A 72,089-nucleotide genomic window follows, 5' to 3' on the forward strand; every position below is an offset into this window, starting at 1 on the left:
GGGCGAGGGTACGCCTGTGTACAGACACCTGAAGGGCTACTGAAATGGGTCCCTAGTTGTATGGTTCGTCCTGTCCTAACCTCGTAGTGTTTTGAGTGTTTTTTTCTTTACAGATTACTGTTATCCTTTCCTGGCTTGTGATGCCTTGGGTATCTGCTGCGAATTTCTGACACTACACCACTTAATAAATAAAACAACAGAACTGCGGAGACAATAAGGAGCTGCAAGACCTTTATAGCAATTAAGAACACTGTCATTTCGGCTTGGAGTATTTAACTGTGGGATGGGGGCTTACGAGTTGGTTTGTATCTCTGTTAAAACTCAGGGTTTCTTTTATTCTTCTGTATTTTCTCAGGTATAATATTGCTCTTACTGTGTTTGATTAATTGTATTCATAGATCTTGTAGGTCACCTTAGCCAACATAACAGGTCAAGATTCTCTGTGCACTGCAACCACATCACAAAGCCCGTGAACCAATAGGTAGGATGGCTGTGACTCATGCGGCACGTTTGGCCAGCGACCGCATGTGCCATAGGCTCCCTATGTTTTAACTGAGGCGAATTTTAGCACCCGCTGGCCACGTCTGCTAAAATCTGTTCCTCTGCAAATGTACAAATACCGGAATTTTCCGAAGAGCATCGGGCTGGTGTACGGCAAGGCCATTGTTGCCTCTGTGGGGATGCCCACGTAAAGCTGACACCTACTGATTGCTGGGCTGAGTTCGCGGATGGTGGTGACTAGATCTGCTAATGCTCTTTTTATAGAAAAAGGGAGGGGGAATTGTTGTGGGAACATTTTCAGCTAACGGTCACAAGAGCATTCCAGATGCCTTTAAAAGGCCTTGAACAGAATAAACAAGAAGACAAAAATAAGAAAGATACCAATTAGAAAAACACAGGTGCACATTCCATGATAAAGAGAACTTGGCACAAACAACCTCAATTCGGCAATTTATCTTGACCAATTAGACTGAGATAAGTCTGGTATGTTTAGTTAGTATGACCAATTATATTTTATGTTTATGTGTGTGTGCAGTGTTGATACAGCCAATCATTGAGTGCAACTGGACGCGTGGACAGTGCATGAATAGTGTGTGTAACCAATGGGAGCTAGTTGGACATGAGGAGGGGGAGATGTAGGGTACACCGTTCGGAAGATCTCGCGATGTCATGGAAAGGTAGAAGGCTAGTCGTCGCCTCCCTATGACGTATCAGTGATCCCACCTACTGTTGTTAGTATAAAAGGAATTAACTGCGCAATAAAGGGCGGAGTTTGGCACTCACACCATGTGTGCTATCTGTCTCTTCCCTGGTCCGGGCCGACCAGTGATCTAATCGTGGCACCTTGATATGTAGCACTGCTACAATGTTGTGGGAGTAGTGGCACTAACATACTCATATTTCCCTCCCTTGTTTTGTGCAACACAGGTTTGTGTGACTAAGAATGGATTAGAATGGATAAGCAAACAGGTGCCTGATTTATAGATCCTAAAGCAATACTTAGAGCTCTTTGTTGGTGTCCATTATGAGGCATTTCTGAGCATGGCTCTGATGAGAATTTCAGGCACCAATAAGGATTTATTGGACAAAATCTAAGTTTCTCTGCACTGAAGAGTGCAGCGTGGGTTTGAGCAGGGAAATACATCTTGTGTTAGAGGCCTGCAAGAAAGCCTACATCCTTTTACAGACCTGCCTCCTTGTTTCTTCTTTTTAAATAGAGATACTCCCACTTAACAATAATACCTATTCATAGGAGATAGTGTCAAGTGTTACTTCTGGCAATTATTTGATTTCCATCCATGGTTATGTTTATCAAGATCCATTGCCGATGAAAGGTAGAACATATTAAGCCAAAACTAAAACTTTCCTCCATGTGGTCTATTAATTTGCTATAACCTTTGAACATTTTTCAGAAAAATCACTTGAATCCAGACCCCACAAACGTGCAGTATTTTGCATCTCAGTGGGATTTTGGAAGTCTACAGAATTATGAGACTGTGAAATTAGCCACAACTTTTCTCATTTCTCCTGCATCACTCAGAGCAAAGTAGAGGTGATCTACATGAAAGGTTTGGGGTTTTTTTGTTGTTGTTTTTTTTTTTGTTGTTGTTGTTATGCATATTAACTAGAAAAAAAAAAACCAACGTGTAACACCTTCAGGGTAACTACATTTTTGGAAAGTGATTTGCTAGTTGATGGTTAACTGCAAAAGGGTAGTTAAGTTCTTTTTAGGCAACTGGAGATTGAGGCACCCAAAGTGAAAGACATTGTTTAAAAACGATTTCCTTATTCATGTAGAGTTTATAAGCTTACACTTCTAAACAACTTCAAGATATCTGGGTAGAGTTGCCATTCCAAATACAATATTTTCTTGTATTTGAAACTGGCAGGAAAAAATAAGTCTGTCCTTTGCTCCTTTTGCTGGATTGTCAGCCGTGAGGGGTGGGAATGTACTAGGGCTTCTTTTAAGGAATGGTGAATGGACTATTCTATTAAACTTGAGATTGCCCTCACAAAGGAGGACACATGGACAACTTGAGCATAATCATATGTAAGTAAATCTTTTTGAGTAGTTTAAAGACTGTGCATGTGAAGTATGAACTTCAGTGACGTTTCACATTTTTAGATTTTCTCGTAATCCTCCTCTCTGTCTCTGAGGTCCCATTCAGTCTGAATTTCAGTGCAGTGTAGCTGACACAATGGGTCATATTTTTCATTTAGAGATATAGTTCCAGAGAACATTTTGACTTCAATCTGAGTTCTGTCTATGCCTGTGGGGGGAGAATTTGTCCTGCCATGGTTTCCCTATATTATTGTGTATTTTCCAACAATATTAAAGGGCAGCTTCTGTGGGTCTTTCAAAGTGCAGCTTTGCCACTCAGATTTCGGAGGCTTTGGCTGCGTTGTTACTCAATGTGGAACTTGGAAAAGATGTCCACATGTACACAATAGAAGCACAATTTTCTTATGGGAAAACTGCTGTTCACATGCATGGCAGGCGGGGGGACGGGGATGGGTGGGAGGATTTACCAATTTAGCAGTTAAATAGACTTTTACACAGTACCATATGACACCATAAACTATGTCCCCATATCACAAGTCTCTCAGAAATTGTGGAGTACATTGATACATACTATTTGAAGTGGAAGGAAGACAAACCAATACTTTATATTGGCCAACAGAAACATTACTTACAGATATTGTGACCTGTAGATCCATTGAAACTTATTGGTTTGAGTGTAAAGTCATTGTTTTAACAAGTCCTGCTTTACAATCTGTAAAAATAAGCTATAAAGCATGTGTACAGTATATAAGTATTTCTTCTGGTTTGGCTTCACAGACCAGGGTTTGGAAGGTGTTCAAATTTATAGCTTTGTTAATTGAAGTGTTTTAATTAGCCTACTGGTATAGTCATTCACTAATCATGTAACTGACTTCCAAGATGCTTTATATGCACATTTCTTATCAACTGCATTGTATGTTTTCGTAGATCTTATCCTTCCTTTTTTTCAGTAGTGGATATGAGAAAATGTTTATTTTTGTCATTTACCTTTTCCTTTTATGGTCTCATCACAGATCAATATGTTAGACTGACTGTAACATTTAGAAGACAGTATGAGCTCAGAAGAGAAATTTATTTTCTTCTTACAAAGATAAAGCTTAGTTAGAAGCCTACATATTTTGATCAGTGGATTGGGGTATAACAGAAGAAAAAAAAAACATATTTGAACAGGTATTTGTTTTGCTTTTGGGTATAATGGGTTTAAGCTGTGGAGTTATGGAAGGCTACCCTTTTTTCTGTTTTCCATTATGTTGTCTGCTACACTTAGATCTTCTTATTCTTTTCATTTAGACCTGTGTATATCTTTAGGATCACATACCTCTTTGTTTTTTCACCAATGACTAGGAGACAACTAGAATTAAAAGTGGGAGAATTCGTATTTTCACAAGTCTTGGTCAGATACATATGAAATACTTCCTCTTTTTCTTTAGCTGATTCCAGTTAATTTAGGTTTCTATTTAAAATAAAATATACATGCATTATCTCGAGTACACAGGAACTCACTTTCTCATGTGATTCTCAAAACCTTGCAGTAGCAAAAGGAAGGCAGGTTTATGGCTTGATAAAAATTAAATACTTCAATTAGAATGACTGAAAAATAAGATGGTAAAGTTCTTCTTGACTTTTACTACAGTTTTTTCATATTCAAATACTTAAAGACTTTTTGCCACTTTAAAATTCTTCAAATGTTTATCTGGTTTAATTTATATTCATAGTAGAATCTTTTCCTGATACTTTTTTTTTGTGTGCGTGTGTGTGTGTGTAGCTTTTGGATTATGTTTTGTTGTCCTCAACCTATAAGCCAGTCAAATGCTGGATTGTGGATGTCTGATCCACAGCTCTTTATTAATACATACTATGTCATACTTTATTTTCAGTGCATGGAGAGTTTTTATTAGAACTCAGACTGAAAGAAGAGCTTATTAGATTGAAGTGTAGATAAACGATGTGAACGGTATAATGAAACTAAATAGGGAATGTTTATTCATTATTACTTGTAAGGTAAGAAGCAGAAGAAAACTAACAAAATTAGCAGGCATCAGTTTTTAAATGCAAGTACTATTTCTATGGAACATGTTACTGAACCATGGAACTGAATAGCAAAAAATTTTCTGGAGGCCAAAAGTACAAATGAGTTCAAATAGTGAGTAGACAAGCCATGGAAGAAAAGTCTCACATGAAGGCTATTAATCCAAAGGTTTCGATACAACCATTAGCTCAGAAAGACTTATAGTTCAGGTTGTCAGAAAATAAACGAGTGGAAGTAATCATGGTATCCTTTCCTGTACATATGTTCTTTTCTTAAACATACACTCTTGGCTACTGTTAGAGCCAACATTTTCAAATTAGATGGCTTTTTGATCTCAGCTTGTACAGGTACTCTGTTGCTAGACATGTCTGAGCTTCAGAGGGCTGCCAGTCAGCCTGGAGTGTTGGTTAAGATGATAGCATTTTTCCATACATTCTGTAGGGTATGTCTAAATATTTTGATGGGTTTAGTATTTTGTACCAGCTGTGGAAACTGGTTTGCTGCTAGGTGACTGTAAAAGTGAGATTTGGTAAATAATTATTAGAAATCTTATACTAACACTATGATTGAAACAATAGACAAAAGTATAGGCAAGCCATTAACTAGTAGAGGTACTTACTCATAAGTTTTGCAGTTCTTTGCTCTTATGACTAGATGTTCCTGTACGCTAGATGAGAACAATGTTGAAACTGACCACATGTGATTGAAGCTGCGTTAAGCTTCAAGATCAAAGAACAAGGACAAGAATAAAGACTTCAAGGACAGCCAACAAGAACTTCAAATGGGTCGGTGGTCGCAAAAGCAGCCCTTCGACTCAAATGGATCCTTCATTGTGCATGATTGGATGTAGGCAGTACTAAGATAATCAGTTGCAATTATTTTTATGTATATGTATACTAATCTGATTAATTTGCAATTAGTTATTCTATATAACCTGTTAGTGCTAAAGCTGTGGTATGCACGCTAGGTGGAACTATCCCCCGTGCATCCAGCGCTGCAATAAAGAATGCCTGCTTTCTAAAACTCCAGAACGAGTCTTAGAGTTTCTTCAACTGGCTTTTCAGTATCAAAGATAGTAACCATTATGTGTGCTTTGCTTTTAAACTCATTGAAAACATCATTCAGAAAGCAATTGCATCTTCAAAGGTGAATACGAACACCACCACAATGAAAATAAAAGCCTCTGTGTTACCAGAATCAAATCAGAAAGAACATATCTAGTTTATCCACTAAATGGCTATAAAAACATTGATAGCCTTCTGTGAGCTTTGAGCCAGACAGTGGAGAACATAAATCCAGAAACAACATCAGGTTCTTATCTTACTGAAGCCCATACCTAATTAACATGCACATCCTTCCCTGTTTGTGTCCTTGTTTGCTCTGTGTAAACAAATTGAAATAGCTGTTTTCCCTTTGTGTTCACACAAGCAAAGACCTTTGATACTATGAAGAAAATTAGTAACAGGTGAAAGATCATGTTTAACAATGTTGGGACAAACCAGCGATTTGCTTTAAAGTATTTCTCCTCTAATCTTCTTTAATTCCTAACAGATAATAACTGTTGTCTGTCACTAGAACTTACATATATCAATTTCTCTGAAGCCTCTGTGTAGTAGGAATAAATGTGAAAAAAATCCTTTAGTAACTTTTTCATCATAGTCAGTAAAGAAGTGTGGGGGAACATATGAAATCACTGAGATTTACATAGGCGCATTTGGCTTCCTTTTTGCATTTACTTGAACTGCACAAGAGAAATTGAACTTGGTTCTCCCAATCTAAGGATAAACTATTATCAGAATACGTATGTGCTGTGATCAAATGCAGTTAAGGTGTTTCTGGTGTAGAAAGAAGTTGTAATTTACGCTGTTCTACATAGATTTCAATTTTTGATTGTTCAATTTGTTTCTTTCTGTGTGCTTTGTCATAAATTTCTGTGCTTTTTTGAAACTTATTTTTTCATATACAAAGAAGATGGATTTTTTTTTTTTAGGTATTCTAAATAAGTTCCTATATATTCCAAAAGTCCTCTAAGAGGCAGGTATCCTCTTCACATTTAAATTTCCCTTAAGATCCACTTTTGCCTTTTTTGCATTCTCAGTATAGAAAATATTCACCCAAATTTCCTTCAGATGAGTACAGTTATATTCCTACTATTATTAATTGTTTAAAAAAAGCTTGATAAAACAGATTAGCTGATTCATAGCCAATTCAAGGTAGAAATCTCAGTCACTGTGACATCGTTATATTTGCTTTCAGAAACAGAGATTTCTGCTGAAGATTGTTAGCAAGAGCTTAGCAGCTGTTCCTAGCTGCTGAGCTCTATGAAAGAAAGTTCTATGACATAGCCATACATTCTAAAAGGACTTTTAAAGACTAGTATTTCAACCTAATTCATTGCACTAGGAAGTAACATAGAAACTCAATACAAAATCAGCTTTAAGATAGCTTCTATCATACCATTTCTTAGCGTTTGATTGGTAAAGATCAAGAAAGTTGGGGGGGGGCTGCAAAAAAAATAGCAGCTGCTTGTCAACATCTTTGGAATAACTAAATGAGCTATTACATTGCAAAATGGCTGTTTTCTAGATACTATTCTGGAGAGTTTGTAAACCATTTGTTGAAGGCTGTGGCACCTAATCTGCATTAACTAGCACCTCAGCCTGACTTTATTCAACATATTGCAGCAGTGATCTGAAGCTTCAGGTACATACCAGAAATTCATGTATTTGAAATTAGCCACAGTTCAGTAAGCTGTGGGTGCCAATGTGGGTCCTACAAATTCAGCACACTTTGTAAAAAGATAAGAATACTGGCTTCAGGTCTGAAATTCTATTGTGTAAATGTTTGCATACACACACTTTGTTCTCACCAGTGTACTAGAAAAGAAAAAAAAAGGCAGAAAAGGGATTTCAATGCAACAAACTGTAATTTACCTTCTAAACAAAAGAAAAGTTTCTAAATTATTTTTTTCTTATGAATTTTTCTTATGAATTGCATGAAAAACATTAAAGCCATTGCTGACTTTTAGCAAATGTGTGTGTCCTGGTGTATGGCCAAGACTAAGTGAAAAAAAGACTGCTGGTTAAAGCATCAGTCTGGTGAAAAGAATAAGAAATGCTGATCTAGTGTTTCTCCATCAGTAAAGAGTGATACTTTCTACAGGGAAATTAAGAGCTATTCTGCATACAATACCAAGTGAGAAAAGCATATGTCATGGTCTGAAAATGACATGGTATATTACTCTAGTATTTAACATAAAAGAACTCCATTTTAGCCTGTGGAATGTTCAACTTTTTCTTACCAACAGATTTCCGTAAAATATTCAGTAGGATTTAAATTAAATATAGAAGTACCCACGCTATTTTTCAAAAATACTCCCCAGATTAAAAATGTACCACAAATGCAGCTGGGATGCTAAGAAGCCCATAGTCCAGGTCTTATGGAGAGGTATCAACTTTTATGGAGAGGAATCATCTTCTCTACTTACTTATTTAACTTCAGAAATACAGTTTAACAGCCTGATACACAGACACTGAGATCTAAGTATGAGGATTCTCAGCAAGGGAGCTGTGTGCTTTTTTCTCCTTGTCTTCACATTTCTCTACTATGAACACACTGCATGCCACATCAGAAACATGAGCAGACCTTGGTTTTGGCTTTGGGGTTTCTTTTTCCCTTTTGGTGGCAGCTCATTTGGGGTAAATGTTTTATTTCCTGCTTAGCACTAGCATAGAGGCAGTTGGAGTCTTTCAAAAACAGGGAAAAAAAGAAAAAAAAGACTTTCTGTGTTAACTGGGATATTAAATTAAAAACAAAACAATATGTTGTATGCCACTTGGAATAGAAAACATTTTTTTATGTGCCCTTGATATGAAAACCAAGTAAAAAGTCTATTAGAGCTCTTTATCCTTTCACTTGCCCTCTTTTCTTCTGTCCCTTCCTAGTCTCTCTCTTCTCCTCATCTCTCTCTGTCCCTTCAGCTCCCCTTTTTGTTCCTGGAACATTCTGTTTCTCTTACGAGCTAACAAGTTTGATGTGGCCCTGTGTCTCATTCCCTTCCAGGCTTGCAGCTGTTTTGGCAACAGAAGAAAAAATCCCCATAACAAATCAAATAAAAGCCCATTCTGTGAAGAGGAATTGAAAACAGCAGGCCTCAAAGAGGACTGCACATGAGATGCCTTGTTCTGGCTTTCAACACGACTCAAATCAGAAACACATTACCATAATCTGAAACAGCCCACTGCTAACACAATACAGATGGTGGGTAATAACCCATGCATCATTAATAAATAAATTCCAGCATTAAAGGCTTTACAAAGTATGACAACTGTATCCAGGCAAAATTACTGCCTCTTTTCCACCCCGAACATTAGTTCACTCTCTTGTGGGTCTCTTTCACCCTCTTTCCCTTTTAAAGTGATTGTACTTTTGAAGGAAATTAAACATGGTACAAGTTTTAATCAGATGAAACTCATCTTAGTGTACAAGTCTGAAACTCCAGAAGGGAAAAATAAAATAGCTGCCAAAGTGTAATAGCTCCCATGTACTTCTATTGAATCAACAAATTACAATTTATTGCATTGCACTCCACTAGCTGTCTTTGCCCTCTTTTGTATTCTACTATTCTTACATTTCACTACAAATTTCAAGCAAGAATTTTGGTATTGTGTTTTCCACTAAATTGAAAGATATATGTATCATTTCTCAGTTTTCCTTCTACAAACTGTACCATCTGTCTTCTCCCCTTTCTTTATCACTCATTTCAGAGATAATTTTGGGTAAAATATATACCTTTTAACTTTAACAAATGTTGGAGAGTATTTAAAATAAAATAGGATGGACTTACCACAGCGCATTTGTGCCTGAGCTACAAGAGTAGGTCACTTGCAAGGGGAAGGGAGAACAGATGGGATGAAATTTTTACAGCGTGTTACACAGTTATAAGTACAGAGCTTGAATCCCAGGTGGAATTTGAAATCTCTATGTTTTTTACAGAGTTCATAGTGTTACACTCAGCATTGGGATGCAAGTCTCTCATAAAGACAGAGGGGGGCCTCAATGTTTGGTTGTGTATGTGTGGTGCGTTAACCTTGATTGGCCACCAGGTGCCCACCAAGCCACTCTATCACTCCCTCTCTTCAACAGGACAGGGGGAGAAAATACAATGAGAAGATCATGGGTAGAGATAAGGGTAGGGCGATCACTTAGCAATTACCGTCACGGGCAGAACAGATTTGACTTGGGGAAATTAATTTATTGGCAATTAATTGTAACAGAGGAGGGTGGTGAGAAATAAGAACAAAACTAAAAACACTTTCCCCCCACCCCTCCCTTATTCCCAGGCTCAACTTCACTCCTAACTCTTCTATCCTCTACCCCCTCCCCAAGTGGCAGACAGAGATGGGAAATAGGGGTTGCAGTCAGTTCATTACCCTTTGTCTCTGCCTATTCTTCCTCCTCATGCTCTTTCCCTGCTCCAACATGGAGTCCTTCCCATGGGAACCAGTCCTGCATGAACTGCTCCAATGTGGGTCCTTCCCATGGGCTACATTTCTCCAAGAACTGCTCCAGTATGGATCCTTTCCATGGGGTGCTGTTCTTCGGGCATGGACTGCTCCAGTGGGGGTCCCCCATAGGGTCACATGTCCTGCCAGAAAATGTGCACCTTCATGGGCTCTTCTCCATGGGTTGCTGCTCCTGCCAGGCACTTACTCTTGCATGGGCTTTTCACGGCCAGCAGCTTCCTTCAGGACATGTCCACCTGCTCCACTGTGGACCTCCATGGGCTGCAGGGGAATCTCTGCTCTGGCACCTGGAGCACCTCCTCCCCCTCCTTCTTCACTGACCTTGGTGTCTGAGGGTTGTTTCTCTCACATCTTCTCAATCTTTTCTCTCAGCTTCTCTGAAACACCTACAGAACGTTATGCTTACTTATTTTCATCAGATCACATTTGACCAGAGGATCTCGTCCACAGCATACATTTCTAAGGTCAGTAATGGAATCAAATTTATTCCCAGGCATGTTCCCAGGTACATTTTTTGTCTAAAAGGTGCTTTAACAGTTAGGCATAGCTATCTGAGAAATCTACCTTACAAGGTAGTAATGAATACAGCCCAGAAATCAGTAAGAGTGCTGTCAGCAAACCCCGAATTCTGAGGGGGCTGATGGAGAGGTCTCAGTTGAGTGTGTACTGCACAGTTTATCTACTTCTTGGTTCATCATTAACTGGGATTGTTCACTTTCAGGGATGTTGCCTTAAAGCAACCAGTGAAACAACCTCTTTTTCTCCACCTTTGATTAATTTAAAGCAGTAGGAGGAGTGATTTAAGATAGTAATGGTACAATATACTGAAAAGTTAAACATCCAACTTCATTCTTTTGCAGTGTATTCTAAAGTTTCCATACTATAATGTGTCTTATGTAAAAAAAAAAAAAAAAAAAAAAAAAGAAGAAGAAAAAGGTAGTCTTATATTCTTTTTAGAAGGAAAGAAAGAAGGAAAGAAGAAGAGGAAGTGGGTAAGGGAGGAAAAAAGAGAGAAAGAGAGAGAAGAGAGAAAAGAGAGAAAGAGAGAGAAAGAGAGGAGGGAAGGAAGGAGGTTAAAAACCACTTTTGATGTCAGCAGACACTGTATGTGTTAAAAATTTCTAGTGAAACTTAATGAAACCTCTGAGGGTCTCTAAGAGTCTGATTGCTTGCTGTGAGAAAGTATATTAGCAGTTTTTTTGCCTCATGGCATAGAATTTCACTACAAGAATTTGCTTAGCCATAAAATCATTATGTTCAAATTTGTAAAGTTTTACACTGCGTTGTTCATCAGAAAATCCAATGGTGTTATGAGGAAGACTCGGAAAATCCCCTAAAATTAATATTGTGAATCTCCTCTTCATCAAAATGATAAAGCACACATTTAAACTTCTACATTTAAAATCCACCTCGTTAGGTAATTTTCAAAGATTAAGAATATGTTGAAAGCTTCGGTATGTGCTTTTTACTATAGTTAGCCAAATAACACCTGAAAGCCGCAGTTATGTCTTGATTTTGTCTTTGTGAATTAAAAAGAAATCAGGCATATAAATTCTGTTCTGACAATAGCTATTCCTAGGAAAGCCTGTGTATTAAAAAAAAAAAGGAAACAGAGGGGGGAGTTACAAATTCAGGCCTATTGATATTTTGACCCACTTTTCACTATATGTTTGCATTTGTGTCACAGTAGTGAAAAGGCCCATTCAAGATATAGAACACTGCTGCAGGCTATGCTTTGCAAATCCAGGTAGGGAATTGTTACTTAAAGGTTTGCCACTAGACCTTTAGTTTTAGAATAAGGAGGGACATCTCAGAAGGTGCAGCCCCTATCCTTGAAATACATCTCTTTGTATGATCTACTGTCATTTACATGTATTTTATGATTCCCACTCCCTCCAATAGTTATGATTTATGGAGATAGTGTTGTCCTAAAGGTGGATTTGTTACCCAGTGTGCAATAGACCAATCTCACATACTCAGGAGGGATATTGCTTTATTCTGTGCAGGGTGCTTGGCGGACTTTCCACAAATCAAGCACACCAGATTCATCAGGTGTGTCTCTTTTATACAGTAACAATTGCATCTAATTTATTAAACTACTCCTACCTAATACATATTCAAACTATCTAATGCATATGCATAGGATTACGTAACCATGACACATCAGATGCCTTCTCCTCATGTGCAGGTGTCTCGGGTGGTCTTCAGAGGTCGTTTGGGGAGGTGTCCTCTCCTTATTTTGACCACGAAGTCGCTCTGCATCGGGTCAGTGGTTCATTTTCCTGCCAAGAGGGTTGCGCCATCAATCGGGAAGAATAGAAAGGATCAGAATTGATGCACCATTAAACAAGATGAATAGAATGAGTCAGAACTGGTGCGTCATTAAACAAGATGAACAGAAAGATCAGAATGATCCTGGTGTTACAGATCTCTAGGTATTACAGAACTTTCTAATCTACCACAGGATTTCTTCTATCTCTGATATCAATAGGACTTTGCAAATAATGTAATATTCTTTCTTTAGTTTATTTATTCAGTAGCTGGGTAGTGACAACCAGGAATGTCAACCTATGTCAAAAATTTCTGGACATGACAAGAAAAATATTGCTTTCATAAATGTGGATGTAAACATCTGAAATGAAAAGGATCCATTCATTAATGCTTGACCTACATTAATTTTCATGTAAAGTAGTTTTAGCTCACCAAAGCAGTAATCTGCATAAAATTATCTACTAAAGGAATAATATATTGCAGAGAAAAAGTGATGATGAAGTAAATCAAGATTTGCCTAAAAGTGGTAATTTTTCTGGAAGAGATTGTTTCTTTCTCAGATATTCTTGTGCTTAATGCTAGTTTCTCAGCAGTGACTCGGTTGTTCAACTTACATCAAACTTGTGTCAAGAGCCTTTAATGGATTATATTGTCTGAGTGCACTGGACCAGCTCAGGGCTCTTCACACGAGTTCATCTCCATTCAAGTCTCACTTACTTTTCATAAGTGATGCAGAGGGTTCATGGGGCCTCCTACTCTAGGGAGGGATTACATGGGACTGTGATAAATCTACCTATGGGTTATTAACTAATGATCATTTTCTGCCATTATGCAAGAATATCCATCACTGTTCATAAGTAGTAGTGCAATAAAACTGTTCTTATGCATTATAAACAGCTTTCTGAGATGTAGGCCATGGTTCAACATATTGAATTTCCCATAGTATGAGAATGTCTCTAATTTTCTAAAACAAATGTTCTCCAGCAGACTTAAACTAGGGTCAGTACTACATGTGTGGACGTTCAGAAACATCTTTAGGATGCTAGGGTCTGCTTCATAGATTTGAAAGGCCAATGCCTCAAATTAAATATCTCTTCCTAGCATGGAATACAGAATTTTCCCTATTAAATGTCTATTGTGGTACTCACTCTAAAAAGGCAAAACAAAACCAAAATTTCTTTTTCCTAATTTTATCAAAATGTTTTCAGCTGACATAATTCTCCACAAGTAAATGCCATTTTTCTATTCATGAGAAGAGCTACATTCTTCTAGAGCAAAATTTAAATATTTTATTAATAATTGTATAATATTTAATTTAATACATTTGTTCTTGTAAAATCAAATTCCCATACATAGAGGACACATGAAGTACAAACTCATTTTAGTTGAATAGAAGCATAAGTATGAACCCCCCCCCGCCCCGCATTTGTAAATGTAGTAATACAAATTTATATATAAAATACATTAAATTAATAGCCTATGCATTTTTGCTATTGAGCAAGCTGTGTATTGTGTGCTTATCACTGGCCCAGTTTTCAGTTCTTAAGTGTTTTCTGATGCCTGTCAGTCATTTGCTGCTCGTAGAAACAAACTGATATTTTTATTTTGAAAGCCGAAAATAAATTAAAGGTAAAAAAGAATGATAAGGGAAAATATAACTCCAATTATCAGCTGGAATGCTGAACAAATAAATGTTGATGCTGAAAAGAACAAAATGTCTTTTACCTTTTAGATTCAAAATTCTTAAAGAGGTTAATTGCAATCAGATGCATAACGCAATTAATTTCAAGAGTATAGAACACTGATAAGAATAATGAAGGCTTGGGTTAAATAGTGTTTAGATGAATTATATATATTGTAATCTTCAGAGTCTTAGGAAATTTGCCTTTGACTGTTAAAGGACGAGCTGAAGCAATCTATGAACCATTAACAAAGATCTCCAGAAAGCTGTGGATGATAAGTGAGGTCCCAGAGGAGTAGGGAAGGTCAAATGCAATGCCTGTCATTAAAAAAGGGAGAAGGAGCACCTAGGGAGCAATAGACTGTTCAGCCTAAGTATAACACTAGAAAGCTACTGGAACAATTATTGAACAATCAATTTGTAAGTTCTTAGAGGATAATCAGGTGCTAAGGTATGGTCAGCACTGATTTGTCAAGAACAAGTGGTGTCAAACCAATTTAATTTTCTTTTCCTACAGGGTACTGGCTTTGTGGTTAAGGAGCATGCAGCAGAGGTGCTGTTGCTTGACTCTATTAAATTTTTGAATGCACCACAACTTTTATAAGCAAACTAAGCAATTACGGCTTAGATATTACTATAACTAGATGGTTCACAGCTGGTTAAAACCTCAAAGGATGATTGCTTGTTTTCAAACACTATTTGGGAAGGATTTTTTTTTTTTCCATTTAGTACTAGTAATTATATTAATTTTCATGCTAAACTTTCAATTTTCTGTCTGGCACATGGTTGATGGGGTACTAATAAACCAGTAGAAGTTTGCAGATGACATTCAGAACTGAGATGGCAGGCCCTTTAGAGTACAGAACTAAAATACTTATCAATTGATTTTGATAAATTGATGAATGAGCCCAAATCAGGAGGATGAAATTCAAAAGTGATAAGAATAATGTGCTAGATTTAGGAAGAAGAACAATTTCAAATTGAAAAACAACTGCTTCGAAAGCAGTACTGCCAAAAAGGACATAGGTATTGTTTGCACTATGGTACGGATTGAAAGTATATTGGCAATGAGATGACATTACAAGACAAGCTACTATCATGTTGTACTAACAGAAACATTAAGACGTAAGAGGTAATTACTCTCCTCATCTTGGCAGTCATGATGTCTCACCTGGCGTAGTATACAAAATATAGGTCACACAGATGAGTAGAGTGGGTAAGATGAAGACGGTCAAGAGAAGACTGACAAATGTAAGTGGTTTTAAAACCACAGTATATAAAAAATGTGACAGAATTTGGAGGTACTAGTTTGTGGAAAAGAATCATATAATCAGTGTCACAATTTTCAATTATGTAAAATTTTTGTTTTAAAGAGGGTGATGATCAACTGATCGTCCAAGTCCACTAGCATAGGAGAAAAGTAATAAACAAGGGAGATATGCTTTAGAAGTTAGGAGTATCTTTTAATGGGAATTATTTTGCAGTTGAACAGCTATCTAGGTGTGTTCAACCCTTGTCACTGTCAGGTTTTAAAAACAGGTCACATAACATCTACCAGCTATGAAACAGGCATAGATAATCCAGCCTTAGTCCAAGGATGGTTTTGCTCCAGCACTTGTAAGGTTCTGCTGAGACTGCAGTCTGTAGCATGAACAATTATTTTAATCAGAGGTCAAACTTTGTAAATTTATTCTTACTTCACTTTTCCCTCACATTTCAAAACATTCTAGCTGAATGTGTTCTTTGCAGATATTCCAACCACTTTGTGAATATTTCTCTATGACCTACACAAAATGTCTTAGGTCATTCCTCTTTTAAGCAACTTCTAGGAGTTCTTTACTTCATTTTGCAGGTGAAGTAAGAATTTCTCCCTGTATTATTAGGATTTTGTCAGCTCTGTGAAAAGACAGGAGGTTTTGATGGGTATATTCTAGAACTAGTAACCATATTATAAAAAAGGTCCCAAAAAATCTAAAGCACTTCCTCGGAAGTACAGGGAAGTCGTATTCTGACTGCAGATCTGAGCACTGAAATAGTGATCTCTAACTTCCCATCATTTCTTGAGAAGAAGGAATCACTAGCTACTCTCCAATACAGAGTGTAAGTCCAAAAAAAAAGACAAAAGGAAGGGCCATGTTTATTGGGAAAGTCATTTACATATCTTGGTGCACATTAAAGTACAAAACCCAAAATGGAGGTTTGGGACCTGTTGAACTTCCAAGAGTATTTTTATTTGCAGACACTTGGTAAAAAAGATCTTTGAATGGTCTTTTAAATTACGCCTACCTTAAAGAAATGTAGTACTCAATTTATGTATAGTTTAGATTGAGAGAAAAATCTCAAATAATGTAATTTAACTCCATCATTCTAAAACAGATTTTACCAAACTATCTTTGTAGAGAAAGGTTTGTCAAGTTCTGGCTTGAATTTTAATTTATTGCTTTTGTACGTTTGTGAATAACTTTGTAAACTTATCAACACCTCAACTTAGGTCAGACATAAAAGAGACAAGGCTTTGCAATAAAAAACATTCAAGCTACATCTGTACAGGAATAAAAAGTACAAACACAGCTATAACGAGAAGCAGAGAAGGAAAGCTTTATTTTCCCTTATACTAAGAATAAGGTTAAGTGATCTAAGTGGCAAGTGGCTGGAAATTTCAGCTTGCTAATGAACAAAGGAAAGAGCATCTGCAGGCTTAAGATCCTGTAAGTATCTTTACAGTAGTATCTAGAAGGCCTGTGGGAAGGAAAGAAGGAAGGAAAGGAGGAAGGAAGGAAAGGAAAGCAAAGAGGGAAGGAGGGAAGGGAATAGAAGAAGGAAGAAGGAAATATATCAGGCAATACCTGATAACTGATACATCATCTATGCAAAGGATTTTGTGGTTATTTTCCAAGTGTCTGAACTTGAAAATACATTCATAGCAATTTTTCAACATTTATTGATACATCAACATATGTAGTTATAGGTTACATCAAGAATGAGTTAACTTCTCTTTTCAAGTTTTCTTTCATAGGTTTCCTCTGTTTTTCTAGCAAGATGATGTTGAAGATGTTCAGAGGCAACAGCTAAATGTTTAACAAAATTAGGATTACAGTTTATTTCCAATACTATTTTTTACTTATTATCACATATTTCAGAGTCCTTGTGTATATTTAACCACCAGATGATGTCTTTTGTTTAACTGCTCAGCCAATCAGCTTTTTGTAGGAAAAGTTTTGTTCTTATTGAAAGAGCCGTCTCTTTAACCAAAGACCTCAGCTAGCTTTAACATAGAAGATGAAATACCCTTTACGGTTCCTTGGCAAAATGTCTAGTCCTTATTTATTGGAGGGTATAATAATTATGTTATGTTTATATATCCATGCATTTTTTTAGTGAATATGTGAGAAGCATTTAATAGTGACTCGTGATGGAAGAAATTCATTGACTGTTTTCCATTAAAAGACAGTCCATAAAAGACTGCTGATTTGATAATAGCTTTCACTGTGTTTGAATTCAGCTACTAAGAAATTTATTTTCTCTGCAGACTAATTCACTGAGTTTGTCTTTATCTAACTCATGTACATCAATCTTAGCATATGTGCATGGTATCTACTGTACTATTAAAAAATTTCCCAGAAAGAAATATAAATTTGGCCAGTAGGAGGAGAAGAAAACCAGGAAAACTGATGCATTTGAGCATAAGCCAAGATTCAGGTAGTGTTCCTTGTCGATTTGTGTTTGTTTCCTTAATTTTTTCAAATTTTTCAAGAGGTAATTAATCAATATCAAATTCATGATAGAGGAGATCCAAATAATATGCTTGTTATTTGGATATGTTATTATAATGCATTTACTCATAGCCTTTTGTTCTAAAGGGGCTTGAGAGTATAGAAGCGTTGATTCAAGAAAGGCTTTCTCATTTCTTATCTTTTTGATGATATTGTCAGGCTTTGACTTGGTGCAAAGAAAAGGAAGAAATACGTCTTCAAGTTTTTTTGTTACATATACCATTATCTTGAAGGTAAAACAGGAGTCTTGAAGCTAAGCATGTGCTTCAGACACACTCATTGCAACAAGAAGCTAAAGAATCAATGATTTGGATTGTTTTGGGACAAGGAACAAAAAAACTGACAAAAAGAAAAATGGAGGGTCTTCTATTATTAGTATGCTAGTATTATTTGGTAGGAGGAATGGGATTTCTGAGAAATTATTTTAGGACCAGCAGAAGTAATTTAGAAGACTGGCTTAGAATTGTTAGCTGGGAATACATTACAAGTTACAGCTTGAGGACCTTTTCAGCAATGTCAAATGTACCTTGCTGCAAAGGTACACAATTGGAAAGCAGGTTTTATTCTTAAGAAATTTACAGTCAGAAGACAGTATTAGCGAGCACTGCATAAGGAAGAAGTAAGTTTTTTTCTAAACACTTAGGAAAGATCTTATCTTTTTTACCCAATGAGTTTATGATCTTATATATATAGTTAAGGGATAAGAATGTATGTATGTTATGTGACCTCTCATGTCAAGAACAAAAATAAGACAGGAAGCATGAATTAAGACCTCCTGTGATATTTTATAGTGAAGTGCTGAAGAGTTCCAGTGTTTCTTTTTAACAATATAGTTGACAAATATAAAGACAGTAACCAGTCTAGCAGACTCCTAATAAAGAGTTGCAAGCAGAAGGGAAGGAAAATCTGATTAGAGTTTTAAATAATTATTTTAAAACTAAAAATAAAATAATGTCTGTGATTAAAGGACCATAACTGATAGGGAAAGAGTAGGAGTCCAGTGAGAGAAAAGATATCCTTGTTTATAATTTGTCAGGGTGTATTGGTTTTGTGTGGCAAGGTTTCGGTAGTGGGGAGGGGGTTACAGGGGTGGCTTCTGTAAGAAGCTGCTGGAAGCTTCCCCTGTGTTCGAGAGAGAGCCAATACCAGCCGGCTCTAAGAAGGACCGCCGCTGGCCAAGGCCGAGCCAATCAGGGATAGTGGTAACGCCTCTGTGATAACATTTTTAAGAAGGAAAAAGTTGGGACAGGCGGTATTCGGCAGCCAGAGAGAGGAGTGAGAACATGTAAGAGAAACAACCCTGCGGACACCAAGGTCAGTGGAGAAGGAGGGGGAGGAGATGCTCCAGGCACCGGAGCAGAGATTCCCCTGCAGCCCGTGGTGAAGACCGTGGTGAGGCAGGCTGTCCCCCTGCAGTCCATGGAGGTCCACGGTGGAGCAGATATCCACCTGCAGCCCAGGGAGGACCCCACGCCGGAGCAGGTGGGTTTCCCGAAGGAGGCTGTGACCCCGTGGGAACCCTGCGCTGGAGCAGGCTCCTGGCAGGACCTGCGGATCTGTGGAGAGAGGAGCCCATGGAGCAGGTTTTCTGGTAGGACTTGTGACCCCGTGGGGGACCCACGCTGGAGCAGTGTGCTCCTGAAGGACTGCACACCATGGAAAGGACCCATGCTGGAGCAGTTCGTGAAGAACTGTAGCCCGTGGGAAGGGCCCACGTTGGAGAAGTTCGTGGAGGACTGTCTCCCGTGGGTGGGACCCCACGCTGGAGCAGGGAAGAGTGTGAGGAGTCCTCCCCCTGAGGAGGATGAAGCGGTAGAAAACAACGTGTGATGAACTGACCGTAAACCCCATTCCCCGTCCCCCTGTGCCGCTGGGGGGCTTGGTAGAGAATCCGGGAGTACAGTTGTGCCCGGGAAGAAGGGAGGGGTGGAGGGAAGGTGTTCTGAGATTTGGTTTTATTTCTCATTACTCTGCTCTGGTTGATTTGTAATAAAGTGAGTTAATTTTCCCCAAGTTGAGTCTGTTTTGCCCGTGACGGTAATTGGTGAGTGATCTCTCCTGTCCTTATCTCGACCCACAAGGTCTTTGTTATATTTTCTCTCCCCTGTCCAGCTGAGGAGGGGGAGTGATAGAACGGCTTTGGTGGGCACCTGGCGTTTAGCCAGGGTCAACCCATCACACAGGGAAAAGTCTGCTGTCCAGTGACACAGGAGAGCTTCAGGGCCAGACTCTTCAGATAGAGTAACACAGGGAATGACTAACATTTTCAAATTCTGCTTAACTCAGGGTCAAACTTCACCTGTAAGTGTTAATAATGTGTCTTTTGTACATTGTCAGAATTAAAGGAACCACTGGGGAAAATATCTCATCTTTGAAGCATTTATTTACGCACTAGACTGTACAAAACCAAAATAATTTACTGCTGCTTCTTTAACTGCCTTAACTGATCTGGGCAGTTATATTTTGACTGCAAAGGAAATTTTTGGCCCTTAACGTTCCCTAAGCACTGCGAGTTTTGGCTTCTCTGTCTGCTGCTTAATTTGATAAAAGAATATCCCCATGCTGAAGAGTATGGCTATCCTCTCACACTTTCAGTAGGCTCTGCATCTCACTTTCTAATTTGCTGCCCAATACAGCTGAACCCTGACTAGTGTTGCCAGCTTATGATTTGGGTTACAAAGTCCAAATTTCCTAAAGGACTAAGTTGTTGCCATGTTCCCTCCTTCTTTTATTTTTTTCTTTGGACAAAGCTTTCTAAAATTGTACTGAGTGTAATTCAGGGATACAAATGTCACTCTGCTGTGTACAGTCAAACACCTACTGAACATGTGGCCTCATTCTTTTCTGTTACGATATGAGTAGAACCAGGGAAAGACTGGAAAAATTGCTCAGTTGTGTTGCAATTAAAAGATTTCCTACAGTCTAGTACATCTGATGCCAGTATCAAATACTTAGCGCCTTTTAAAAGTATGGTCTTCTTTAGACCCGTTGTCGTGGTTTAACCCCAGCCAGCAACTAAGCACCACGCAGCTGCTCACTCACTCCCCCCCACAACCCAGTGGGATGGGGGACAAAATCAGGAAAAGAAGCAAAACCCATGGGTTGAGATAAGAACGGTTTAACAGAACAGAAAAGAAGAAACTAATAATGATAATGATAACACTAATAAAATGACAACAGCAATAATAAAAGGATTAGAATGTACAAATAATGCGCAGTGCAATTGCTCACCATGCGCCAACCGACACCCAGCTAGTCCCCGAGCAGCGATTCCCCGCCCCCCCCCTTCCCAGTTCCTATACTAGATGTGACGTCCCATAGTATGGAATACCCTGTTGACCAGTTTGGGTCAGGTGCCCTGGCTGTGTCCTGTGCCAACTTCTTGTGCCCCTCCAGCTTTCTCACTGGCTGGGCATGAGAAGCTGAAAAATCCTTGACATTAGTCTAAACACTACTTAGCAACAACTGAAAACATCAGTGTTATCAACTTTCTTCTCATACTGAACTCAAAACATAGCACCGTACCAGCTACTAGGAAGACAGTTAACTCTATCCCAGCTGAAACCAGGACACCTGTGGAGACCTTAGAAGATGAAACATTTATTTAATGAGTAAGTGTATATGATATTGAGAGTTTCCTGTTTGAAACCCACTCTTTATCATCCATGGATAGCTAGCTTCATGGAGTGATCTGATCAGACATGAAAGCAGATGCTAAGGAAATTCATTGAGAATGGAAAGGGAGATGGAGATGAATTATTGCTCTATTTGTAAATTCTTACAGCAAATTTTCCTGAACCTCTGTACGTTATTTATTATTTTAATGTTTGCATGGGAGATGATAACTATACTGCAAAACATTCAACTGTAGAGAAAAAATGGGTGTGGCAAGAAGAGGTATCAAATTTGCTGACAAGAAAATAATCTTGAAAAGTAAGGCCATTCAAAATTAACACTGCTGTCATATCCCTAGTGCAATCATCTGCAGATCTGTGTTGTTACTGATGCATACATACAGTATATGGTACTGGAAAACAACTGCTAAAAAGGCTAGGACTCACTTCAAGGAATTATTAATTTTTCATGTTCACAAGTGGGCAAAGCATACATGTACAAGATCTATACCTGTGTATCTTAAAGTGCTGTTCAGATAGGTGTTTTGCAATATGAGATGGTCATATAGATTTTTAAGGGGACAATTGTATGGTTAAGTGCACTGGTTTAAGTCTGAAAGAAATAAATTATCTCATTTCTAAGTTGTTTTTTTAAATATATATTTTAAAATATATTAAAGTGATAGCTCTAATGACTTTGTGTTTGTCACTTGAAGCTGTATTTTCTGGGGGTTAGTGTATATATAGGATTTGACTTAGCTAAAAGTATGACAACTAATAGAGATTATCTAATGCAATCTCTTTGTGCCTCCAACAAACCAATCCTCTAATTACCTTACATTAAAACCTGGCAAGTGTCTTCTCTATAGTAATTACATAGATCACTGACACGCCAGTCCATGATGCTCCTGTGTCTTGATCCAATGTATACAACTGTTTGAGTCCCTTGGTGGCTTCTTAATCTTAAACAGTGCCTACTGTAGCTCAATTAACATTTTAGGTTTTGTTTGACTTTCTTACATTTGTTTCATTTACCCAAGCAGTGTATTGTACAGTGACTACTCTGGAAACGCTAATATTGAGTATTTTAAATACACACTTAAATTCACACAACAGTGACTTTGTTTATCTTAATGTGCATTAGTTATATTGCAAAGTTGGAGTGCACTTAGAGTTGTAGAGTATGTCAATGTAGCAGTCATAATTAACAACAAAATCAAACCCAAATTACTTCACAAATATTGTTAATGAAGCTATAAAGCAGTTGTTTCAACCTCCAGAATTTTACCACATTTTCTGCTATGAGAACATTAGGCTAATTATTTTCATAACTGTGTTTTTATGAACTAACCATCATTATCATATTTCTATGAGACTGTAAATAAGCATGCAGTATACTCATTTTTTTTTCTCTTGCCCTTCCTCAATTTTAGAAGTGAAAAATAAAACTAAAAATAAAATATTTTAATGAAGTTTATTGCTATATAGAAAAAAAAATATTATCTGAGATCATGGTCAACTACATAACTTTATACCTTGTCTGAACCCTGAAAACAAAGACTTATAGAGCCTTAGCTAAAGCTTTTAGGAACTTAAAACTTTTAAGTCTGCTTTTGTGATATTAGCCTAGCTTTTGTGTAAAAAATATGAATAACAGCAAAAGGAAATATCTGAAAGACCAGATGAGCATTAAAGGTTTTCCCTAATTTGGTGGCTGCTTGGTCAGCTGGACAGGAATATTTTGTAATGTTTTCCTCTCATTGAATATAAAATAAATCCCAAGCTGCAAGCCCTAGCACAGTAAACTAATAATACAATGTCTTTGCTATTTGTCATTGGGATAGCACATGGTTATCAAGTGACAGAATTTGGCCTTTTGCTAGTATGTGAAAAACTTGATTGTTCATGCTCTTTCTTCAGGGTCTTAAATACGTAATGAACAGAAGGGAGTTTAGATAAACTTTGAACAAAGACATCAAATCATTTGTGATTTAATTTAAGCATGAAATGGGAATAAATAACATAGTTCATTTAAGCCACTGAAGCTAGAGTTGAATGCCTTCTCGAATATTCAAGTGAAATTCAGATAGATGAATGTTTTTTATAGTTTTGATATCTAGGGGAAATTTACAACGTAAAATAATCATGTAGTACAATTATTCACTGTATCTGATGTGCATTCAGACAGACTTCTTTTCTGACTACGAAACCACTCATTTGCAGAACCAAATTTGACATGGTGGCTTAAGGGAAACCTCCTTGGGTTTCTGCTTCATTGGGCTTCACAGGTCCTGCTCATTTTACCAGAATATTCCAGAGAAAACAGTGTTAGAATCGATGTGAATAATTTTGTATCTTTTTGAGAAGAGAAAGATAGGATAGTCAAAAATACATGTACAGTGATATTTTCGGGTCTCTCTTTAAAAGTCTTCCATCAGGGATTAATTTGTTGTTTTATTTCAGCGACATCCAAAAGACCATGACTGTACTGGTGAGCAGACCAGTGAGGCTTTTTATCATGAGTTAGGAATGCCTAGACATTAGACTCTCAGCTGTGACCTGAAGATGGAGATCTTTGCTGACTGCATTGCAACTCCATCCATGCCTTTTGTGGCCGAATTTCTTTCTAGTTAAAATGCTGTCAAAGAGTGTGTGCTCAGGCTGTGTACAAACATGCAGAAAGATATCTCTGAGCCTCAAGGTGACACAGGCCTCTAGGGCTCTGCCCACCCTGCAGACCACCTTTACTCTTGAAAACAAGATATATCTGAAATGTACTGAGGCCCTTTACACTCAGCAAGTTACAAATGCAGACTAGCAAAGCTCTGCCATTGAGTGTTTATAGTATAGATGGATAATGGATTGCAGAGAAAAAGAATGAGTGAGAGAATAATGGTAGGTAAATGATATCCACTATTCTCCCCTCATCCGCAAATCTATTTTACCCTTAGTAAATCTGTGCTGGCTAATCCCAATCTCCTTCTTCTCCCTCACCTGCCCCAAAATATGCTTAAAGAGAACTCCCTCTGAGACTTTCCCAGAGACAGAAGCGAGACCAATTGGCCCATAGTTTCCTGGGGCAGGGGTTGCCATGTTTTGAAGATGGGTGCAAAATTTGCCTTTATCCAGTTGTCAGAGACCTTTTCCAGTCTCCATGACATTTCAAAGCCGATGGAAAATGACCCTGAAGGGACATTGGCCTGATTGCTCAGCACCTTTAGGTCTGCCCATCAGGTCCCAGATGTGCATGTTGATGCCTTGCAAGCAATCCTTGACTCAACCCTCATTCCTGTCTGATAGCTCCTCTCCTCCCTGAACCCTGTCACTAACCCACAAGGCCTGTCACACCTTGTCAGTGAGAACTAAGCCAAAGGTGGCAGTCAAGCACTTGAACACCTCAGTGTTGTCTAAATCACCTGCCTCATTCAGCAGCATTCACGTATTTTCCTTGTTTAGCCTCTTACTACTAACTACTACTAACTAACAGTAGAAGCTCTTGCTGCACTCCAACTTCAGCTGAGTTTGACTTTCTTGAAATCACCTGTGCATACAAGGGCAATGTTTTAAGATTCTTCCTTTGTAGCCTGTTCCTGCTGTACCCCTTTATGCTGCCTTTTTGCACTGGAGTTCCCCACTTAGCCAAGATGACTTTGATTTTCTGAGTATTGGGATGAACAGTTCTGGTAGTCTGTCCTTAAAGACTTACTAGCTTTCTTGAGCTCTTTTGCCATTCAAAGCCACCTCCCATGGAATGCCATCTACCAGTTTCTGAATAAGCCAAAATCTGTTCTCCTGAAGTCCAGGATCTGATGCTCTCCTTCCTCAGTCCTCTCAGGATCTTGAATATCATTATTTTATGGTCACTGTAGCTGGGGCAGCCATTGTTTACCACATGCCCAACCAGTGCCTTCCGTGTTAGTGAACAGCAGGTCCACCTATGTGTTGCCCCTGCTTGGCCACCTAGTACCTGTATCAGGAAGTTACCCCTGATACTCTCCAGAAATCTTGATTGGTTGTGTCCTGCCAAACTGTCCTTCTGGGAGGTGTCACGGGTCTGTGACACAAAGAACTCCTCATATAGTTTAAAGAAGGCTTCACCCACTTCCTCACCCAGACTGGCTGGTCTGTAACTCATTCCAACTATGTTGTCAGCTTTACTGGTCTTTCCTCCAACCCAGGCCCTCAAGCTCTCTCACACCTGCCATCTGTCCCACACACCTGACTGCTCCTTCACACAGAGAGCATCCCCCTCCTCTCTTCCCTATGTGTGCCTCCTGAAGGCCTTCAGTCTGTCCACCACAGCACTCCAGTCGCTTGAGCTCTCCCACCTTCTCTGAGCAATCCCAGTGATGTCCCAGCTGTATGACAGAACTTGTTCTTTCTCAAGACAAAAGATGGTTTTGATATTTCTTGAAATAAATGGGTCAAAACAATAAACCTTCATTATCATCCTTTTCATATTAATACAAGATGACAAAACTTTCAAAATCAAGAAATGTATGAATGTTGTAGGTGTAAAAAGTACAAAATGTACATAAATTTATAAGAAAGATAATCTATGATACTTGTCTTTTGGTTTTTGACTAGTCATACTTTGGTTAAGAGACACTGAAAGCTGTAGCTGCTGTGAATTGTGTAAGCAGTAGTGTGAAATGGTCTATCAGGTGTGATGCTTGTCATTTGCATGAATACCAGTCTTGGCTTTTGTGTTCAAAGCATGTGTAAATGGCTCTTGGTTTAGTAGCTCTCACAGTAATTTGTGTAAATGTTTTCTCAAGGTACAACTCTGTGTGACTATTTACCTAAGGAATGTTTGACTGTTTCTGGTGGGGACTCCGTAATATACTAAGCAGTCAGGTTCATGTTAGTCACATGGTCTTAACTAAGTCTTAGAAAGTGCTGCCATTTTATTTTTCATTTAGCAATTGTTCCATGAGTGTGAATTCTTACTTTCAGTTTTTGGAAGAGTAAAGTTTAGAAGTTAATGCTGTATGTGGTAGGGAAGAAACTGAAATTTAAATGGTAGTTCTGCAAATATAATTTTATCTCAGAATACAAGTGTGTTGTTCAGTGTGATTTTTTCTGCTCTGTTGGCAGATTAAGCAACAACAGAAGAAGAGTCCAAGGATAAGTTTGCAACACTGGTGGTTACAAAATATACTTGTTCTTATAAAGCTACAAATATTAGCACAGTAATAATTTTTAAAAAAATGGCTTCATCCATGTAAAAATCTTTCTACACCTGAAAAATAAAGCACATAGCTTAATAGTATGAATTTAATGAATTAATGCCTCCTATAGTGGAAGTAAAAATTGGAAAGACCCACTGCTTCAGCTATGAAATATTCAGTAAGTTTAAAGTACTATAAATATTCAAAATAAAAGTTGTAGGAAGTAAGAAAATGCAGTTCTATCTGTACAAAGACCAATAGATACAAGGTTTTTAGTAGATTTAGTAGATAATCAGATTACTTGAATGTGACTGTAGATGTCTTATTTCTCAAAGGCAGGTGACTGGAACAATTCAAAATTAATATCAATTAAATAAAGATAAGTCTGTCCTGGCTCTGTATAGAAATCACTGATCTCATCCACACCTTATTGTATTAACTTGTGACCTTAACAGGAGCCAGAGATGCAAGTGGAAAAAGAAAAGTTATTAACAGCATTTCTATGAGCAATAGATCTTTTCATAGATTTCTACACAAGTAGGGAAAATTAGCCTGACTCTTATAGACCCTTTACTAGGAATAAAATGGCTGGGTTGAAGGCTAATTGTGTTTTGCATCTGCCACCTAATAAAATTTTGTATCCCTCAGGGTTTTCATATGACCAAGATTCATCAATTCTCATCATCTTCAATTCTGAATCCCTGGAAGCCCATGCAAGAGCTGACAGTGTAACCTAGGTTCATCTGATAAATCCCTTGAGGAATGAGGAGGGCGTTTTGTTTTAGTCAATCAATTTAAAACTGGCTTATATTTTAAAGAGCACAGGGGGAGGTTTTAGGCTTAACTGGTTTTATTACAGAAGCCACCTTGAGCATTCTGAGAAATACTCTGACTGTTATAATCAGGGGAACAAAATCAGGTCAATGGGAAATTGAATAATATAATAGAATATTCAGTGAAGTCTTATGGGATAGAAGCTCAATAATGATAATTTCAGTTCTTTTGCACAAGCTTTCAGTATTTTGCTACCTGCAAAAAAATCCCCCCAACATTTAGCTTTAACTAGTATTATGGTACTTTCCAGAATGGACTTTGAAATGTTACATGAGCAAATCATATTATTTTTAAGAATAAATTCCAGTGAGAAGACAAATGATAATATCCTTGCTCTCTCATGCCTCATTGTGCATTTTCAACACCCAGAACATGTCCCTTGAACCTAGGCAGCTATGAGCTGAGAAAGGAATTAGCATAGTTCTCACTACTTTTCTTTTGAGATAGAAATGAGAATTCTCAGTAACAGGAAAAGAAGTAATGGCTTGCCTTCACTAAATGGAAGATGGTCGGTCTGTAAAAAATATGGAAAAATTCTGTTTTAGAAAATACCAATGTAAAAATTACTAGAAGGAAAAAGACAGTATGGAGTGAAGACACCAGTGAAAATTATTTCCTGTGTAAAACTGATTATGAAATGAACAATTTTAGCCCAAGTATATGCTAGGGCTTTCACTTAAAGTCCTTTGCATGGCCAATATCTATTGTTATCACCCATTTAGCCTCATGACCAGCAAAAAGTAGAACTCCTTCTGATTCAGAAATGCTGCTGCAGTGAAGAAATATCTTCTGCTTCTGTAAAGTGTAAGAAGGCTTTTATGTTCCTGCATACTTGGCCTTTCCACAGTCTGTAAATGGCACCTCAAATAAGCTAGCAGAAAAGTAAAGTATTTTTTGAAGGTCAGAACTAGAAATTCTGTATGTTTAGGTCTTTTCACGGCTTTGATTATTTTGTAGAATTACAAACATATTTTAAAACACTGAGTTATAAATTTTGTGTCTGATTTTTGTCTCATTTGCAGGCTACTGCTTTGGAAAAATACTGTAATGACTCTCAAGACTCATTACAGAGCACAGCATTGACTTCCATTTCCAGCCAATTAGAGTACAAAGCCCAGTGAATAACTAAGTTTTGTGCTCAGTTGCTAAATTGAAAAAGAAAGGGGCACAGACTGGGGAAGAAGAATGAATAAAAAAATAGTATAAATCAAACTGAATTTCCTGTTTTAAGGAAATACAAAGTTGAAATAGACCCTCCCCTCTAAAAATTTCATAAAATGCAAAGTCTTCCCTTTGACTAAAATGTGTTCTATCAGGACCATCTACTTCAGGGACATTTCAGGGTCTGGGAATACAGGGCTAGGTTTTCAGAACTGGAAGACGAGGAGATAAAAATGATTTTGAAATATCTTGTTGCTTGGTAGCTGACTCACTTAAGGCTGTGTTTTCAAACTTTCCATCACAGTTTAGGTCTTGGTGTAGAATACTAATATAGAACCATAGAATCACAGAATGGTTTGGATTGGAAGGAAGTTTTAAAGGTCATCAAGTCCAACCTCCTTGCCATGGGCAGGGACATCTTTCATCAGATCAGGTTGCTCAAAGCACTGTCCAACCTGAACCTGAGCACTTCCAATGATAGGTGTTTTGGGTTTGTGTGGCAGGGTTTTGGTAGTGGCGGAGGGGCTGCAGAGGTGGCTCCTGTGAGAAGCTGCTACAAGGTTTCCTGGCTCCAAGTCGGACCCGCCTCTCACCAAGGCCGAGCCCATCAGTGATGGTGGTATCACTTTTGGGAGAACAGATTTAAGAAGGGGAACCTGGAGTGGAGAGGGGAGTGGGATGTGAGAGGAACCCCTCTGCAGACCCCGAGGTCAGTGCAGAAGGAGGGGAGGAGGAGCGCAGGAGGAGGGGATGCCCCTGCAGCCTGTGGTGAGACGGCAGGCTGTCCCCCCCCAGCCCATGGAGGGGAGCGGGGGAGCAGATGCCCACCTGCAGCCCGTGGAGGACCCCACGCCAGAGCAGGGGGGTGCCCCTGAAGATGGCCATGACTCCATGTGAAAGCCTGTGCTGGAGCAGTCTGTGACTGAAAGACTGCAGCCTGGGGAAAGGACCTACACTGGAGCAGTTCATGGAGGACTGTCTCCTGTGGGAGGGACCCCATGCTGGAGCAGGGGAAGAGTGAGAAGTTGTCCCCCTGCAGAGGAAGGAGCAGCAGAGACAATGTGTGATGAACTGACCCCAAACCCCATTCCCCATCCCCCTGTGCTGCTAGGGGGGAGGAGGTAAAGAAAATCGGGATTGGAGTTGAGCCGGGAAGATGGGAGGGGTGGGGGAATGTGTTTTAAGATTTGGTTTCATTTTCCATTATCCTTGTTTTGATTTGATTGGTAGTAAATTAAATTGATTTTGTTTTTTCCCCGAGTCTTTCGCCTGTGACCATAATTGCTGAGTGATCCCTCCCTGTCCTTGTCTTGACTGACGAGCGTTTCTTTATATTTTCTCATCATCATCCCACCAGGGCTGGGGGGGGGGGAGGAGTGAGTGAGCGGCTTTGTGGTGCTTTGTTGCTGGCTGGGCTTAAACCACGATAACAAGGCACCCACAACTTCTCTGGGCAACCTGTTCTGGGGTCTGACCACCCTCATCATAAAAAGTTTCTTCCTTATGTCTAATCTAAACCTAGTCTCTTTCAGTTTTAAACCATTGCCCCTTCCCCTGTCACTACAGGCCTTGGTAAAGAGTGTTTTTCCATCTTTCTTATAACACCCTTTTTATATTGAAAAGCTGCAATACAGGTTCCCCGGAGCTTTCTCTTCTCCAGACTCAACAACCCCAACTCTCTCAGCCTTCCTCATAGGAGAGGTGTTCCAGCCCCCTGATCATTTTCATGGTCTTCCTCTGGACCTGCTCCAACAGGTTCATGTCTTTCTTGTACTGGGGACCCCAGAGCCAGACGCAGTGCTCCATGTGGGGTCTCACAAGAGTAGAGTGGGAGAATCACCTCCCTCGCCCCTCTGGCCACGTTTCTTTTGATGCAGCCCAGGATGCGATTGGCTTTCTGGCCTGCAAACACACATTGCTGGCTCATGTCCAATCTTTCATCCTCCAGTATCTCCAAGTCCTTTTCTTCGGGCCTCCTCCAAATCAGTTCATCCCCCAGTCTGTATAGATATTGGGGGTTGCCCTGACACAGGTGTGGGACCTTCCACTTGGCTTGTTGAACTTCATGAGGTTCACATGTGCCTACTCCTCAAGCCTGTCAAGGTCCCTCTAGATGGCACCCCTTTGCTCAAGAGAATCAAGTGCACCACTCAGCTTGCTGTCACCTGCAAACTTGCTGAGGGTGTTCTCAATCCCACTAGCTATGTCATTGATAAAGATATTAAATAGTATTGGTCCCAGTACAGACCCTTGAGGGACACCACTAGTTAGTGGTTTCCACTTGGACACTGAGCCATTGACCATAACACTTGGACCTGGCCATCCAGCCAATACCTTATCTGTCTTGCAGCCTATCCATCAAACCCATATGTCTCTAACTTACAGGTAAGAATGTTGGGGGAACTGAAACCAGGACACTGTATCAAAGGCCTTACAGAATTCCAGATAGGTGGCATAAGTTGCTCTTTCCTTGTCCACTGATGCAGCCACTCCATGGTAGAAAGCTACTAGATATGTCAGGCATGATTTACCTTTGGTGAAGCCATGTTGGCTGTCTCTGATCACCTCCCTGTCTTCCATATGCTTTGACATAACTTCCAGGAGGTTCTGTTCAGCATCTTAACAGGCACAGAGGTAAGGTTGACTGGCTGGTAGTTCCCAGGGTCCTCCTTATTACTCTTCCTAAAAATGGGTGCAATGTTTCCCTTTTTCCAGTCACTGGGAACTTCACCTGACTGCCATGACTTTTGAAATATGATGGAGAGTGGCTTAGCAACTACATCAGCCAATTCCCTCAACACCCTGGGAAGGATCTCACTGGGTGCCATGGACTTAGGTTCAGGTACCTCAGGTGGTCTTGAACCTGATCTTCTCTTACGGTGGAAAGGACTTGAGGTTCAGGGACTTGGTAGATGTGGGAAGAATGAAAATTGAGGCAAAAAAGGGCATAATCGCTGCAGCCCAGGCTGCCACCAATCTTGACCTCTCTAATTAGTTCATCTGTGTTGGTAAGCAACAGGTCCAGTAACGGTTTGCCTCTGGTTGGGCTATGAAACCATGAACCTATCCTCAATGCACTCCAAGAGTCTCCTGGACTGTTTACAGATTGCTGTGCTACTTTGCCAGCAGATGACAGGGGGATTGAAGTCCCCTAGAAGGAGCAGAGCCTGTGAGAGTGATGCTTCCTGTAGCTGAGCTTCACCAACAGGGTCCCCTTGATTGGGTGGCCTGTAGTAAACACTAGCCACAAGGTTTTTTTTGTTGGCTTGGCCTCTAATTTTGACCCATAAGCTCTCAATCTGTTCATCACTGTTTTTCAAAGACAGCTCTGTGCAATCAGTCAATTATTTTACATAGAGGGCAACCATTGTCCCCCGCCTCCTTCCTTGCCTGCCCCTTGTCACCTGTTTGTAGCCATCAATTGCAGCACTCCAGTTGTAAGTTTCATCTCAATGAGTTTCAGTGATAGCAGTTAGATCATAGCTTTCTAGCTGCACAGTGGTTTCCAGCTCATCCTGTTTGTTGCCCATGCTACATTCGTTGGTACACAGGCACTTCAGCTAGGCTATCTACCATGTCACCTTTTTAGAGGAAAAAACCTAATTCTTTCGAGGCATTTTACAGGTGTTTCCACATTGGTTCCTAATGTAACAGCACCTCCTGGCTCTTTTTTGCTCAAAACTCCATCCCCTTCCCCTACTAAGTCTAGTCTGGCCATCCTGTTGGCAAAGATGCCCCTCTTGGTCCGGTGACTCCCATCAGCTCCCAACAGACCTGGCTTCTCAAAGGTCCATGATCATAGAAATCAAAACCTTGAATATGGGAACAGCTATGCAGCCAGGCACTCACCTGTTCAATTTGATGGCTCCTTCCTGAACCCATTCCTCTGACTGGGAGGATAGAGAACACCACCTGTGCTCCTGATCCTTTTAACATTGCTCTGTGGGACACATACTCTCTTTTGATAGTTCTAAGTTGTCTCGTCACAGTATCATTAGACTCTACATGGCACAGCAGGAGTGGTTGACAGTCTGTAGGGTTCACCAGCCTCAGTAGCCTCTCAATGATGTCACAAACATGAGTTCCTGGTAGGCAGCAAACTTCTCTAAAGAAATTGTCTGGATGGCAAATGGATGCTTCGGTGCCTCTCAGTAAGGAATCTCCAATTACTAATGCCTAACACACTTTTCTGGTGGCATTGGTTTTAATGAGGGTAAGTGGTTGGATCAACTTTGCATGGTTGACTTCTGGATTCTGTCCATTACTCACATGCTCTTCATTCTCCAAACCCAGAGCATTGGGTGTATTACTTAGGGGCACTTCAGCAGACAAAGGAAGGTTCTTTCTTCTGCCCTGAACAAAAGGGTCCAGTCTCCTTCATCTCATGAGTTACTTGTGTCAGTCAGCTCGAGGTTGAATTCAGGCCTACCTTCCCCTTGCATAGACTTAAGGCAGGGCTGTTGCTCAACCTGGGACGGTGCACAATACCATGTATCAATCTCCTGCTCCCATTCCAGGACACTGTGTGGCTTCTTGAGCTCCTTTTGTAATGTAGCAACTTGTCCAAGTTCTTCCAGCTGGGCACACTTACAGCTATGATATCTATTGCTGCCTACAGGTGCTAGGGGGAATTCCACATACTTGAGCTTGAAGGGGAAATTCTAATTGTAACTGCTCAAGCAGTTGTAATTTGTGACCAAGGAATGATCTGGCATGGAGGCCAAGAAGGCCCAACTGCAAGAAGGGGTTAAACTGTCTGGAAGCAGGAATGCCAGAGACTCCTTGCAAAGGAGTGAAGTTTCCCATGGTGATGAGACAAGAAACTGCCTCAGCACTGTCTAGTAGACCATCCTGGAATGGGAGCTCTCATGGACCCAAGCTCAGGGGCCAGCTTTGTGCAGCAGAGTTGGGCTGGGGCATGGACCCACCGCCAGGCTGAGGTGCCCCATGTAACCACTCAAGGGATTGGTGCAGGTGCAAGTGTATGTGAGGAATCGGCTTGTGTCACATCTTTGTAGACTCCATCTACAACCGTGTATTGCAGTGGGACTCTGCCCAGTGCATTGTTCATTAAATTTTTCTTTTATATTTAAGCACAAATGTGTGTTTAATTCACCTCGAGGTTGTGTCATAAAAATTCTCTGACAAGCTCCATGCAACTTAAGGTATGGACAACTATTTCAGTCCTTGGGAGGTCTCTTTGGGTGGAGCGGTCAGCATAGGTAGGCTGTAGTGCTTCCATTTTGGTTTCAGCCACAACCTTGCAGTTGCAGTGTGTGGACACCATTTTCTTTCAGCAGTTCAGAGTCTCCTTATAGTTCTTAGAAAAAGAGTCCATTTATAAAATGGTAATTATTTTGAAAGATGTCATCCTTCTAATTCTAATTTCCTGGAGACCTCAAGCTTCTGGTTAGATTTGCACAGCTGCCCGTTAATTGGGGTGACTGTCAGGGCTGCAGCTTGAGCCTGTGGGCGAGCAGAGCAAGCAGCAGCCCTATCACTGGCCGAGTGAGCAGCCCTTCCTGTATGGTCTTTTGTGTGAACTGCCTCATAAACTGCTGACACTGTTCCAAACACACACCGCTCTGCATTTGTGCACCCTGGTCGCAGTCCTCCTGGTGGCTGGTGCTCCCTTGGGGCTGGTTATATGAGGCTTCCTGTGGTTTGAACTGGCCATGGGGTCTGCCAGCAGTGCCCAACTTTCGACTGCCCCTCTTGGGTACATGAGATACCAGACGTTTTCCCCTAAACTTACCTAGTTTCTTGAAGGCATACCCCACCTATTCTTACTTCCCTCCTTGTCATCACCAGCTCATCCTATCCGTTTTCAGCAGCTGCTCAGCATATGCTCTTTCACGCAGACAGAATTTCCTTTGCAATCTGAACTCTTCAAAATAATGTGACATGGATCATGATGCCTCCTCAATCGTGCATGCAAGAAACAGGGAGGAATTAATGCATAAATACCTCTGTGTGTGTTTGTGAATATGCAGATCATAAGGACTGAGAGACCAGAGTCAGAAGAAAGATTAACAGTGGGGTTGGATGTGAGGTTGGGAGTAGATCCAGGTGGTGTAAAGGTAAATATGGCTGAGGGGTGAAGAGCAGAAGTTTACACTGACACTGTGTTTATTTACAGAGGTTGAATGAGGCGTACCTGTGTCACGTATATTTCTTTGTGGTATGTGTGTGTGTAGAGGTCCAGGAGATGAGGAGAGCATACGTGTGCATGTCAGTCTTATAGCAGAATATTTGACTGGAAAGAATGTGCAATAGTGTCCCGATCCAATGTCGGGGAAGGTTTCGATATGATCCCAAGAGCGAGATTAAGACACAAACGAGGTCAAATGCCGTATAGTCAAGAGAGTTTTTATTATCAAAAGTATCAAAAGTGGAAAAATGGTAGCGATAGGATAGAATGGAAGAAAAGGTAGAAATTAAGCAAGCAGTCGGGATAGAGTTGCAAGGATAGTCACCACCATGGATCCAGCAGCGTCCCGTCGGTCCTCAGGCCAGCAGTCGGTGGTGAGAGTTGCAAGGATGGTCACCAGCACAGATCCAGCGGCGTCTCGTTGGTCCTCAGGCCAGCAGTCGGTCAAGGAAGGTCACCAGCACGGATCCAGCGGCGTCCCGTTGGTCCTCAGGCCAAAAGGTTTTTCCTTTTAAAACATCAAGTCCTAAAAGGTTAAGTGGAAACTCCCCCACAACCATTGTCACTGTAGTGGCACTATCTTCTCCTGGCAAACGCAGGCTGACCATTGCTAATGCCTGTGGCTGAACAATGCCGAATGCATCTGCCACAAAAAGCCGCTGTTTGGAGCGTGAAATTCCGCAATTAGCAGCATCTTTAGTTTTAATAGCTGAAATCTGAGCTCCGGTATCTACCAAAAAGGTGACTGGGACTTGTCTTGGTCCCACAATGCCTGTAATTAGTAAATCACCCTGGCCGTTTTCAGTGAGCTGTCTAATATACATCCAACCTTCGCCCCCCCCCCCCCCGCTCACCACTGGAAGGCGAAGGATCTAGTTTCCCGCCGGCTCTTGGGTGGCATTTGTTTCTGATAAATCAATCAGGGAAGGTGTGCTCAGGGTAGTATTCTCAAAATCCACTTTTCTGTTTACTGGTTTATCAGGCCACGCTGTTACCAATTTTTCCAATTTGTGTGTTGGCATCCCGTCCATTAAGCCACGCGGGATCCCCTTCTGGTATCCCCGCGCCCACAGTATATTACGTTTGTTCGGGATATCTCTCCCCCCCGGCGGTTTAGCAAGGGGTGTTCTCTTATCACTCCCAGGGCACGGAACTATTTTTACTTCAGTCCGCCTCAAGCCTCTGGAGTCTGTTTTGGTGGCTGGAGGGTTAACAGGACCATATTTGCGCCCGTAATTAATTAATTCCTGGGCCACTTCTCCCCAAGAATAAATTTTCTTATCTGGGGGGCGGCGGTGCTGATCAGGCGTGAATCCTCTTGAAGCAGCCCCAACACTCTCGCCTGTATCTTTCCTTGTAATTGTATACCAATTGGTTTCAGAGAATCAGGGAGTCCCCGTATAAGGGGAGTCATTCGCTCAGGATCCACCAACATCATCATCGGGGACTCCTGCCTAGGCTCCAATTTTCGATCATACATCATCTGCAGACAAGCTGCCTTTTGCACACTCTCCACTAATTGATCAACAGTCCCCGTAATCGCGAGGGGATCTCTCCTCTCCAAGGGGTTCAAACCTCCCGCCCAATAGGCTGCCCGTTGGGTTAAAGACCAGGGGGAACGGTGATTCCCAGTAGTTAAAAACACTCCCGGTCCCCAATACCCTTCTGCCTCCTTTTCACTTAACAAAATCTGGTCACCCCCCGACAATGATACTCTCCACACATACTCCGTTTCTGACTCCTTAGGGGTTCGGCCAAATTCCTTTTTTAGTTTTGCCAAATCAGTGGCAGTATAGGGGACCTCTTTAGTTGTAACTTGGGGGAACTGGTCTTGCTCATCATCATAAGTATATTCAGTTTTGACTAAAGGTCGCAATGAAGGCAGCTCTAACTTCTCCACTCTCTCTTTTGCTGCCTGCAGGTCCTTAAAGGGGTAGCCAATTTCTGATCTTGGAGGAATTTCCTCACGGACAGTACCTGCAAGGAGCTGCTCCTTAAGAGCAATTTGCAAATGTTTCACTTGGTTCTTTTCTGCTTCAAGTTGTGCTTTTAATCCCGCCACTTGTCCCATAAGGGACTGAACAAGATTTTGGAGGGATTCAATAATTTGAGATTCTGCAGTGAGGTGGCAATCCCTATCCTCCACTGCTGCAGCCAGACTGGCTCCGAGAACGGCACAGACAATTGCTTTTCCTTTCCCTGACCGCACTCTAGCATCTTTCTGTAAAGCGACCATCCGATCAACAACGCTCTGCAGATTATACCAATTTCCCTGAGCCCAGTCTATCCCAAGCACAGAGGGTCGCGCTTTATGTTTTTCTAAAAAATCAAACAAAGCTTCTTTCCCCAAACGGGCAATTTTGCTATCACCCATCTTATACAAAGTGGGGAAGCAGTCGTCTCAGGAAGGTAGCACGTAAAGTTTCAAACACCACAAGCCTGCCCCCCTTACGTTCCTGAGAGGTCTCACGTATTAAAGTGGGGAAGCAGTCGTCTCAGGAAGGTAGCACGTAAAGTTTCAAACACCTTATAAAAAGCGGGGAAGCAGTCGTCTCAGGAAGGCAGCACGTAAAGTTTCAAACACCACAAGCCTGCCCCCCTTACGTTCCTGAGAGGTCTCGCGTATTAAAGCAGGGAAACAGTACGGCACTCTCGTCTCAAGGGATCCTGTCCGTGACGCCAATTTAAATGTCCCGATCCAATGTCGGGGAAGGTTTCGATATGATCCCAAGAGCGAGATTAAGACACAAACGAGGTCAAATGCCGTATAGTCAAAAGAGTTTTTATTATCAAAAGTATCAAAAGTGGAAAAATGGTAGCGATAGGATAGAATGGAAGAAAAGGTAGAAATTAAGCAAGCAGTCGGGATAGAGTTGCAAGGATAGTCACCACCATAGATCCAGCAGCGTCCCGTCAGTCCTCAGGCAAGCCAGTCGGTGGTGAGAGTTGCAAGGATGGTCACCAGCACAGATCCAGCGGCGTCCCGTTGGTCCTCAGGCCAGCAGTCGGTCAAGGAAGGTCACCAGCACGGATCCAGCGGCGTCCCGTTGGTCCTCAGGCCAGCAGTCGGTGGTGGGAGTTGCAAGGATGGTCACCAGCACGGATCCAGCGGCGTCCCGTTGGTCCTCAATCTTCAATTCTTTGGTGAGGAAGAAAAGGCCCCCCCACCGCTTGTTTCTAGGGGTTCTTTATAGGGCATATTTCGATGATGTCATGCGCTGCAGGTTTCATTCATCACACAACCTTCGCGTGATCGATACCAGAAACCAATATCTTATCAGCTCCAGCCCAGTTTCCTCCCCTGAATGCCTCAATGGCCTGGTAATCGTCCTTATGGACAGAGGAGTGTCCCGCTTAAACCGGCCATCTTGGAGACAAAGGGCTCTGGATGAGCAGTTCACAGTTCCTTGATGACAGCCCAGTACCTCATACCTCACAATCTTTGAGGCAAATGGTTCGAGATAACAATTCAGCCTCTTACAAACAGAGATACTAGTCCCTCTTGTACCTGCTTTATGACTTGAGCTTTTGCCCTGCCCACAGCAAATAAAATAACCCTCCCTGCAGGGCCCACTCCAGTCCTACTGCTGAGAGCAGTGCTGCAGCCAGACTATGCAATACCTTGGCTCTGTCTCAGACAGGACTACCTGTGGCGGGTAGTAAGTATGGTTGCCCGCTATACAGTCCTATCACCTGCTTCTACATCCACCCATCTGTGGATACACAGTTTTCCTAAGGCTTTCCTGTTGTTTTAAAAAAAATCATTATATTTTAGTGGTACTTAGTGTTAATTAGAGATATCATTTTGAGTCAAAATATCTTCTTGTTGGAAAGAAATACTCTGAAATTCGACCTGAGGCAAAATAAAATAGATTTTGCAATATTTAAATTTCATACCGAGTGGACATTCTCTTCCAGAAAATTCCAACAGGGAAATTTTTTGTGAAGGAATTCTAAAAAATCCTAATGAATGTCTTAGAAAGACATTGAAAAAAAGCTAAATGTGCATCTCAATATTATGGTATCACAGAATTACAAAATCACAGAAAGGTTGAGGATTGAAGAGACCTCCAAGGGCATCTGGTCCAACCACTTTGCTCAAGCAGGGCCATCTACAGCCAGTTGCCCAGGACCATGTCCAGGCACATTAATGTGCCTGTATCCTCTATGTTCAGAAAATAACATCTGAGAAATCCAAATATTCAAAATTTAATTGCCTAGTTATTAGATTTTATTGATTTCTCCAATATATAAAATTATAAATTCACACTTGCATAAAAACAAATAAATAGCATCTACCTTAAGAAACACATGGACTGGTTAAGTTGAATAATTAACAAATTCAAGTATTTCTATAAATAGCAGAGTATATCATACACTTGGTATTTTATATTTTGTAAAAGTTTTCCTATGTTATTTATCAGATTAAATTAATTCAGCTTTCTACTGTTGACCATCATGATTTTTCTGGAGGATGTTTTTCATAGTTAGACTTTTATATGTACTTAACTTTTTCAGACTTCAGTCTATAATTTCAACTGTCTGTTCCACATGCAGCCTGCTTAACTAACTTCATTGAGCAGTTATCAAAAGAGTGCTCAGGTTAAACTTATGCTATAACTTAACTCCTTGTTTAATTGTTTAGCATATCAGTATTACATAAATAACTAGGTTATGTCATATTTTTAATTTAATGTTCAGATAAACAAACTGAGTCACCTGGTAGCTTGATTTAGAGTGTCGTGGTTTAACCCCAGCCAGCAACTAAGCACCACGCAGCCGCTCACTCACTCCCCCCACCACCCAGTGGGATGGGGGAGAAAATCAGGAAAAGAAATAAAACTCGTGGTTTGAGATAAGAACAGTTTAATAGAATATAAAAAGAAGAAACTAATAATGATAATGATAATACTAATAAAGTGACAGCAGTGATGATAAAAGTATTGGAATACACAAATGATACACAGTGCAATTGCCCACCACCCGCTGATCGATGGCCAGTTAATCCCCGAGCAGCGATCCCCCCCTGCCCGCACTCCCCCAGTTTATATTCTAGATGTGACATCACATGGTATGGAATACCCTGTTGGCCAGTTTGGGTCAGCTGCCCTGGCTGTGTCCTGTGCCAACTTCTTGTGCCCCTCCAGCTTTCTTGCTGGCTGGGCATGAGAATCTGAAAAATCCTTGACTTTAGACTAAACACTACTTAGCAACAACTGAAAACATCAGTGTGTTATCAACATTCTTTGCATACTGAACTCAAAACATAGCACTGTACCAGCTACTAGGAAGACAGTTAACTCTATCCCAGCTGAAACCAGGACAAGAATTTTATACTTTGCTTTAGTCTTTGAAATAATCATTGCTTCCATCCAATTTGTAATCCTCAGCCAAAACTGTATCTGAGTCCTTGTGAGCATATACATCTCACAAAACACATAGAAAATGCAATTATACTGTAAACTGTGCTTCAAAGCATGCTTCTTCTCAAGACTTGCATTTAAAACTAATTTGAAGTTCCCTTGACTTCAGCCATACTATGGAAAATGTCAGTCATTTGAATTTTTTCACTGGTTACTGATTCTCTCAAGAAGTATTTACAACATTTGAAAACCTTATTAATGACCAAAATTGTCTTCCCTTTTAATCCTTTGTATCTGATGAGGAACAGTTACTGTTCAACCACTACAGAGACATGATTTTCATATCTCTGTTCACTAAAAAGTTAAAGCAAGCCATTGCCAAGGAAGGGCATGGAAGTTGAGCCATGTGCACTGATTAACTCAGTCAAATTACAGATGTTTAAAAAGTTCCTTACAATGGCTGTAACAAACTCTGGTTAAAGCATACAATTTCCAATTGCAATATAAAATGTGTTAGCTTAGACTTCCTTGGAAAAAGGCAGTCTTACAGACAGTGTATCTCCTGGCCTACTAATTAGGGTATGCCCACACTTCATGGTGCAAAAAAGATGCTGAGCTGCAGTGCACCAGGCAAGACTGGCCTTGTGACTTCTTGGAACTAATTTTAATATGAAGCGGGGATAGATCATGCCTATGTATAGGCATATTGCAAAACTCTATGTATATGTAACACTTGACTGTATAAATTTGAAGCAAACTGCCGAGTCAGGCGTGCACGCCTTTGGTGGGACTGCCCCCCCCGTGCTGCCCAGCGCTGAATGAACTTTACAGTCTCGCTGATTGTGGAGTCTGTTTTCCGCACGTCAACGCCAGTGCCATTATCTCATGTTTCCTTTTTCACTGGGAAGGTACCGTAAAATTTTTGTTCTGGAGAATCTCTCCCCACCACATCTCAGATCTCAGCAATTTTACTGTTCAAGGTGCATTTTCTGGTTAAATATGTATTTTGACCAGTGACTTTTGGATCCAAACCTTGAATTCAAACAAATATTATAAACAAACACTATTTTCCTACTAATTCCCTAGGGCCCTGTGAGAGGCTGAAAGATTTAATGTCTCAAACACTGTGGTGGGGAAAGTTCTGCTTAAAGACAAACTCTGCATGAACTCCGCATAACAAGGAACTCTGCCTAGTAAGGAACCACAGGTGAAAAGCAGCTACTGAGCACAGATCAGCACAGACATCAGCAACAGGGTGGGAAGGGCGTGCCAGAGGGTGCACAGCTCTCTGTTCTGATAAGCTGTTCTGATACAAAGATCAAAAATGGTCATGTCTGCAGGAAAAGGGAAGTTACTCCCCAAAGGACCCCCAAGCCCACTGATCCATTTCCCAAAGGTTACACCTAACTAGCCTAATGAGTTTGAGTGCCCACCCAAAGGAGGGGCAAGGATGATAAAATGAACTGAAGCCCCAGGTGCGCAAGCCCACAGGAACAGGATCCCTCGGCTGACTGAACCAATGCTGGACCCAGGACCAGTGAAATCTTTCTCTTCCTTGTTCTCTTTCTGTCTTGTTCTCTCTTTTTCCTTTTCCACAATCTCTATACCTCATCCCTTTAGACATAAACCATTGACAAAGTCTGGGACTAGGAGTGGATCCAGCCACCCCTGGGCTTCCTCTCTGAGAAGGAGTCTAGAAAGCAAGGGGGTCCACTCTGAACCTCATGACTTAATGGGAGGGATCTCCTTCTGTTGCAAATATTCTGCTAAAGAAATAAAAATTTAATCACATAAAAGAGTTTGGTTTGATTAAGAAGTAGAAAATTGTGAAGCATAGGTATGGGAGTGTTAAGTTTGAAATGTAGTCATAGGAACTTAGGTACTTTAGAAAATGTACTATGTGTAGCCATAAGAATTCAAGTATTGTCTAAAATCAGTTAACCACAGAAACTTTGACAAAGAGTTGTTGGCTTGTAGTGTTTTGTTTTAGGAAACTAAGGAAACCGTTATGGACACTAGTTTGCTGCTTGGAAACACCTTACCCTTCCCACCTCGATCTAATTATCGAGGATTCTAATCAGTAGAGTTAATTGAGATTAACCAATGATTGTTTTAACATAAGAATATTAATAAGATGGTGTGACTGAAGGACCAATTATTAGAAAGGTTACATTTAAGAATAGACATAGTATGCATTTTTACGTAAACTAATATAGATGATGGTGAGAATCATACTGAGCAGAATCACCTAAGAGAGGTCAAGAAGCGGACAAGTGAGGAAGACTATGGAAGACCACCAGAGGGCTTCTGAAGACCACCAGAGACCTTCACTGCACCTGCGTGAAGAGACATTTACATATGTTAATGATTTATCAGAAAGTTAATGATTATGTATAACATTTTCTAGAAATTTAGTGAATATGTATAACAGGTGTGTATTTAACCTGCACAGTTAGACTAGCCAGGTGCACACGATAGGTGGAGCGATCCCCCGTGTGCCCAGCGCTGCAATAAAGGAGTGCCTGCTTCTTAACTTCTCATTGCTGTTAAGGAGTTTTATTCTGGATTTCGCTAACACTTCCTCCCTGAATTGATGTATAGGGTTATGACAGATTACCTGGTTTACTGAGGTAGTTCCATGCCAGTTCCTGTTGTGAGACACCACATCACCTATTGTTATGCCTCCCAAGTTCAGCTTGCTTCTGTCATGAATAGAATGTTTGATCATTTGCTGTCATTTCACCTTAATTTATCCTGAGGGAATTCTGAATTCAGCAGGACTCCCTGTCCAGTCCGGGTTGTGGCAGGCCCCATACTCAACTAGTGTAAATTATATTAGGACCCCCCCGGTAAGCAGCACACCCCTCTAGAGAGTGCATCGGGTTGGCAGATGGGTGCCTCCGTACCTCTCAGAAGAGAGTTGCCTACTACTATCACCCCTCGCCTTTTCTTAGTTGTGCTGGTTGTTACATGGGGAGCAGATTGGGCTGCCTTACTCAGCTCCAGTGTCTTTCCTCCTCAGTCTGCAGAGCAGTGAAGTGATTCTGCAAGGGCACCTCAGGCTTCCGGGGAAGGGTCTTCCTCCTGCTGGTCTTTGCCGTTGCAAGCTTCAAGCTTTTTCAATTGTTCTTTCTCTTTTTATTTATTTTCATATCATGCTTTATTTATTTATTTAATTAGTTCATTATTGCCATACACTACTTTTTACATTATTTTTACCATATTAACTGGTCCTTTACTATTTCTAATTCCAAGGAACTCTAGAAGAATGGAAGGATAGATACAACATTAATGTACATATACTCTAATAATATTGCTTGCATATAAGAATAATACTGGCAATAAATCATTTCAGTTATATCTTCTAATAAATATTGGTGTGAATTAAGAGCAAGCAGGTATTTAAAAATCATCACTGTCTTAGGCTAGTACATAGCCTGAATAAGGATGTTTGGGAATTTTGAAATCAGCTAATATGAGACATCAAATATTATACTCTTGATTTCATTAACCTAGCATACATTGGGTATTATTTTTGCTCTTAAATTCTTGAATACACAATGTTATTTTTTTCAGAAATTATAACATTATTGCACTACCTAATTGCACTCAGACTCAGTAATTTGGAAGTATAAACATCCTAACATTTGCATGTGAAGTTAACTGTGAATGCAAAACTGTAGTTGTAAGAGGGGTCTTATAAACCTGGCTCTCTATATAAGAAATGATGTTAAATGTGGAGTTTGTTTCTGCTCTCTTTTGAAATCAACAACCACATCACTGCTAAAAAACTAAAGACTTCTTAAAGATTAAACCCACAGATTTAATCAATGAACTGACAAAAGATCTCAATCCCTTTTTTAAAAAAATGAGGTAGACATTTTCTTTAACATCTCATTTCTCTGGCTAGGATGGCATTATCCTTTCCCATGAAAAGGAAAACATATAGTTGTAACTTCTATTTGCATCATAGATTTACTTGCCAGTTATTAAAAAAATTTCTCATAGGGTTACAATAAATAGCAGTTACATGAGATCTGGCCATCAGTTTTACTTCTGTGATTCCTATATTTCAAAAGCCAATGTGTTTTCTCTGACAAACATGCTTAGCTAAGTAAGTAAAGTCAATAATTGTCACTTTCCCCCTTATGTTAGCCAAATATTGATACATATATTTGGTAGCAAACTCTTTTCTAGCAGCAGTTTTAGTGTAACTATTTAACACATATAAAATTATACTAAACATCCAATTCAATATCAGCAATTTAAATGTATTCATAAAGAGACAAAGGACAAATATTTTTATGACTGTATATTAGAAATAATACTGTCATTTGAAAATGTGTATTTGAAAAGTCAGCTGACTCAGTAAAACTTACAAAAAATGAAAATAAAGACAACTGAAGATGTAGATTTATATAAGATAGGTTTAAAATAAATACCTAGAAAATATCTGCTCTACGTTGTAAAACATAAATAATCTGATGGCAATATAAATGATCTGATGATACTAGTCAAATATAATTTTTTTGCAGCCTGACTTTATTCCTTTAAAATGCCTGTCAAAGCTTCATGTAAACATAAGTGAAACAATAAGTAAAGACTCTGCTGTTGCGAAACTGAATACATTTTTAGTCAGTAAAGTAAAAACTTCATCTGTTGTTATTTAATGTGTTAGTGGAGCGTTATATAACACAGTACATTTATTATTATAGAATTTGATTTTATATGTAAGGCTGAATCATAAAAATTTGTGCATCAGTTGTTATCATTTACTGTTTCTTGAGGTACATTACTTTTCAAAAGGTTTCATTAGTCCTTTACTAAAGGTGCAAATACCCATGAATTTATCTGTCAAAATGTGGTTGGAAGGGGAAAATATGTTCCTGTTTCATCTAAGTAAACAGTTTAATCTCCTTAACGTCTATGTGTGTGTATATATGTGTATATGTATGAACACACAAATATGCAAAAATCCTGAAAACATCACCAGGAAGAAACTTATTTACATGCAAAAATAGTATTTGTATTGTAAATAATTATTTGATCTAAGGCACTTTTGATACCAAAAAGCCAGTCGAAGAAACTCTCTAAGACTAGTTTTGGAGTTTTAGAAAGCAGGCATTCTTTATTGCAATGCTGGATGCATGGGGGATAGTTCCACCTAGCATGCATACCACAGCTTTAGCACTAACAGGTTATATAGAATAACTAATTGCAAATTAATCAGATTAGTATACATATACATAAAAATAATTGCAACTGATTATCTTAGTACTGCCTACATCCAATCATGCACAATGAAGGATCCATTTGAGTCGAAGGGCTGCTTTTGCGACCACCGACCCATTTGAAGTTCTTGTTGGCTGTCCTTGAAGTCTTTATTCTTGTCCTTGTTCTTTGATCTTGAAGCTTAACGCAGCTTCAATCACATGTGGTCAGTTTCAACATTGTTCTCATCTAGCGTACAGGAACATCTAGTCATAAGAGCAAAGAACTGCAAAACTTATGAGTAAGTACCTCTACTAGTTAATGGCTTGCCTATACTTTTGTCTATTGTTTCAATCATAGTGTTAGTATAAGATTTCTAATAATTATTTACCAAATCTCACTTTTACAGTCACCTAGCAGCAAACCAGTTTCCACAGCTGGTACAAAATACTAAACCCACCAAAATATTTAGACATACCCTACAGAATGTATGGAAATATGCTATCACTTTCAGTCAGAAAATTTACTCTGGATTACTGATATTCCACATTATTTTATTTGTGTAATCTGCAGTAACACCCACTGAGTGCAATCATAAGTCGCTATATAAACAAATAACAAAATACCATTCATAGTAAAGTTTAAGTAATTTGTAGTTGGTAGGATCCATCACATGAGGTATGTCACATGATGGGTAGAACAAAGACATTTAAAATTTTATGTATATGCATCACTCATCATGGTTTCTAATACCTAGCTTCATTACAGGATTGGCATAGACTTTGCCACAAATAGCTGAGGAGAAATTCTTTCCCCATCCAAATTTGTAGTAGGACCTCCTAGAGCCAAATGGTGTTTCACTGTTAGCTGTTCTGGAACACCAGAAACAGGCCAGCCCTCACGTGGCACAGAGGTAAAGTGGCAGAAAGGGCCATCAGAAATCAGACAGAAGTAAGTTTTCCTTTTCATCCCTCCACTTTGCTAGTCTGTCCTGTGTTTCAGAGTTTTCTTTTGCTCATGAGTGGATTTAAATAACAAAGGACAAAAAACAAGCAAGTATGTTTCCTAGTTGTTTTCATAGAAAAGAAGTGACAGCATGGCTACTGGCATTGTGTTGCATGGCGGGGATGTGTGAGATGACTGGAAGAATCTTGCCACAGATGATACTCCCCTCAGATGACCATGCATGAGTTTCTGTGCAACTGGACTCAATAACATGCATGAAGCAGCTTTAATCTTTACAAGCCAACATTTCAGGAAAAATTACAAAATGGAGGCTGAAATTCAAATGTTTTTCAGGATCACATCTATGTTATCTACATATAATAGAGCATAATAAAACTATCATTTAAACCTCTCCCTAACACACTGCTGAAATGACAACACTGTACCATTTCTCTCTATTCTCATATTTATGAATTAATCAATTAGGATTCATAGCAAGGCTTTTCTTTTCAGTTATCTTGCTAGCAGGTATTACAATCTTTATATTAAAAGAAATTGTGTTTGGTGCGGGAAACAGAGTTAACATCCTGTCTCATTCAGAAGGCATGTAAATAAATAGCTCTCTAAAGAAGAACTGGGTAGTTAGGATGGAGCCCCTAAAGAGAAAAAACACCTTACCTTTTGTAATTGTTTTACAGATAGTCAAAATGTAGGCTAAAGTTAAATATATTCATACAGAAGGATACATGTATATAAACGAGGATGATTTTGAAGAACTTACCCAGCTCCCCCCCCCCCCCCCTTTTTTTTTAATCTGGGAAACTATGAAGAGGAATCTTAAAACTCTAGAGAATTTAAACAACCATGCTTGCTTTTTTTCCGTGTTGCCAGGGTTCCACTTTTCTCCAGCTCACCAACTGGTCTGAAAAAGATGTAGCAGCTTGGAAGCATGTATTTCCAGCAGATAGCTAAGCAGCAGCAGAGTGGGTAAGCTGGCATTAAAGCTCTGAGCTTTCCAAAAGAAATCTGCATGTTTTTTTAACAGAGGTTTTGCAAAACTCATCTGCCTCAGTAGAAAGGCTTGATTTAGGTGAATTGATGTCCCTTGCTGGGAAAAAAAAAAAAGTAAGTTCTATCTGAGATCTTCTAATAATAAAAGTGTTGGTGGTCCTGAACAGGGATGGAGGACCAACTTACTGACAACAGCCTTAGTTTTAAGGTTGTGAGGTTCAGTTCCCATCAGCAGTTTGGGAAAGTCATTGCCTTTGTCTCAGTTCTTAAAAGAATGCTTACCTACCTCATAGACGTGTGGAATACAAACATCCAAAGGTGCAAGGTGTTTAGATACCCATGTTATTGACTATATACATTTAGTTGTCAATATATAGAAAATGCTTTGGTTGGACCAATATTTCCATAGCTTGGAAGCTTGAATGCATAGAATGCAACCATCTTTTTGAAGATGTGAAGGGAATACTATGTCTTCCTATGCTGTCACAATATGGTGGACAATATTTGTAAAAAGTGAAGTTCACTCAAGAACCTCAGTTATTTTGATTCTTTCAGTGAAGACACCCAACTTCTATTCATGCATGAAGGCACTAGCATACTGTGCAACACTAGAAAGCTATTTGGATCTTCAGTAATTTGTGTAGCACAAATAATATGCCAGAGTACATTACATATTCTATTTGGCATGTTCAATTCTGCCCCACAGTGTGACTGTGGTGCAGAAGGTGTTACCCACAGTCATTCCATTTCAAGTGTACAATCTCAGGAGGTGGAGGTGGGTGTCATTTATAATTTGCAAGGCAGACATACTTGCATTTCCACCAGCAGCATTTGCTATCCAAGTAACTTAGTGCATCCTCATGATCTTTGTGTTTAGTGCTTAGTGCTTAGCTCAAGGTTTAGCGCATACTCATGATCTCTCTCCTTTCCTTTCTCCACCTCTGCACTTTTCTTCTTCATCATTCCTTGATTGATTTGATCTACTAGGTTGAGATTCTATCAATGGGTCAGCAAATTCAGTCTTCATTTACTTATTACTATTTTATACCGTAGACTATACTTCCAAATAATCAGTGTGACCATTTTATTTTCATAGTTTCATCTTAATGCCTACAAATATCTGAAGTTGTACTGTGTTATGGTTTGTAATGAGTTTTCACCACATAAATCCTTACTTATATTCAGGCTTAAATACTTGTGGGCTTTTAATGGTTTTCTTTTCCAGTGTTCAGAGACGCATAGGATAGTAATCAGGAAGTATACATTCAGCGTGTTATCTGTAGGAAGTACAAAGATGTGTCTGATAACTGTAGAAATACAGGAAAGACTATAATAATTTTACAGAATGGTTAAAATGCATAGGTCAGGAGACAGTCCTTCAGCTGTCTAAAATCACTTTCGCTACACTACTTTACACTACAAGTGATCTCTAATTTCTCTTTTTCTAGTCAGTGAAATCTCCATAAATGCAGCAAAATTTTCCCTAAAGAAAGAAAACTGTGGCTGTTAAATTAACAAGTTAACAAATCATCCTCAAATGCATGAACTTAATGATTTCACCTCCAAAATGCAATTGATACAACTCATCCAAAACTCTATTTCATATTTATGAAACTGGCAACCTTAACCATTTATGACAAAACACCTTTTGCTTTCAGGTGTCTATTGAAAAAGTACTATTTTACTCCCTCTCCCCTTCCATCCACCTTCCCTTAAGACAATTTTCAGTAATTCAAGTGGAAAATTTCTGATATGAACATATGGGAAAAGTGTATTATTTTCATGGTTAGATAACTCAAAAAAAGCTTGAATCTTGCTTTCAGCAGAGGTCAAGCAAGGAAAAATTCACTCCAAGAAAGTCAGAAGAAAATGAATAAAAACCCACCAAAACCTAGAATAGAAGTTGCAAATTAGTACAGTTTAGCTCTTACAGCAAGCAGCATATGTAGGTGATAAAAACCTTGACCTTATGGAAGTCAGTGGCAGAACTGCCATTAACTTTGGTGGGGTGAAAGTTTTGTTGAACTTTCCATTTGTAAACCCTCTGTAGTAATGACCTAATCCTTCCTGTGTTTCTGAAAGCAAAGCAAGTAGTTTTGCCTCCTGTTTTGTACATAGAGAAACATAGAAGGATTAAGAGCATATCTACCTGCCACAATACATATAGTGGCAAATTAGCTACTGGGTAGTAGCACACCGAGGAATTAATGGGAGCCCTGGGAACAGCAACCACATCCCTGTGCTATTACAGCCCTGCTGCCTCTTGGGACAAAAGGCCAGGTAGTTGTGATGTAGCAACATGAGTTACGGTTGTACATCACTACTTCTGAATTAGTTGCAGGATCCCTGCTGTGTTTCACTCACCCAGTGATGTGTTCATCACTGATCACAGAAACACTCTGCAGAAGAACTGAGACTGCATCCTAGAGCAGTTGGGACAGTCCCCTTTTCCCACTGCCTCACTACACTGAACCATTTCTGTAAAACTGTTCCCTAGTCACGACATAACATTTCATGAGGTTTTACCTTTGTGTTTCAACATGGATGAAGGTGTGTTGTGAATAAAGAAGTAAGGGCTAATGGGAATGGAGGCATGGAAGTGAAAATTACTTCTGAGGTAAAATCATACTCAGTTCTTTAACTGAATGCACTGCAATAGGGCAATTACTGTCCCTGAATGTTAAAACACTTCATACATTAAAACACAACTCCAGCAGCAAATGTTTTCTAAGAACTGGTGGCAATGACTTCTGTCTTTTAACTGTGCACTTTTTAGGGGACAAAAAAATTCATATTGATTTTTTTTTAAACCTGCTTCCTGACAACTGAATGAGCACTCAATACTGTTTATGTTAGGATGTGGTGGTTTGACCTTGGCTGGCCTCCAGATGCCCACCAAGCCACTCTATCACTCCCTCTTTTCAACAGGACAGGGGGAGAAAATACAATGAAAACCTTGTCGGTTGAGATGAGGGCAGGAAGACCACTTACTAATTACCATCACAGGTAAAACAAACTCAACTTGAAGATATTAATTTAATTTATTGGCAATTAATTGTAACAGAGGAGGATGGTGAGAAATAAGAACAAAACTAAAACCACCTTCCCCCCACCCCTCCCTTCTTCCCAGGCTCAACTTCACTCCTAACTCTTCTACTCCCTACTCCTGAGTGGCACAGGGGGATGGGGAACTGGGGTTGCAGTCAGTTCATAGCCCTTCATCTCTACCTCTCCTTCCTCCTCATGTTTTTCCCCTGTGTCAGCATGTGGTCCCACCCATGGGATACTGTCCTTCATGAACTTCTCCAACATGGGTGCTTCCCATGGGGCCTTCAGGCATGGACTGGTCCAGTGGTAGTCCCCCGTAGGGTCACAGGTCCTGCCAGAAAACCTGTACCTGCATGGGCTCTTCTCCATGGGCCGCAGTTCCTGCCAGGCACCTGGTCCTGCATGGGCTCTTCAGGGGCTGCAGCTTCTTTCAGGGCATATATGCCTGCTGCAGAGTGGGGTCCTCCATGGGCTACAGGTGGATATCTGCTCCACTGTGGTCATTCATGAGCTGCTGGGGGACAGCCTGCCTCACCATGGTCTTCATCACCATGGGCTGCAGGGGAATCTCTGCTCCGGCGCCTGGAGCACCTCCTCCCCTCCTTCTTCACTGACCTTGGGGTCTGCAGGGCTGTTTCTCTCACATTTTCTCACTGTTCTCTCACAGCTGCTGTGCAGCAATTTTACCCGTAAATATGTTATTACAGAGATGCTACCTACATCACTGATGGGCTCGGCTTTGGCCAACAGTGGGTCTGTCTTGGAGCAGGCTGAAACTGGCTCTGATTTGGGGGCAGCTTCTGGTGTCTTCTTGCAGAATCCCCCTTACAGCCTTGCCCCACTAGCAAAACCTTGCCACATAAACTCAGTACATAGGAGAAAGAGTGAATAATTTTTTCTTATTCAGTGTCTCTATTACAGTCATTATTTTATAGACATCTAGCATAATTTTCTCTCCTATCTGCTGACTTTTTTCCAACATAAAGGGTTGCTGACTAATTAATATCTCCTGGTATGGAGACCATTTTTCCTTGGAACATTGTTTTTACTATTTGTTGTGTTTTCCTAGTTCTGGTGGTTTCTGGTTTAGATGGAATGACCTGAACCATATGTTGTATTTTAAATGTGAATTTATATAGTAGCAGAGTGACAGTGATTTCTAATTTATTCTAAATTCTCTGCTAGTATTTTGTATGACATTTTAGATGTTGTTAAGGCTTGAATTGACCATTTCAGAGAACTATCTACTATGACGCTTTTCTGAGTAGTAATAAGGTACTATTGTCTTAGTATGTTTAGGTTTATTATTTCAATGTAAATTGCTTTGTGTTGACAAAGACTTTACCTTGACAAATAATCTCAATATACTCATTCAACATTGTAAGATCCTTCTGCAACTCTTCACAGTCAACTTTCATTTAGGTTATCTTATTTATCAGCAAATTTTGTAACTTTAGCATTGACCTTCTTTCCTACATTAATTTTGAATACAATCTGCTATCACAAATCCCCTTAACTCCCATTCTTCTGTGAACACTGGCATGTTGAATATTCTAAAAACATTTTAGATTGTGAAAACATTTTTGATTTTTTCCCCAGTACTGTGTAATAATCCAGATGATCAAATTCTTTATTATAGTAAGGAATTGTACTGCTACTTGCTCACTGTAAAGGTCAGAAATAAAGGGCTGTAGTTCTCTGAAACTTTCACAAATCCTCTTCTAAAATTTGATGTCACACTTTCTTTATTTTCTGTTCTTTTGGTACAGACATTAATGATAGTGGTGGGTTCCACATCATAGCAATTTAGGATTTTAGTTCCTCTGGAACACTTGAGTGAAAATACCATCTCATTAGTGCAATTTGTTACTGTTCATTTAACCAGTTTATTATAAATTCTGTTATACTGACATTTTAGTATGAACGCATCCTTTGTCCTCTGTTAAGAATAGCTTTGTTGGGAAACTTCTGTAAGCCATTTTGTAGTGGATACTGACATAAAAAAAACCCTGATTTGGCTTTTCTGCTATGGATCAATATTCTTTGATATTCCCTCTACACCTTAATCACATATTGGCCTGATCAAGTCTGTGACAGGTGTTTGAAAATGCTGCCTTTTATTAGCTTTCATGGTTTTAGCAAGTAGATGCTCAGAATCATTTCTGGCTATTGTGATTGTGACTTAACATTTTCCCTACAGGCTATATGTTCTTGTCTTTTCTTTGTTGGGAACTGGCTTGTCTTGTTTAAAGGATGCCTCTTTGCTTCCAGCAGTCTCCTTTTTCCTCCTTCTTTAACTTATGCTGACCTTTCTGTAAGGTCCATTTAAAGTCTTCAGTAAAACATTTCATACACATGGGAAATTATTAACCAAATTCAATAGAGAATTCAAAGGTGGATAAGAAAGTTGCTGAAAGGATATCTGTCATAGTGAAAAGAAGGTACATGGTAGTTCCTCAATAATTAACCTTAAGACCAACAGTATTGCATATTTTAATGACAAAAGAAAGGCAACCTGACCTGTCTCATATAGCAAGTTGGAAGACTTGTCTGCATGTAAACTCATAGTTTATCATAATATGTCAACTACTCCTCATTAGTTATATTACACTGCTCCTTATCTAGACATTGAGTGTTCACTGAGAGGGAAATCGCTAAGTGGAGGACCATTTTCAAAGTTTAACTTACCGCTCTTTAGAGTGAATAAACTGTCTCACAATAAAATACCCTTACTATTGTATTGGGTCTGGCTGAGATGGACTTAGTTTTCCCCATAGCAGCCCTCATAGTGCTGTGCTCTGTATTGGTAGCTAGAAAGGTGTTGAAAACACATCAGTGTTTTGGCTACTGCTGAGCAGTGCTCGCACAACATCAATGCTGTCTCCAACATTCCCCCCTCACCAGTGGGCTGGGGTGGGCAAGATCTTGGGAGGGGACATAGCCAGGACACCTGACCCAAACTGACCAAAGGGATATTCCATACCATATGATGTCTGCTCAGCAATAAAACCTAGGAGAAAGGAGGAGGATGCGGGATGTTCATTATTATGATGTTTGTCTTGTGGAGCAACAGCTGTACTGCAGTACTGAAGGAGTAACCTGTACTGAAGCCCTACTTCCTGGTAAGTGGCTGGACTTCACCTGCTGAGAGTAAACCTTTTGTTTTTCCTTTGCTTCTGTGTGCAGCCTTTGCTTTTGCTTTATTAAGCTGCCATTATCTTGACCCACAAGTTCTTTTCCATCCTATTTTCTTCTCCCTGTTCTTCTGAGGAAAGGAGAGAGAGAGAGCGGCTTGATGGACACCTGGCATCCAGCCAAGGTCAATCCACCACAACTGTACAATAGAAATGATCACAGAGACAATTATTGTTAAGTAGCTATAATAATATAAATTATTATCCTAGCTCACTGTGCAGTAACCTTGCTGGGTAAACAAACATTAAGAGTATTGCTTATTTAGCCTTGTGTTTTAGCTGAGGCTAAGACACTGTCCTAGTTTCAGCTATTAATGGCTAGTCTGTAGTATATTTAACTAAAGCCAAACTGTTCAGCTTTTGTAGAATTATCATTGATATTACTGGGCTCAACGTTACACCTGCATAGCAGCTGAAACTATTGTAACTCACTAGAGTTCTACCACTTGGGCACAAAGCTATGCTTGGTTAGAATGATTCAGAGCACCTAAATCAGATCTATGCTCTGAATTGCTTTCTGAGTAGCTTCTCTTTTCACTGGTTTTGATAGTCTATTTCCTGTGAGTGCTAAGGAGGAACAGAACTTCATCTCCTCCTCCATTGCCATAGAGTGCGTGCAACTCATACCTAAGCATGAGCTCTCAGTCCAAACTCCAAAACTCTTACCAAAGCATGGACTTTTGTCTAAACAATTTGATTGAGGGACAAGTTGATAATCTGTAGAAAAAAACTTACTTCATATATCATACAAACATTGCCAGTCACCACAGAAGAATGATATCAACATCAGCTGCCAGTCACCCAGCTGCATTTCATTCTTGGTTGCACATAAGGATAAGGTCTACAAGTTATTTCTGTGACATTCATCTTTGGTTCTCAAGCTATAAAACTGGAATGCTAATACTTAACATTATGGAGGTGAAGCTATTGATCATTCTGAGACTTTCACATGCTATAGAGTTAGTGCCCATTTAGGTGTTTAAATGGATAACAGAAGGATGGAGTATCATGCACCGCATACATAATATTTTGTGTAAAAATGACTTTCAGTGGTAAACCTGATTTAACACATGCAATCACTGTTACTCTGTGCACATTAGGTGGCTGTGCATATACAACTAGATAGGTACTTTCACAGAAACCTTGAGCCTTACTGTAGCAAGGCAGTCCTTGAGGCTTCCTATATCATAGTAAAGTGAATATGTGTATGCTCTAAGAAAAAATTGCTAGGGACTTAGATTCAGATAAAACATGTATAGATGAGAATTTTCATTTTAATTTTTAATGAATTTAATAGTAATAGGGTCAGAACATAACCCTCTACTCATCTTACCCATATTAATTGCAAAACACATGAAAGCAGGAAAATCCATTTCAGTCTGTAGGACTCTCAAGAACAGCTTTGTTTCAAACTATACAATTGCCTTGTAGAAGTACTTTTGTAGCAGTTTAGGAATTGTGTAAAGTACTGGAATAATAATTTAAATGATATTAGATGTATTTGCATGTCTGCTTGGGGCTGATTTAACTGAAATATTTTTAGCCTCACAGAATATGAGATGTACCAAGCTTTGATGCAGAAGATTGACTATGCAGAGGAAAAAATAAAGCTCTTTGTAAACTTTTTATCTCAGTTAAGTCATCTGTTTATTTTTCTGTTCAAATATCTGGGTTTTCAGAACAGCTGGCCAGTATTGCAAATGAAAGTCCAATAGTAAAACAACAGCCCTTCCAAGTTAGCAGCATTAGAGGAAGGAATGCATCAGGGTGATCCACACCATCAAATTGATTTATTAGTACAGCTGGTAAAAAGGACCAGCCAAAGCCCTGTATTCAACTCGACTGTTTATTTATGTCACTGCTAGACCCTCAGCTATTTCAGGAGACTGACTGAAGAAGCTCTGCCAAAATTCTTTAATAGCTTTTCTGAAGATAAACTTTAAGGACTATCATAAAAATAGTGGAGAAAAATCCAAAGTAATACAAAAATGAACATACTATAATAAGTAGTCCCAAGAAATGTCCCTACTTTTGTTTTTTACTATCGGTAAAAATTGTATTGTCTATGTGGTATTTCATGATACTAAGTATCTACAATTAAAAATTTGGAATTCCGAAATAACTATGTTGAAACATTCACTTTCTTCCAACCATGTGCTTCACTTCCTGTATATGAACAGCTCTGATGACTTCAATAAGAGTACACTCAAATATTTGGAGTGTAATCATGGCCCCAAAAGTCACCCTATAGGGAAGTTCTACAAATGCACTTTTGTTTTTAAATGCACAGGAAGCCTAGTAAGAAGTATTTACATGTACTGAAAAAGGTTATAGTTACTAGAAGTATGACCTATTTGGTTGTTAACAAACAGTTAGTTTTTTAGGGATTTTGAAATTATACAAAATGCTTACTTTTTTCACTTCTATGCAGTTTTATATATTTACCTTTTCTTAGTAGATACATTAATTTGTGTTAGTGACATACTCATTCTACTTAAGGCAGAAGAAAAAAGTAATTCAACTTAATGGCTTAGTGAATGATTTCTGATTTATAGTTATGTATGTATATTTGAACACCCTTTCCTTTTCCATTTCCATTTTTACTGACTGACAAATAGAGATGCCATGACCCTCATTCATCCGCAAAAAGTTTATTTCATACCTGAAGATATTGTTAATAATGCATAAAGATTAGGAAGATGCTGACTCAGCAAGACTTCTGGTCATGTACCCAGTTTTAATAAGTTTATAACATACAGGTAGTTTCCTTTGGTCCCCTTGATCTTAACCTACATACCTGTTTGATTACTTGATAAATCAGGACCTAGTCAAATCCTGGGCTTCTGAACAGACATGACAAAGTCAAGATAATATTTTAACCATTTCTTCTTGCAGGAGTTTAATTACCAAAATGGGAGACAGAAATAATATTTTTACTTTTCAAAAATAAGACTAATATTTAATTCAGGTGTAACCATTTATTATTGATTGTAGAGAAAAAGTGCCATTTTTCATAATGGAAATAATTCCATGTATTTTTTGAGATCTGTAGGGTGGTTACTAAGGCAAACTTCCTCATGCCTGAAAGTCTCTGGCACTATATGATAAAGCAGCTCTTTCCTGAACAATAAGCAGCAAGAGGAATCATGTCTCTGTTTCACAGCCTCAGCTAAATTCACCCCACTACTGCACAGAAAGAGAAACACACTGCTGTCTTGCTACTCTAAGCCAACATACAGCAAAATGGGGGAACAGTCAATCTAAAATTTAGTTCATTCCTGCCAAGTGAAGGCCATAGTTGTTAGATTTTTTTCCCTGTAAGGCTAATTGTTTTTCAAAAGGTCCAGGTATAAGGCTCTGAATAATGAGCATAAAGATTGCAGACATGTCACTTTCACAGCTAAGTCCCTGATGCTGCAGGAGAAAACGTCAAGTTAAATGATTTAGCCAAACAGTAACACCCAAAAAGGAATTCTGTATTGGCTTAACGGGTGTAGTGTGATAGCCCCAACCAGTACCTTCTGGTTCTGCTTACCTCAGAGAATTCAGGTGTAAAACTTTGTAACACCTTTACCACACACCAATTTTTATTTTTGGATGGGTTGTCAGTCAAAAGAGTCAAGCTTTTAAGTGGGGTTTGATTTTAGTGTGATCCAGAAAGCAAGATTCCTGCATAGCTGTCATATGTTTTGTTGCAGGATCCTTTTCTTTTAGCTTATAAATGAAGTTTTCAGCAGGTTTTTTTGCAGTCCTGTTCTTATTGGAATGTGAAGAGAAGGGAGAAGGATTTCAGTTTAGCATTAAAAATATAAATATGGTCTGTTCTCTTTCTGGATTGAACTTTTCAGCTTTTTGAGGATTATAGAGATTTCCAGCATTGAGAATATCTGCATTTTGGTCACTGGTTTGGTAAAGATAAGAAGTATCTGCCTTCACTAAACTTAATTATTTTTGATCCCACATTAGAAAAATACCCCATAAAAGTATGGTAATGGATATAAAAATTATGGCCAGTTCCAAGGATTATAAATAGTGTTGTCCTGTATGGGAAGGAGGAGAGGCAGCAAAACAATTTGTGGCAGCAATTTGAGGCAGCAAACAATTTGAACCGTCTCTTCCCTGACAGTGCAGCTGGTGGAATATGTCTAAGCCCAGAGAAACTTCTTCACATAGATCTCTGACCCAGGACAAGAAACTAGCTTTCATATCCTTATTCAGTGTTGAACCATGTATATTTATTCATTCGAAATGAATAAGAAATAGAATTCATTAGGTGTGAAGTAATAGATGAAGGAGAGTTTGCTTTCAAATAACCTGAGTAAACCCAAAGGGCAGGTTAAGTTCCTGTAAGTAGTTTGACAAAAAGAATTTAGCCCTAGGCTAAAGGTGACAAGAAAACAAAAAGTGAAAAAAGATGTATATTGTCTAATTGTATGCTTTGTTTCAAAATCCTGGGTTAGATTTTCTGGTTTGGTGCCCTCAGTGGACATGTACCTAACATAATGCATTTAACTTGAATGTATCGTAAAAGCCAAGTGTACCTCAAGAGCCAAGAAATCAACAGGATATCTTCAGTACTTGTTGATATTTTGAGAAACTTTAAACAAGTGAGGAAAAGCAGATGGGACTAGTAATATTACTTTATCCTGCTCAAAATTCTTATCTAGCACTGTGTTTCATTTACTTCAAAACCAAAAACTACACAAAAATAATGGTGAAGGGAACCTTCATAATTCATTAGTAAATAGCTAAGATCATCATATGTAATATGATGGTTAAGAAAATATTGACTATACTATTTTGTTAGTGACATCCTTATTAAAATGCTTCACTATATCTAATACCAAGTATTCTTTAATGAGTATTTAGAAAAAAGAATTTTCTTTTATTTGATAGTTTATTTTAAAGAAAAGATTTGGCCACATTTCTCCCAATAGGAACAGGGACTGTGAATGTTTACTGCGGGAAAACAGTAGAATAGCTACTTTTAGCCAAAGAGGAATTAAAAAAAAAAAATTAGTTGAATGTGAATGTGAATTTGTATGTACCATACATTCTATTTTATTAAAAATGTTTGAGACATAACTATGCTAATGGAATCAATTTTCCTGTTGTAAATACTTTAGACTAAAAATGATGCCTTCTCCCGCTAACTAGGTATAAATATCCAAACATATTGAGGTTCTGATCCTGTTCTCTGTCAGGTTCCATGACTGTAATGAGTCTTGAGTTTATCAACATTTCTCAGAAACAAACTATTTGAAGAAGTTTAATTTTTTGTTTATTTAATTTGTCATTCCTTTGAACAGCTTAGACCATTTTGACCATCTGGGTAAGAAAAAAAGAGAACTGAAAGGCATAACAGTGGTATTGAACTAATTACTCATATTGACTGAAGTTATAGATGTTAATAATAGCTTGACATGTTAAATTGGTTAAATCTTTCTGCTTAGTAAACAGGAAAAAATGCAGCACTCAGATTATTTCTTTTGATGTGCATAATGAACCAATCTCAAGAACTGTTTCTGTAGGTTCTTTACATAGTAGTCTGTGTGATACAGATTGCAAATCTGTCCTGCTACCAGAGCTTATGATGGGGAATGAAGTGATCTGAGTGGTCAAGAGATATTCCCTGGGAGCTTAATGACTCTAGTTTATTTGTAAATAAAGACAGGAAATTAATTAATTTACTTGTTGACATATATGATATAAATTATACAAATTTCATGTGGGTTCATTTTTGTCCAAAGTTCAGTTCTTGTGTTCAGATTCTCTCTGTCTTTGTACCTTCGCCATACCTGGTAGTTTTATGACATATATAGAATATATTCCTATACAGAAAACTTCTTAAGCGGCTTCAAACAATATTCAAGGGTTTAAGCTGCTGTTGCCACACATCTGAAGAAGCAGTTCATGTTTATTTCTGGAATAGCTGGACACATACTTATGTCCATGTGAGGGAATTCCCCCCCGTGTCCCCGTCCCCCCCCCCCCCGCCAGAGCTGAGATGCTGTCACGGTCCACTCGGTGGACTCGTGATGGTTCGTTTGCTATGATCTCGAAAGTGCAAAATTAAGGTGACCAACACCAAAGGGGATAGCAGTAATCACACAGTAAAACTTTATTGTATTGCCTGTGAAGAGGCACGCGATAGTTAGAGATGGGTGAGAGAAAGGAGAAAAGTAAAGTTAAGTTTAGAGAGAGGAGAAAAAGAGGTTATAGCTACCACCGCTGATCTCAAGACGTCCTAACGGTCCCGGGTCCAGCTAATGCTGCGTCGTCGATCGTCGTGGTCCTTGGTGGGGAAGCTTCAAATTCCCATTGTTCAGAAGTCATCTTTTATGTTTAGTAACACACCTTGCTCCACCTCTGCCTCAGGAGTCTCCGCCCTTCTCAGAATACAATTATCATATCTCCGCCCTTCTCGAGCAAGGCTATCACGCAGGCGCAGGGTCAGTGTCTGAGGCGTGGTAAGTCTTGGAGGCGGGTAGTCTTCGACCAGGAGGTGTGTTTTGGTATTATAATGAAGCAAAGTTCGTCTAGAGTTCATGATTTCTTCATCGATGTTATGGCAACGGTTGCAATCCATCCTTTTTGACAGTAGCTATGAGGTTATCTCTAGCGGCTCTAGCCAGGTACCTTCCAGGAGCCTTGTACCGCACATTCTGTCCTTGGGATTGGCCGCTGCGCTCCAAACAGGCCGTTGTCAGGTAATGTACTGTTCATGTTCCTGATGACAATGTTGAGACAATGCTGATTTTCTGACCAACTCTTACAGATGCATAAACCTCCCATTTTCCTCCCTTAACCAGAATTCCCAGTTAAAATACACCTCTCTTGTCATGGCACTCCCATGGGGCTTTTGCAATGGTTCAGTTCAGAGGAGACATGGCAAAGCATAAGGAGAGCAGTAGTACTTCCAAGAAACTTAGCTTAAATGTTTGTAGATTCTAGTAGTTAACACCTCAGTATCAATAAAGCAAACCCTCTTAATGGGTACGTAATGTTCAGTTACATACATTATACACTCCATGTTCACCTCATTGATGGTACTTTTTAGTCACAACTGTTCATTATGTCTTCAATGTAACTTAAAGATAGTTGCATCATTCATTACTGTTATTTTTTACAATTTTTTCTCATGTGAGGAAAGGCTGGGACTATTTAGGCTGGAGAAGAGAAGGCTCAGGGAGGAATCTCATAAAAGTGTATAAATACTTTAAAGGACAGTGCAAATAAGACAGAGCCAGGCTCTTTTCAGAGGTGCCCAGTGACAGGACAAGAGCTGATGGGCACAAACTGAAACATAGGAGGCCTCCTGAACATAAGGAGACACTTTTTTTTACTGTGAGGGAGACTTAGCATGACAACAGGTTGCCCAGAGAGGTGGTGAACTCTCTGTCCTTATAGATCTTGAAAAGCTGTCTGGTCATGGTCCTGGGCAACCTGGTCTATGTGAGCCTGCTTGAGCAGGCAGGTTAGGCCAGATGGCTTCTAAGGGTCCTTTAAAACATCAAACATTCTGTTAGTCTATGATTCTGTGATTTAAGTTTTTTCTTACCAACATTTGAACCTCTTCCTGTGCCTAATCTTCTCTTGTCACCCATTTCCTTTATCCAGGAGTATACACCATATATTTTGCAATGTGCCTGACTGCTTTTCTTGAAAAGAGTCATATGCATTCTTCTTTCTCCCTGTCTTTGTGATGGATGACTTCTCTTTTCTTTTCTCAATTCCTTTAACCAACTGCCTATCATTTTGGGGCAACTTTTTTTTGCCTTTTTCTTTCTCTTTTACTTTCACCACCTTTATACCTATGATTTTCTTTTAATAAATCTTAAATGGGATCACTCTTTCTGAAGTCTGAAAACCTGTATCTTCACCTTTTCCCTTAGTTTTCCTTTGTCATTGATTTGACTGCTTCCTGCCTGAACTTCTTTCCACATTATTATTCTAAGTTACATTTTTGTCTTTTGCACATCCCTCTCTCAAATGAAGCTGTATACCTCCTTCTCTACATTTAATTCATGGTCAAATTTCTCTTTTATTATTTCTTCTACACTGAACACTCTGAATTAGTGTACTTATATTAGTGCATCTTCGTTTGGCTCAGTCTTTGGGAGTTACAGTATTATCTATCATAACCTCATTGTATTAAAACAGAGATCATCTTTCCCCCACACACCTTTTTTTTCTTTTTTCTTTTCTCTGCCCTTGGTAGTATTATTTGCATAGTTGTTGCTACAGAGCTAGAAGCTGGGAATATAGAACCAGAAAACTATTACTGAATTTCTGTAATGTTTATATATTCTTTCCATGGCACCTACTACTGGTTATTCTTCTGAATAATCCATCACAAAGAATGGCTGAAATCCAATTTGGAAAAAAAACCAAACCAAACCAAAAAAACCCCACCACAGACAAAAGCTTCCTTGGAAAATAGGGGGGAAATAAGGAATAAATAAGGGAAAGTAACATCTGCTTTCAAACAGACTACAAGCCAAGCTGGATGAAGAATCTAGATAAGCATTGCTGTTTTCATACCTTGTATTTGGTCTCCTTTTAAAACAAGGCTTTTAGCAACTGAAGAAAATACGTTCAAGCATAGTCACATAAAGCATTCAGCTGTAAAGATGAAAGTAAAATCTGATCTCTTTTTCTGTGAATTATCTGGCATATATCTTCTTCTATCAGACCTTTGAATTGTTTGGTGCTACAGGGCTTCCTTACAGACAGGAGTGAAAAAGGAAAAAATTTGTTTTATTTCTAGTTTATCTTCTCCTGAATCTTTCTCTTTCTTTTTTTTTTTTTCTTTCTAAATAAGTTGTGCCCATGTGCACACACACATTCATAGAGCACCTTTGGATTTTTTGTCATCATATTGTCTTCAGCCAAGTGATTTTATGCTCAGTAGTTTTATTTACCCAACATATCCCTGACACCAGTATCATCTTTGGATACCACTAATTTCTTATCCTAGGGAAATAACTGCCTTAATTAGAATGATCTATATAGAGCACCTTGCTCCATGGTCTTGTTCTTTATCCAAATATTATGATCACCAAACATTTTTATATAAGGACTAAATAAATATATGTTTTTGTCAATGGCAACAATGGCAACTATGCTGACACATCGTGAGTATTGAGATGTTCTCTAATGCAGCTTAGAACCATGTTATTAAAACAATCAAGGAAAGTATACCTTTTTAATGTCTTAATACCTTTGCATCTCAGTTGTAATGCATCTGTCTCAACTCCTACTTTTGTTGCTTTTGTTGAACTTAGATTTAGAAAGTAAGAAATTCTTGAGGAAAAGCAAAAACTCTAAAAGAAGAAACAAGAACTGTCTGAACACAGGTGTATCTACAGTAAGTGAAACTAAGTGTGGGCCCACTTCTAGGCTAGCCAAACCTAGTACCATACAACACACTGAGAGCACGAGAGCGGCTGAAAGAGTATGTGCAAAGAAAGACCTTGCTGTTGGATTTAATTCCCCACCTCTCTCTAGGATTTAAGTCCCCACCTCTCTCTAGGAACACTGCATAGTGCAAGAGTTGTCTTTCATTGTTCAGGCAGAAGAGAATGACTGTGTCTGACAGTGAGTGAGTGAGTGTGTGAGTGAGTGAGTATGGGTCCCTCTGAGACAGCACAGGTAGTCGTATACCCTAGGGAAATCAAGTTTTTTCCAGCAGCCACATAACATAGCTCCCATTGTCCTGCAGCACATTCTTTCTGTTGTTTTCACTTTTTGTAAAGGAGGAAAACACATGTGAAATAGCTATATTAAGTGATCTGTATTTAGATTACAGAAGTGCTCAGCTGTTAGAAAACACCAGCATTGCCTAAGGTCTTTGTGACCTTACTTCTTGGGTCCATGCATGTCTAAGTTTTGATTACAGAATTTATGTTCTCTTCCTGTCTATTCACACAATTTTTCTTTCTTTCAGAGCTAAAAATATGTACATTGTCTAACATGAGAAAAGAATTAAGTTTTAATAGGCTATCACAAATCTAGGATTTGTTAGCTTTTGAATATTTGGCTTTTGACACCTGTCTTATCTTTTTAAACATGTTTTAATTATGTAACTGTATACCCACTAAAATATGGAGGTCTTCAGTCTTTCATGGAAAAGTGTGGGATTGCAAAGGATTAGGGCTATGAGATTATATGAATGGCTTCAGTTAACCCTATGTAAATTGTTCACTGACTTTTAAACTACAGTTTGTGTTCCATCTGCACAGGTCCATCCTGACCCTGACTATAGTCTCTTTGAAATGGAAATCTTCAGTTGTTACCTCTAGACAGCTTCAAAGGTTTGGCTGCCCACTCTGAATTCCTCTGAAACGCTTAATTTGAATCATAAACTATCCCTTCAAACAGTCTCATTATCTTGTTAGACGTCATGTCTCTTTTGAAATGGGTTTCTGTCCATAGGTCTCTTTGATGTGTTGCTTAAGTATGAGGAATTCCTTAGAACTTTTAACTTTAACAGCTGGTAAAATGTAATCCTTTAAAACTTAAACTTAGTATGTAATTATTTGGTAACTCATTAAAATAAATTTAGTTCTGCAGTGATATACATGGATTTACAATAGAGTATCTTTCTCCATTTTTTTTGTCTACACACATGTTTTTTCTTGAAATTTCTGCCAAATCACAGAATCACAGAATGGTTGAGCTTGGAAGGGGTGTCTGGAGGTCATCTTGTCCAACTCCCTGCTCAAGCAGGGCCATGACAGGAACATATTAATATTCCTATATTTGCCATACTAAAATTAGTCAGTTAGTTAGTTAGTTAGTTAGTATGAAATTTCACCACAGAGAAGACACAGCCTAAATATAATGTAGGAAAAAAAAAAAAATTCCAAGTTGCTAGCTCTTCCAGACTCTGGAAAGCTACTTTATAGTCCAGTAAATTACTGTGAGTTGGGGCACTTCCTTCACCTGTAGCTAGAGACTGACTTAAAACACCCAACCTATAAAAGGTACTGACAAAATTTAGAATATCTGTTTTGGATTTCTAGGTTTATAAGCAATAGGCCTCATCAAGTAGAATGCTTTGCCAGTTGAAGCCTAGGATAAAGGCTTTTGCAGCCAAAGCAATAAATGGCTTTTTTAGGATTTGGAATTGTTATTATAAACACTAGATAAAAAATAAAAACAGTGATTAGAATTACATGAAACAGTTTCCACTATAACACTTTGTTCTATTGGAAAATGCCAGTCATTTAAAAATAAAATATTTCTGAAAAGGGTGTAGATTTTAATAATTATTCTCATCTGTTCAGTCAGCTTTAGACACAGGATATCAGTGCTTCCAAAATCCATGATCATTTGGACCACTTGTCTGCCTTATTCCATGTGTAGATATTTCAAGAGTTTCACAGAAAATTCTGAAAATCTAGCAGCACACCACATTGTGGAAAGACTACTATTTACTTCAACTGGCAATGATTAGGTATAGGATAGGAAAAAAAAGAAAAGGTGTTCCTGCAGTTTTTCTCTGGCACAATTCCATTATTATAGACAAGTTCCATAGTTCTTTACTACAGACCCCTAGCTTTAAAAAGTTCATGTTGAGGCCATCATGCCAAATGCACCTTATTTACAGCCATGCTTATTAAAACCTGTAGTAAACATTCCATAGAAGAAAACATATTTGAAGTTATTGTAAAGGGAATATTTGTTACCAAGGTAACAAATAAAATCTGTGCTACTATTGTGTATTTTATTTTCAATGAAGAATTGAATCCTTTTCAATTATTGGGTGGGATGGGAAAGTAGTAAACAAGATTATAAATCTCTGCAATTCGCTTCATGGTAATAGTACATTAAGCAGGCAACTGGTATTCTCCATGCATTGAAGCAGAACTACTATGACCCACTACTTTATAATTATGTGAGGATTATTAACACAACAGGAGAAGGAAATTGGCTACTCAGCACAAGTACCACTCTGTGTCTTAGCTAATTACATATATTCTAGCTTAGCTGAGCTAGGCAGATCTCCCATTGTGCTTGGAACTGACAGATATACACAACAATAGTAATAATTTACAATGGAAAGTTGGTGTTGAAAATGATAAAGGTTCTCAGAGGATTATTTAAATTGTTTGGGATTTTATTTTTTTTTTTTTAGTTTAAAGATCATCTAGCAATCAAAATTGAAAAAAAGAAAATAACATAAATCCATAAGATTTAATTGAAATTTTATGTCTTATCACTATTATGTATCTTGGGTGGCAAGTAAGTTTAACTCTATCAAGTTGAATGAAGATGTAAACCCATACTGAATTATTAATATACCTGTAGCTCTCCTCAGTAGTTACTAAAATCTTACCTGGTCACAGTGACATGACTGCTTGCAAACAGAAATATACTTTTTAGTGTGTGTATGTGTGTGTGTGCGTGTGTATATAAAATAAATATAAAAATGTGTTTGTGTGAGTAAATATATATTGCTTCTGATAAGAAAGTTTATATCTTTTGCTGTGGTTTTAGGGAAGCAATGCTAATATGAAAAATATTTCACAGATTAAGAAGATGTAAGTGATAGCAAAGAGACAGTATTTAATGAACTATGTTACTAAATGCTGTGAAATCTAGCTCTGGTTCTGGAAACACCTGTGTATGAAAAACTTCCTTTATTAAGTATTTCATTAAATAACTCCCAGGAATAATGTACACATGTGCATAAGAGTCTGATCCTATGAACCTTTATGCAGTGACTTACCTGTGGGAGCACAAGTAGTCCTACCGGTTTTCATGACTTCACATGCAAATGACCAACTTAAGGATCAATTTGGCTGCAACTGCATAGCTTTTATTAGATGAATTAATATGACAGTACCATAGGAATAAATTTTCTGGCACTCAGTTTTGTCTAAATCCCAAAAAGAGCTCAAATGAAGGGCTAGGTGTTTAAAGGAGTGTTGTAGGATCAAGTGTCTTTAATCTGTATCAATTCTAATCATAACCAGATATCAAAATGGTTGTAATGTTCATTGGTTAATTAAATTTAGTATAATGAACATGTCATGAAAAGTAAATAAAAACAAATGTTTTGTGTGTGTGTACTCATGTGTACATTTTCACTTTCATCTTTGCTTGTAGTAGCAAAAAATAAAATACCCATCCCAAACACCCTGTTTCTAGAGTATCAGCAGTGGTTTATGCACACAGCCAAATCGAGAGCGTTTCGACCCACAGCATCAAAGACGACAGCAAAATGCCACAAATGCGTAGTAATATTCTGATTTTTATCCAAATAATCTGTTGGTTTTACTCTCCCTCTTATCAGTTTCTTTCTCTATTATTGGGTACCTAAAAGTCTAGAAAAGAAACACATGACGTTATATATGAAAACATAAAAATAAATGTAATTTTATTTGACATAACTGTCCTATATAAAGAATGAAATAGACAAAAAAATGCTTTCAGGAGCCTAGCTGTGCTGGTTTTGGGTGGGATGTAGTTAATTTTCCTCAGAGCAGCCCATACAGTGCTGTGTTCTGGATCTGTTGATAACACAGGGATGTTTTAGTTATTGCAGAGCAGGGCTTGCACAGCGTCAAGGCCTTTTCTGCTCTTCACGCTGCCCCACTAGTAAGAGGGCCAGGGTTGCACAAGAAGTTGGGAGGGGACACAGCTGGGACAGCTGACTCTGGTTGGTTGGCGTCATCATGGCCATGCCATATGGCGTTATGCTCAACAGTAAAAACTGAGGGAAAGAAGGAGGAAGTGGGGGATGTTCGGAGTGATGGCATTTGTCTTCCCAAGTAACCGTCACACGTGATGGAGCCCTGCTTTCCTGGAGATGGCTGAACACCTGCCTGACAATGGGAAGTGATGAATGAATTCCTCATTTTGCTTTGCTTGTGTGTGCAGCTTTTGCTTTACCTATTAAACTGCCTTTATCTCAAACCACGAGTTTTCTGACTTTTGCCCTTCTGATTCCCTCCCCCATCCCACTGTGGCAGAGTGTGCAAGGGGCTGCAAGGGGCTCAGCTGCCTGGAGGGTTTAACCCACATCAGCCTAAATGTATTTTATCTTTGACACAATTTTACTATATTATGACTGAGTTTCTCGGGTAAGTCCTTAGAAAATTCATTCAAACCTCTTATTATTCAGAAGAGATGAAATAAATCTATGGCTTGTTGTTGGTCAAGCATTTCTGTTAGATACCATTGTGATGGCATTAGATAAGTATTTCTGGGTTTTGAAATGTAATTGGAAAAGAGATTTTATTTTTTCATTGCTGTTTCACAGTCCCATTTTAGTTATTTGGGACAGTGAGTGTCTCTCATTTTCTTTCTGGGAACTAGTGAAATTGGACCATTAGGCAAGAATATCTTCATTTTTCCATCCTAATATAACATAGGTTACTATTAAAATTAGGAAATACTTTAAGGTAGAGCTTTGTTATACACGTCCTCATAAAAATCTGATTTAATCTTTCTGGTTCTACTTTCAGATATGATTGTTGCTTAATTTATTAAATTGATTATTCATTTTCTCTAAATAAAAATGACAGATATATAGAAGTTCAGAATTCAGTTTCTGAACTAATAAAGTTTTTAATGTTTGAAAATGCTGTTCTGAAGGTTGATGGCAAATTAGAGGTAGAAAACACTCCATAAAAAATTAAAAAAGTATTTTCAATTGTTAAGTTTAAATTTTGAACCCCTTGAGAGGACTTCAGAATATGAGATTTTTGATTCATTTTTTTCACCGTCTTTCACTGACCTTATTACAGCCAGGGGAGTATGGAAATCAAATTAAGCTGGTTGTCAGTGTCTCATTTCTAGTCATGGCTGCTGAGTTTAGACAGCTACACTAGAAGGGAAAACTAGGCAGCATTATAACGGAAAGCAAAACACGACTTGAAAGAAGATACAAATATGGATCTGGAAGACAACTGTTTTGCACTAAAATAATGGGATGACTTTTCTACTTGGTAAATGGGGAAAAAAGACAAAATCACTTTTCTTATGTACAGATTTTGGAAAAAAAATTCCATTTCTATCTTTTTGAAAGCTACGTATCCCAAGAATATCAGTTTTGAAAAGAACAAAACTGTAAATTATAGGGGAGAGAATCCAGAACTACATTGCTTTGTCATGATGGAACACTGTTTTCCTATGATTGTTGACTGCTTCCTTTAGCTATAATAAAGAAATATTCTTTGAAAAAAAAACCCCAAAAACAAAAAAACCCAAAGCCTGGGAATATTTCAAAGAATATGACCTGTCAAATAGCTTAAAACAACCATTCCAGATTATAACAGATTGTCACCATGTGGTAACTGTTTGTTGCTTGTTGGGAGGGCTGGAGATGAGACAGTTCCTTGCAGTTCAAGCATCTTCAAATTGCAGTAAAGATGGCCATCTTCACTCCATTCCCTCTACACCTTGAACCAACAAGGCCCATAACTATGTCCCTTTTATACCCTCTGTCATGCTGGATATCATCATTCAACAGCAAGGAAATGTGATGTCAACAATTTTCAGAGCAGGAAAATTGCCAGTTCTGTTTGATTATGGGTTTAATTCTTTTTTATGCTCATCTGGATTTGCCCAACAATGAATTTCAACACTATGAAGAGCCTCAGGCACTGGCAGGTTTGCTATTAACAAAAGATGGTATAAAAAAGGGAAGGACATTAACAGTTTCTTAAAGGTTGTTCGTATAACTAGGTATATCTTATAGACTAAGTAATTCTACATAATTTTTTTCTTTAATGACAATGTATATATTACAATTTTTAGAAATGCAGTTTTTCATGCTAAAAAAAACTCCCACAAGAAAACTTTAAGACCTATAAAAGACCCTGAATTTTCCTTCTAAAATTAAAACTGAAGTCAGTTTGAAGATTAATAATAAGAAAAAAAGAATTAATTTCCCCGTGTAACTAATATGTGTAATGGGCATTTACAATGTATGTTTTTGTATATAGAACAAGATAATACTACTTTGTTTGACAAACTCTAGTTTTATAAATCTATATTTTGAAAAATAATGTGTATAGCATCCACATTTTTGAACCTTTCTGTTCTCAATAATAAAAGTCATAAGTGAAAAAAAAAAATTTCATTGAAATAGTTTTACAGTATTTTCAACAATCCTTTATTCTTTTCCCTTAAAAAAACAAAGCCTACTCAATTTATTTTCCATGAAATTACTCTCCAGACTCTTCAAATGTATTTCTTTCAGAGCTGTTCTCTTGGAGCAGTAATTTTGTCCTGAAAGCAGCATTCATCTGATTTTGCCTCTGCAATCATTGTTCCAGATAAGCGTATTCCCATGGACAAATTTAAAAGCACTAATGCAGCTTTATCTGTTTGAAGTGGACTCCTCTGTTATCTACATTCACTGAACATGAAGACCCAAGATGTAGTGTTTTTTCAGTAAGTACCACCAAGTTTTTATTCAGCTCTCACAAGAGTGCTACACTTCTGGCTCTCAACAATATCAAAGAAAATGCTTCTGGGCAGCCAAAGAAAAAAAAAAAAAAAAAAAAAAAAGACTCACAGACTCTAACCTCCAGCCAAAAAAAACAACAATGCATTTTATTTGCATGCATCTCTGAATAGAGATGTTAAAGAGCCATCACAGAAAAAGGCTTCTTAGGACTTTGCAGAACTCTTTCTCTGCCAGTATTTTGCTGCTTTGCTCACAGCTGAGAATGCAAGAGGTATTGGGTATTAGAAAACAATTTCTACGGAGGCATTTATAACTGAAGCCAATGTTTTTGTCTGGTTTATCATAATCTTAAGGTTGGTCCCACAGTCCTAAAGGGAAGGGATAAATTAGAAAAGTCCGTCTGCATTCTGTTACCATTCTGGTAACATTCATCTGTTACCACCAATAAGAATTAAATGTCTAGCTTCAGTGTAGTTAAGAAAGAAATGAGAGGTGGTTTATGCCTCTTTCCTCTACTGAGCCCTTCTTTCTGAAAGCTCTGGTTGGACTGGTTTGTTTGATTTTTTGTTTAATTAAATTTGCCTGTTCTTTTTGTTTCACAGTTCTCCTCTATTTTCTTTATTTGTAGTGTGCTTTCCTCTCGGGTCCTTTCTGCAATGTACCTCTCTTGTTATTTATCCCATGTGCTTCTTATTTTGGGCAACAGTTCTACTTTGTAGGCAATGCCTTTTATTAAGAAGATAAGACCAACCATACGTGTTCAAGACAAAGTCTTGACTCCAGCTATGGCCATGACTGTCTGTTCATGTAGGGAAGAGTTTGACTATGGCTGGCTTATATCTTCCCCCTAAGATGCTTCTTTCATCTCCAGCTCAGTGAAGCTCTGAAGCACAATGTGGCAAGTGCATTTAAAACTGACCAAAATCATGCCCTCTATTCAAAGGGAAGCGCAAACTTATATGATGGCATAGTGATGTTTTCTGATTTTTTTCACTGTTTTCCTAATAATTCCCTGATTTGCTTTTTTGGCTACTATTGCTTTCATGGAATTATCTTTTATAACCTCAACGTCTTGCTTTCCAGTGGAAACAGTCAGTTCAGAATCCATCACTTTATATGTGAAGCTATGATTGTTTTTGTCTATGATGTGCACCACCTATGTTAGGGGTAGAGTATTCAGCTCGAAGTCAGGAGAACATGTTATGACTTTTAACAAAGTTACAAGTCCTTAATTATCCCTGTATTGTCACAGAAGAAATGTGAATAACCTCTCTCAATAAGAATTATCCATGTAAGAAAAAAAAATAGCAATGAACAGTTGCTATTAGATAAAATATCTTTCCTAAAACATCCAGCATTTATTTGCTATGTATGTCTATTTGATACATAGATTTACATAGCATCTGTATACATGAGTAGAGTCCTTTTTCTGACTAGGTCAAGCCCCTTCCTGACATTCATGGGATAGTTGATCATCTATCCATCTCCAACTTCTAATGCATTGCCAATCTGTCTTCCACTCCCTTTCCAGAAAAGAATATTTTCAGTTTTCTTTTTGAGCTCTCTTTATGCAAATGGAATATAAGAGGTGGAGGAAATATTATGTGGTTGTTGTTTTTTTTTTCCCCCAAACACCAGATGCAGTTAAAGTTGTTCTCTCACCCCAGCCTTCCATTCCTATACCTGTATTGGCTTCTTAAATACATAAATGACATTTTGGGGTGAGGATATTGTAAACAAGATTAGTGAAGTGGATTTGTAATCCTCTCTTTCCACTTTTTATTTATTTGCTTATTTATTTAATCTAATTGTTTTATTTTTCTGTTATACATGTGATCCCACAAACTTGCACAACAGAGAAAAGGGTGAACTGTAGTGCAGAAATGAGAAAGAGGGACCAATGAACAGAAAATGGTTAAATAGATTTTCTTAAGCAGTATTTACTACACAGAAATGTAATGTTTCACTTAACTGAGGGGATCCACTGTACAAGTGTTCCTGAGTTTTGCCTCTTGACCCAAAACAAGACTTGTATTCACTTCTTCTCCTTACAGGTAGCTTACTGAAAAGTTCAGTATTAGGTCTTGCACAGTAAACACAGAGCTGTAAAAAATAATC

General features: G+C 38.8%; 1 protein-coding gene and 1 long non-coding RNA gene across 2 annotated transcripts; one reads left to right on the plus strand and one right to left on the minus strand.

The window, feature by feature from the left end:
• The first annotated feature begins 7,797 nt into the window (after positions 1 to 7,797).
• Positions 7,798 to 33,083, plus strand: LOC115337511. Its single transcript, XR_003922170.2, has 3 exons — positions 7,798 to 7,808; positions 11,098 to 11,109; positions 32,957 to 33,083. It is a non-coding gene; the product is annotated as an uncharacterized LOC115337511 (long non-coding RNA).
• Positions 33,084 to 35,645: 2,562 nt separating this feature from the next.
• LOC115337203 lies at positions 35,646 to 37,147 on the minus strand. Its single transcript, XM_030005312.2, is given in 2 exon segments — positions 35,646 to 36,118; positions 36,121 to 37,147. Coding segments are annotated over 2 exon segments (1,500 nt in total).
• Between the last annotated feature and the right edge of the window lie 34,942 nt (positions 37,148 to 72,089).

This window comes from Aquila chrysaetos, chromosome Z (genome assembly GCF_900496995.4).
Source record: "Aquila chrysaetos chrysaetos chromosome Z, bAquChr1.4, whole genome shotgun sequence".
NCBI classification, from domain to species: domain Eukaryota; kingdom Metazoa; phylum Chordata; class Aves; order Accipitriformes; family Accipitridae; genus Aquila; species Aquila chrysaetos.